Source organism: Micrasema longulum, unplaced genomic scaffold (genome assembly GCF_059751315.1).
Source record: "Micrasema longulum isolate JH-2025_06_02 unplaced genomic scaffold, ASM5975131v1 h1tg002911l, whole genome shotgun sequence".
NCBI classification, from domain to species: domain Eukaryota; kingdom Metazoa; phylum Arthropoda; class Insecta; order Trichoptera; family Brachycentridae; genus Micrasema; species Micrasema longulum.
In genome coordinates this window covers 143,398-215,486 of record NW_028280030.1, presented here as the reverse complement: position 1 = coordinate 215,486, position 72,089 = coordinate 143,398, and the positions used below count along the sequence as shown (strand labels likewise).

The 72,089-nt window shown below is 31.3% G+C and overlaps 1 protein-coding gene across 1 annotated transcript; it reads left to right on the top strand.

Annotated features, from left to right (window-relative positions):
• The first annotated feature begins 46,225 nt into the window (after positions 1-46,225).
• LOC148271362 (turripeptide Ici9.1-like) lies at positions 46,226-49,610 on the top strand. Its single transcript, XM_088241486.1, has 2 exons — positions 46,226-46,361; positions 49,207-49,610. Exons 1-2 carry the CDS (start codon positions 46,346-46,348, stop codon positions 49,416-49,418), a joined length of 228 nt encoding a protein of 75 aa, XP_088097612.1. The 5' UTR covers positions 46,226-46,345; the 3' UTR covers positions 49,419-49,610.
• The last annotated feature ends 22,479 nt before the right edge of the window (positions 49,611-72,089 follow it).

Below are 72,089 nucleotides of genomic sequence, written 5' to 3'. Positions count from 1 at the left end.
CGGGACGAAAGTAGACTGAATGCTGTCGAAATGCAATCTCTCAGGCAAATGTGTGGTAAAACTATGTACGATAAATGCACAAATGTCCGAACATTTTGTAAGGCTGAGATTAGCATTATCTACAAAATCAAGAAAAGAGCTCTGCGCTGGTTTGGACATGTAGAGCGAATGGACAGCGAAAGAAAAACTAAGATTTATAACTATGCAAATGTTGATGGATGCAGATATAGAGGAAGTCCGAGAAAGACATGTCATGACCAGATCCAACAAATACTTGGAGATGGACATATTAAAAGTAGGAATAATTGGCGCACCTGCATGAGAAGATGTATGAATGTAGAAGAAGCGAGATATGTATGCAAAGATAGAGTGAAATAAGTTCTATTCTTGCTGCCTTCCCTTACGGGGAAACAGCGTAATGGTTCGTTGTTGTTGATTTTATAATTTAAACATATAATTTAAATCTCTTTTTTCTTCCTTAATCTTCCCTCCTTTCCTTCTTTCTCTTTTTTTCTTTTTCCCATTGAGTAATAGTTTTTATTTAACGTTATTTATAAACCAATTCGTTTATTTCTATTTTTATATATCTTTAGCTTTTTAATATTTTTTTCTATTGAATATGTTCTGTAACTTGAATTATAAAAATAAAACTTTTATTTTATTTGTTGGTTGGTAGAAATTGCCATTTGCCAATAAGCCCGCCAATGTACAAATAACATTATGTACAAAAAGTTCAATAAATAAATACATATCCACATACCAGCCCACCATCAAAAGATTTATTTGGCACGCCGTATATCGTGGACAATACAATCCATCCCACCCCAAAACCAAGACTCACCATAAACCATGGAGGTGAGAGGGCAAGCCTCAGAACTCCATTACGCCTCTTAAAGATATATATATATTTCAGTTTTCCGTGTCAAAACTACATGTCACGCCCGTTTACGCTGCTTTACATATACTTCGTGTACAAGAAAAAAACATTTTAACATTTTAATTCCCACCAAATACCGGTCAAGTGCAGAAACCTAAATGAGTGGAGCACAAGACGCACGCGAGGGTTTATGTTCACGAAAGAGTTAGAACAAAACTAATAATAATTGTGAGTTAAACTTAGTTTTAGTGATGCTATAATCAGATTTTGAAGTTAAGGATCACAAGGAGATAACAACAAAAAAAGGTTTTGTGATGAACTCAAATATTGATTTTGATCCTATGAAACTCTGAAACGAAGACATGATTATGGCATTACTAAAACTGAGCTTAACTCACAATTAGAATTTTTGCAGTTAACACTCTGTGATTTTAAACCCCTGTATGATTAGTTCCACATTTAGAGTAAACATGTATATCAATGATACCCGTTCAATATTTCTTGTGAAAAAGAGGTATATAGGTTTCATTTTGTTTTTTTTTTAATTAAGACCTTTTATCAAAACGAGATAATATTGGCCGAAAACAAGTTAGAAATATAGAAAAATTACAAAGAGTATATAAATAACAAAACTAAAAAAAACAATAAATAGAAAAAAGTGCACAAATATAAAAATAATCCATCATTTTATCTGTGCATCTCGTTACTATCGATACGACCGTGGCAGACGGCTATCAAAATTTTAAACAACGTACCTTCTTAAAACTTACTACTTTTTCCATAAATTTAACAGTTTTAAAAAAAAAAACAGGAAAGCAACTACCCACGAATTCGAATGTCAATAATTGCCTTACGGGAGCTGCTATTAATCCAGATCTCTGTGAGCAAGTTTTTGCTAATATGAAGTCTCAATTGCAAGAATTTTTGGAACAAAAAGGATAGCAAATGAATTTGGTTATTTTTATGACATTAATCTTCATTTTCTCTAATTATAAAAATAAATATATTTATATTATAATGTAAGTATTTATTTTAAAGGCAGACTTCATTTATTTTACTGAGGCATTATTATTATTTTTTTTTTTTTATTTATCAAGGAAAAACAACAGTTGTTTTATAAGAATACAAAATATAAAAAAATAGTTCATACATCCAGTTACAGTTTTTTACAAAAAAAATGAGAGAACATGTTACACAGTAAAGACAAAAATAATATATTATATAAGACGTGAGAAAAAAAAAGAGCTCTTAAGAAGGTTAAGGTTAAGGAAATAATGAGGAAATAGAGTAGAGGAGTGGAGAAGTGGAGGAGATGGATTTTCATAATAAAGTTGACCAATTCAAAATTTTGATATTTTAATTAAATAAACATAATTAAAGGAACATAAACTTATTACACACTGACAAATGTTTTATTTTACAGTGTTTGAAAAAGTTTTTTTTTGAAGTCACAACATTTTGTTTAAAAAAATATTTAAATGGGGACAAAGTAAATTAAATTTGGAGCATCTACGATAAATGTTCAAGTTTGGAACATAAATTTTTTTGGGCAATAAATGATTAAAAAAATTAACTTGTGTTGACTTTTCGGGACAATTGATTGAAATACGCTTTAAGAGATATGAACTATTGATTAAATTGTTTAAAATTTTGAAAAGGAAAGACAGATCAGATCATTATGCATTATATAAAAAAGGGGTTGTTTGGATACTTATTAAAATATTAACAGCCCCCGCGGAGTAACAAGAGAAATAAATATGTCCCTAAGCACAAGGTTTCTAAGTTTAGTTACCAGTTAAATCTTTGTTAATATTTTTCCCAGGCCTGTGTGATCTGTCCTATTTCACCGTATTTCTTGGGTATTTTGGTCCGTTATAGTGAAAAAAATCTAATTGCAATGCAATAACTTATAATTTGAAATTAATATTGCTTAACTCTTAAAAGACTGTGGTAAATAATTCATTTGCGCGCGATGATGTAATATCGTGTTATCACAAGCAAAAGTCGGAATATTCTAAAATTCAGACATTTAAAAAAAAAACATGGAGAGATACCGTTTAATAATTATTTTTCCATAAGTTATGCAAATAAATATATAATTTAGCCCTGTTATAGTAAAATAAAATAAAAATCATAAAAACGTCGCTCATATCACGCGCGCGCGTCCCCAATCACTGTCATTAACCGACTGAAGACTGAATCTGTTTCATACGACACCCGCCACAAAACAGCGTCTCTTTTTTCCGTGTTGTGAGTTCTATCTTCGTGCTCTTTTTCATGCAGATGTTTTGCTGAATTAGTGGACATTCATTCTTTTGCGAGCAAGGATGTATTTTTTTTGTATTAAATCCGGTGTGAAAATTTACATTGGATGATTACAAAAATACGGGTTCATCATTTTAAAAAATAAGAGAGAAATATAAAGTCTTGTCTCCTATGTCGACTAGTGTGACATCACAACTATGTATGAGTTAATAAACGTAATACACCAATTTTCACTCTTTTTGCATAATTTTACTTCGGAAATATTATTAAAATACGTGCACAATACCTAAGAGTACATTAAAACGAATATTGCGTTTTTTTACAACTCATAAAAGACTTTGAAAGTGTTTTGTTTATTTAAAATAATGTTCTGTAATCAATAACAAGGTATTTCTGTTACCTGAAAATAAATTGACCAATCATCCGGTAGCATCTTTAAAATTTAAACCTTTTTATTTGGACGTAAATCTTAATCCAATCTTTCACATAATATCTTATTCACGTCACACGCCGTTTCACGGGTTACAGAACAGGGACAAAACGACAAGTCTTTTTCCTTTATTTATCAGGAATGATTGATTACAGCTCACTTGGCGGGGGGATCTGACGTGGGAGGGAAAGGGTGAGGGGTGTGACGGAGACGGGGATAAAAAGCTTCACATTTTTAAAGATATTTACAGCAGATTATTGTTAAATAATAAATTATAACTTCCTTATCCGCATCCAGAGGTGCAAAGAGCACTGAATAAGTACGCCAAGCATATTTTGATTACTTTATATGTGTCTGGTTGTAGAAGTCGAGGAAGGCCGAGAAAGACATGGCATGATCAAGTACAACAAATTCTTGAAAGTGGTCATGTGAAAAGTCGGAATAATCGACGTGCGTGCATGAGAAGATGTATGAATGTGAAGGAAGCAAAGGAAGTGTGCCAGGACAGAGTGGTGTGGCGTTCTATCCTCTCTGCCTACCCGAAACGGCGTGATGGTTAGTTAGTTAGTTAGTTAGTTAGTTTATATGTGAAGGTCAGGTGACTAGCCTTACACTTCAGGTGTCAGCTAGAGGATAGTAAAATATTGTATTTTATTTATTTATTTAAACACCTTTAAGGCTTTTACATGTTTTACATACATATATACAAATAAAGACAGACATGTATTTTACAAAGAAGTAGCAAAAAATGTATAAACGATTTTTAGAAGAAAAAGGAAAATATCAAAAATATCATCTTTACATATTAGTATAAAAGTGGAAAGAACAGAAGTGTATTTTTAAATATAAAGACAGAAATTCGTTGTACACAATGAAAGGAGCAAAAATAAAAATGAATTAAGAAGAGAAAAAAAAATAAAAATCAATAAAAAAAAAATAAAAAAAATGAAAATCATTACATATTAGTAGAAAATATATGAGGATACATAATAATACATACATGTATTGCAGTTGAGAACAGGAGTACATTTTTGCGAATAAGTTGTATTAAAATAATCTTAAAATTAGAAGAAGTTAGAAAAATACTTATTTAGAATACATATATAAGTCAATAAACGGTAAACAATTGAAATCAACATAGTATTATTAAGGTATTACAATTTGAAGATAGTAAATTGATACACTGCATTTTAAAATTCAAAAGTTTTCTATTAAATATATCTACATCATTTGCGTATTCATTTGCAAATGTATGAATTCTCCTTATTGGCGAGTGTGCACTGTAGCACTGTATTGAACCACCTTTGTAAAAAAAAGTTTACCCTTCCAGGAATCGAAGCCAGGACCTCAACCATGATCAACATCACGCTAACCCCTGTTCTACAAGATGGATTTATCCTTCACACTACTTTTTTGAGGAATTTTACCTGAGACCAGCAAGCAAGTCATTAACGCTCTTTCAGGGTTTTGATTCTATATCACAGAAAGCACTCGAATGAAAAATACATTTCTGTGTGAAAAATAGTACCAGGATTAGAGATGATTTATTCGAATGAATATAACCGAATGCATTCGATTACTAAATTCATTCGAATGAATGTCTGAATGCAGCAATTTTTCCAAATGAACGACTCATTCGAATTCATCTTCTCGTGAGTTTATTGATTTCGAAGATATTGACGAATTCAAATGCTATGTTTCTTTTTTAATTTTCTGTAATTTTTTAAATTTTATTTTCACTCAATAGCTAAGTTTCAATTATTCTATATTTTATATAATATAGTTGCATTCGACTGTAATGCATATTTTAGAAAATTTGGAGGATGTTGTTTTTTTGTATAGTAAAAAAGTTCGAATTTTTACGTTTACAAACAACAATTATTTTTAATGGATACTGAATTGATTCATTTCCTTACAATTTCTTAAATTCTACATATCAACTTATTTTCGATGGATTTTAGTAATGTTTTAATAATTTTAACAGACATTTGAGACTTTTTTGAAAAACGAACTCTTATACAGAATGCACCACTGTCGATAAGTAGCCTAGAGTTTGACATTTGCAAAAATAATTCTTTATTTAAAAAAATATTATTTCACGTTTTGTCAGGGCATTTACAGGTACCTACCTATTTAATTAAATCCTATATTTTAATATTAAAAATGTTTAGTTTAGAATTCAATCATAAACAAGTACTTAGGTAGCTACATATCAATGAAAAGTATTTTTCCTTTTACCCGGGAAATTTTTGCACTCTTTCACGATACAGTCATTTTTTAATTATTATTATTTATTTATTGATGGACTTAAACAGTCATTCCAACAATGGTAAACACATTTTCTTGTACAAAATACAGGTACAAATAAAGTAAAATACAACGAAATAAAATTAAGGCTAGGACAAAAAACAACAAAAAATGACTACCTCAAGAAAAAGATCTGGTCTATCATTGTTCTTTCTTTTCTTTTGGTTTCGAATCCAATGTCAAGGTCACGTCAAAACACGGCTGCGGATTAAAGAATGACTAAATTTGCTTTAGGCATGGGTTGAGTGCCATAATTTTAGAGGGCTCAGGGTAAATCGCGCTCTGAATTTTCTTAATTAACACATATTCCTGTATTTTCTCCATGGATTGTGGTACTGTAGTAGTGATTTTTGCATGATTTTGATTTGAGCACGATGAGGGCTCCTAGCCAATCACTCGTGGAGATAAAACAAAAAAGCAAACCCTTAATACGAATATATAAATAGCTTTAAAAAGTTCAAAATAAATATCATGTGTAATTAATTACGAAAAAAATGTTTGTTCAACCAGCTAATAGCAGGCAAGCTAACGTTTGAGCAGAACAACGTCTGTCGCTCCGCTCGCATATATATATATTTCAATTTAAAACTTCCTTTCCACAGTAATATCTTCTTTGATCGTTTGTTGACCACCTTTCTCTACTCAAGTAATAATATAACCCTCCCTTCCACTCTTAGCGCGAGCGGCAAACAGAAACCACCGTTGAATATTGATCAGCAATTAATCTAATTGAATATTAATGCACCCATCTGCCTTGAATTTAAATATTGCTTTATAATAGGAGCTTAAAATAAATTTCCCGTCTCAAACCATATTTTAAAGAGTGATTTGATTGTTTGGATGAGATTATTATTCGGTACGGTAGAATTTTTAAAAACGTTGCAAAAATTTGTATTTTCTTAGTTTTTCGTTCGTATTGTTATTTTTGTAATAAAAATAAAAATGTTTTAACTGTTTTAAGATTTTAAATAAGAATGACAAAAATATTTTTAAAATTATGGAAACAATTTAATGAAAATGCAGCCTCTGGGGTAGTGGTAAAGACGCTTGACTTATGAACGGAATGTTCTAGGTTCAATTCCCGATGATTTTTCTAAAGCCTGGGAGTTCTATGCTGCAATTCTCTGTCATTTGGTTTCCTGGTTGGTTGTGGTACAAACATAAATAAAAAATATATAATTTATAAAAAAAGTATTAAAACGTCATTTACGTACAGTGATAAAACCACTTGTATCAGTGGATAAAACGCAAAATTGTGTTTTCTTTGAGAGTTTATTTCAAAGTATGATCGTGTACTTCATTTAAATAATATAAAATGTGGTCATTATTTTATAAGGAAACCTCATTAATTTATCGTTTGTTGATTTTATAGTCGGCCTTGTGGCGTAATAGTCAGCCATGCAAGAGGTCTCGGGTTCGATTCCCCACATAGTTAAAATGAAATATTTATTAAGAGGGTGTTTTTACACCAGAATATTTTATGATACATGGACTGGTACTTGAAACGAAAAACTGATCATCTTACCTTCATGTAACAAAAATGATCAAGATACACTTCGATTGGCGTACCAATGCAGTGTCCTATGCACCATTAGGTGTAGAAAGAGAATTATGATGATGATTATATAAATATAACTTGTTTCTAAAAAATTCATAATGCTCACTATATAAACTTTTGATACATTATAGCATTTTACGATCGATCAAACAATAAAAAAAGGAATCCTTTTAATGTACTAAGCAAAAGATTTTTTATTGTTTTTAAGAAAAAAAAAAATAATGCAATTTTCTCTTAATGTTCCATCACGTAGTATTTTAACTCTTGAACCCCGCTGGGATAGTAAAATATGCCCTTGGCGGTGATGGGTCGGATTAGACCCAGTTTTAAAACACACCCTTTGCTTGTGCGTTTCCACCATCCTTTAACCATTGAAAATTGTTATAACTAGATAAAAATACGAATAGTAATGATTTGTGTTCGACTTTTTTTTCTTAAGGAAAATGAAGTACAAAATGATTTTTTATATGTCACTTGATAATCGGACCCATCTTCACTGGGTTTGAGTTAAAAAGACGGATTAAATACCGAAGCTATTTGTTTATCGAGGGTTTACTGACAGAATGCATTAAATCATTAAAACAAGTTCCGGAATAAAAGCATTTAAAGCTTTTTTATTTTTTCATCTCAGTATTTCTCCCATAATTTTCTTTTATTCGTATTTTTTTAAAACTCAAAAAGAGTCATCTTTATTCTTTCATAGCATGAACTTTGAAATCAACATTTTTCACTGATGTTTAAAAATATTTTAAACATATTGATGCGATAAGTGGGTGAAAAATTAGCGTAGACAAAACATTTTAAAGCAATTCTAAACAAACTAGGTCTAATTGGAATAATGATAAGAACAGAAGTCTTTGATAAAAGTACAAAATTAATGATTTACAATGCTTTTATACTTCCACACTCTGTATATGGAATTATAATATGGTCGCAATGCAGTAAACAGATGCAAGAACTAATACAAAGAAAAATGAATAAAGAACTTAAAAGTAACATTTAATTCTAATAAATATACTCGAACCACAGATTTATATAGAATAACAGAAATGCTCAATCTAGAGAAATTAATCTACACAGATAAAATAAAAATAATGTTTAAGGTAAAAAATAAAAGAATAAAGACAAATATTTAATTTAATTTCAAATACAACATACATAAAATACGTACAAGAGCATAAAATCATTTAACTTGCGAACAACCTAGGACTAACAGAAAAAGAAACAGTTTTTTGTAGACAGCAATAAATTTTTACAATTCACTTTCTAAAGACCTAAAAAATATACGAAACATATACGTACCTAAAAAAACACCTACATAAAACAATTCTTACAGCCCGTGTGACGAGTGATATGTGATGTGATTTTATCGACTTTTTATTTAAACTATTGTGTTATCATACATAATATTTCCTCATACCAGCAATTTTGCTGATTGGGAATATTTTGTACAAATAAAATATGTAATCTAATGTAAAATGTAAAGATTAAAAACCTTGTATTTTGTCATAAATAAATAAATTTTAATCTAAATCTAATACTGACAGAATGCATTAAGTCAACAGTCTTTATATATTTCAAATATTTTTTAATTAGTACCCCGTCATTTTTATAAAAACGTCCATATTTATTGTTGTGCGTTTTAATCGTGATCCCTAATCGACAACTTTCCGACGGCTTAAAAATCATCTGCTACCAGGAGAGCAAGAGAACGGGGAGACTTAGGCAAGGTCAACACGGAGATGTCCACTTCGCTCCTAGTTCCCGAATAATTTACCCATTCGCATTTTCTAGTTTGGCGCCCGCTGCTTTATAGTGCCCGGGGCACCCGCGCGAGATAATCACTGTGGGCTTTATTAGAATGACAATGCGCTACTTGGACCCTGGCCAAACAATATCCGCAAAGTGTCATAGTAATTTACAAAATCGGACGGAACACACGGCCCCTTATCCGGCGGTTGTCCCCTATTACCGGAATTGGAGTATCGTGGGCGTACTTGTTCTGTTGCAGATCGACCGGTACATGGGGACTTAATGTATAGGTGCCTACGGAAGGTAGAGGTTTTAACGACACCGTCCGACAAACTGCTGTTTGTCGCAGCATGATTGGCAGTCTTTACCCATTACTTGATAATGAAGATATTTTCTTATTTTATTTAATTGACTATTTTACAATTTTTTTGTTAATTTGTTTTACTTAAAAATAATTTTCCCTCACTGAGTTGTCCGGAGCTGAGGGAAACATTCAACATTATTTTTAAACATTTCTTTTGTACGTATTGAAAAAAAATTTACTTTTAACATTTACCCTATAAAAACTTACAAATGAAAAAACTTTTTTACCCACTTGATCTTATCCAGTAATCAATCCATTCGCAACTCACCTCTTTTATCTATTTCTGGATAGCAATTTTAATGTGAGAGTTTACTTACTAAGTCTTCTTATGTACAATGGAAGTAGGTTATATGGATTTTACTTATAAGTGAAGATTTCAATTAATAATTGACATAACTTTGATTTAATGTTAAAGTTGAATTATTATTCAATGTATGGATGTCTGTATGTTTGCACTTTTTATTTCCGTATCCAATGGTGCATAAGACACTGCATATGGCTGCTAATTGTTGTTTTTGTTCTTAGAAATGCCAAGATCTTTTTTAACACTCAGATTATGAAGACAATGTATAATTCCTTGGTAAGAAGTCGTTTGGAGTTTAGTTCCATTATTTGGTCGCCACATGAGACTCGATACTCTTTGATGGTGGAGAGAGTGCAGAAAAAATTTCTGCGCTATCTGTACCTAAAAGAGTGTGGATATTATCCTTGGCTCTTCCCAACCGACTTTTTACTGGGGATGCTAGGCTATCAGTCAATATGGAGGAGGAGGGACGTTCATTTGGGTGTTCACTTTTTCCAGGTGATCGGTGGTCGCATACATAACTGATGAAATTCTGATGGATGTAGGTCTGTTCGTACCTGATAACTATCTTCGACAAAGACAGCATCGATTGTTTTACCTACCGCGAAGCAGAACCAACCTGCCAATGGTTATGCCGGTTGGTAGAGCAATCTTGCTTCTTAATCGCATCGCCTCGGATGTCGACATATTTCACGACAGTGGGCCTTCCCTTAGGAAAGCACTTTCTAACTTTTAATTTTTCTTTTTACATTTTGTTATATTATTTTAATAACAAAACTATCTACTGTAATTTGTGATCTAATATTGTATTTAGAATGAATTGGGTCTTTTTTCTGTAATGTTCTAAATATCTGAATAAATAAATGAAATGAAATGAAATAAAATTATGCGGCTATGCATTGTTCAAATTATTGTCAAAACTTCAACATCCTTTGTACGCACAACTGTTCATTTTCCACCTCAGTATCCTTTGATCATCCGCCACAATAAGATATCGTGTAGAGAATCACGCGTTTGTTTTGTGAAACGTGTGCCGCATCATAGATTTTGCTTCCACCAACCCCCAGTGTTCAGCTCCAGATCGAGAGCCTGTCCTAGTGTTGGTGCCGCTTGCAATTGACCAGTCGGATCACTGCAATTCCATCAAGAACGAACCAGGTTAGTGGAAATTGAAAATGCATACCGCATATTGAGGATATTCACTAATTTCATTCAAATTAAAATACAGTCTATTCCGCTAAATAATATCGTAGAAGCCCTAGGGCTTCGCTCCCCGCGATTTCTCGCCTCGCATTCACGTGGGAGTTTGTTTCCTCACAAGCATTATAACATTAAATGCAGAGGATATTGATCATACGTTACATGATGATGAGATGATCAGACTCACGCTTCCAGCCCAAAGCCAAGATTACATACGTCATTGTCATCTGTATATGTTGAGAAGGTATATTTAACTTTTCTACTATCTCTATCTACCTCGGCATGACAAATTCTGATCTACTAATAAGGTTATTGATGAAAAAAGGAAAGTTACATTTATTTTTCATAGTGGCAACATTTTATTCGAAGTGTTGCCATTTCATCTTGTGGGGTATGCGTATTAAGTAATCCCGAACGTCATAATAATCTTCTGACACAAGTGCCATTATAACCGTTTTCAAAGTTAATCGATAGATGGCGCCGACGCTGCTCCCTTAACCGTGAAAATTTACTCCGCACTCAATGTGTTTTTATTTTTAAGTATTACGAAAGCGCTATTTCAAAACATAAATACTTGTTTTCAGGAAGATAAACGATTAATATAATGGTCACATTTATTTTTCATGGTGGCAGTATTTCTTCCAAAGTGTTGCCATTGTACCTTTCAGACGCATACATATTACGTCCTATCAAACGTTACGCACCTAAAACTTGGAGTATATACATACTCCTAACTACATAAGGCTCTAACTACTCCAAATTTTCAAACTATAATCACTGGATAGCGCATCGAAATTTAAACTTCTCTGAATGACATTAAAATGGTCTTTTTTCTGCTTCTAAGATAAAAAAAAACCACCTCACAACCATTTAAAATTGAAAGAAATCGTAGTTAAACTAAAAAGTGCTTGGTAAAACATTTTTTGTGACTTCGAATGCTCATATATGTATACCATAGGTTGCATGTTCCCTCGTTACATATCGATGTATTTTCTTCAAATCATGAAGTCAGTATCGGTAGTGTACATTTGTATTATTTATTTAAAAAAAAAAAACAAAAATATTAGCGTTTTTATAATTGACCCAAATATTTCAATTTTGGTGGCCATTTTTAACGAGTTGTAAATAACTCACTATTAGAAAATGGAAATCAAGTTGGGGTACAGTGGGGTTTGAACCTCAGACCTCTAATCCGTGAGTCCGCAACACTAGCCACGGGATCACAACCTGATTTTTGCTCGGGAGAATTTATCTTTAGCTATACCGTCATGATTAAGATTTATGATGCGAATGTGTCTGGTTGTAGAAGTCGAGGAAGGCCGAGAAAGACATGGCATGATCAAGTACAACAAATTCTTGAAAGTGGTCATGTGAAAAGTCGGAATAATCGACGTGCGTGCATGAGAAGATGTATGAATGTGAAGGAAGCAAAGGAAGTGTGCCAGGACAGAGTGGTGTGGCGTTCTATCCCCTCTGCCTACCCCTCTGGGGAAATGGCGTGATGGTTAGTTAGTTAGTTAGTTAGTTTATACCGTCATAGTGAAGGTGTGGCTTCCGTATCTTTCGATTGTAACTACCCCCAAGGACTCAAACCTACTAATGACATACTGTTCTAACATATCGTTTTAATTTTAAAACATTAAAAAGTAATATCAACTTATTACTAGGGTTATACGTTAATTCTTATACGTTCTTCTTATCTTAAAATATACATATTACGTTTCAATGTTTTTCTTTATTTTGACGTAATACTAATGTTTCCAATAAATTCCCGAGGTATTTTTTGCGGGGAAAACAGAAGAAAAATATTGCATCCTCCCTTGTGCCGGAAGTTAAGGGTGATAGTGCGTACTTCCTACTGCCATGAGTAATGACACAGTAATAAAACGAATTGGCAGGAAGCATTTTTTTTCAAAGTTGAAAAGGAAGTAATCGACTGTATTTCTGTGTTGTATATGAGTGGTTTGATGTTCACTACAAAGACTGATTTATTAACCTGTTTTATCAACTAACTGAACAACAAACCCCTAACAACGATTTACTTGTTTTATTTGATTGATCTATTCTCTTTTTTTAAAATTTATTCATTTATGACAAAATACAAGGTTTTTAAACTTTACATATTACATTACATTACATATTTTATTAGTACGAAATATTTCTAATCAGCAAAAGTGCCGGTATGAGGGAATATATTTTTTTTTATATCCACTTTTGCATTATATTACATATGAAACATTAAAAATAATTCATTTTGAAGAAGGTTACCCCTGTTTTTATGTTATTTTGTAAACTTGCCAAACACAAGAGTTAGACTCATTGATGGCAAGTTCAACCTTAAGTGTATTTATGCTAATAAAGGTTTTTTTTTTTTTTTTTTAAATTGATGAGCATGTTATTTTTTATATTATCTCTGTATTAAATATCCGACATTTGAATGAAGTATTATTTACTAGCAAATATATTCCAGTTTTAAAAAAATATATTTTTTGGATTAAGTTAAGTAAGAATTTACAAAGTCAAGTATTTAGGTAATTCATTTAGATGCGTTCCAGTAAAAATGTACATACAAGTGGTGATAAAAGTATATTAATGTAAAATTTAAAAACATAAGAAAAAATAAAATGGTTCAACGTGTTAAAAATAGATACCGAATTGAATAACTACGCGCTGTGCTGCTACCGAATATCGCATTTTGTCGCTGTTAGTTATCCGGTGAACATGAGTATGCACGGAACAATGAAAAATATGACGCGTGTACTTCAGAAGCTCCGCTCCATAATATGGAAGTTTGAAAGAGATCTGTTCCTCTGACGAGATCGAAAACCTTCTAAAGGTATTTGAAACCGGAGAAGTTTCAATGTAATCGAAGGAAACTCGAAACTTGAGGGCCCATTTCAAAACCTCCCCATACATCTCGAAATGTTATTGGAATTCTTAGATTTTATTGTTTTTGAAAACACCGATTAACGAATTAGTTCTCATTTTCAAGTATGTTTACAAATTCTATACCTATAAATAATGATATTATTTTATTATATATTAAAAACGGATATTTTTGAGAAACTGTATAGTATTTACATAATCAGAAAAAAACTTTTTTTTTGTTTTGAAGGGATAATAATTATTACAATCCATCGGAAGATTAACTCAATTTTAAGATTAGATAATTATAATTATTTAAAATCATTTAGATCTCGATTAATAAACGAATCACTTTGTGGATTATCGAGTTTTATTTTTTCTGAGTTAACAAGGTAAGTCAAATGTAAAATAATTAGTCTTAGAAATTAGACGAAACGTATTGACTGAGGGCTGTTGGGCATGTACAATAGGACGATCTATCCGGTGTTCTTCATTTTATAATGTTTGACATCGCCTTCTGTTCACAGATCCACCAGGACCAATATGTGCGATGTTCAATAACAGTTCGTTTGTGTGCTTTTTTTTATATCAGAGTTAGTTTTTTTTATCAATTTTTATATATTTCATTCTTCTGTGCATGTTATGTCACTGAAATCCTAAATGGCTAAACTGATATATGTACGTGCGGTTTTCAGCAAAACGTGGATCTTTGCGTTGCACGTGTTTGTAAATATTACAATCTTCAATGTTACCTGTAAAAAAAAGTGAGAAGCGTAAATGCTTTATTTATCAACCTTCCAGAGTTGCATTTGACGAAAATACATGTACAAAAAAATGGAAGGATGATGCTTTTTGTGTTTAAAAAAGTTTGTGTTTGAATGTTTACAAACAACATTCACTTTTTATGGATCCCAATAAGACTATTTTCTTACATTTCTTGTAATGTTTTCCCTTTTATTTCTTTTACTGGATTTTTGGTAATACTAAAATATTTCAACTGACGTTCAATACATTTTTTTAAATCGCATTCGTGAATAAAGTGCACACCTGTTGGTGAAAAGAGCCGAGTTTGACATTTGCAAAAATATTTTTTTATTTGAAGATGAATTATTTTATGTTTTGGAATTCAACCAAAAATAAGTACCTAGGTACCTACTAAAATTCAATGTTTAAATATTTATGACTTTTAGTTTTGGGATTCCATCAAATTCAATCACAAGTAGGTACCTAGGTACCTACTTATTAATGAAAATTATTTTTCCAAGCTAATAGCAGGAAAGCCAACGATAGGTCAGGACAACGTCTGTCGGGTCCGCTGGTTAGTTTTAAAACTTTATATTGCATGAATGAAAAAAAAACTGATCGTCATTGAAACTCCAAATGAACCAAAATATGCCCGTCAGAACAGAAAGTGTTTTTGTAAAGCATTTCTCAAATTGCGCTATTTAGTCACAAGAATCTCGCCCGCATCAATAAAGGTTTAGCTCTTGAACTTCAAATGATTAAATACTCGGAACAATTTAATAAATATAGATGTCAAAATTTATGCAGAATAATGAATGATACACAATCTGTAAATAAACCATTTAAACCACCCAATGGTTAATGGCCGGGTAAATGCCTAGAATTCTATATCCTTTTTCCATAAATGAACTCCATCTCTGTTGTAATATTTGGATTTACTTAATTCTTTAGCAAAAGCCAGGAAGGATTGGTAGCCTGCTCGTAATGTAAAGTATCCATCCGCCATAGTAACGCCACATTTACACTATGTGTGTATAGCACATTTACTAGGTTGAGGCGTTCAAATTTATTTGCTGCCTACTGGGCTTTAGTTAAGATGTTACAATGCTTACCGTGGGAACCAATATTGTCCCGACCCCAAAATAACAACTGAACTATCCTAGAGTGTGCATGCACTTTTGATTTTCTCACCGCGATTGCGAATAAGTTATTTTTGCTATCAATAACTCATTAAATTCACTGTGTCGTGTAATCGCATATAATATTCGAGAAACCACGTCAAGCGCCTCTTTTTCTTGACCACAGGATTTGATCTAATATTGGCTGCCGTGAGAGAATTTCCAAACAATAAGGTGCTAGAACTCCAGTATATGGTAGATAATTGCATTCTTTGTATTAGGGTTCGGTGGCAAAGTAGATAAAGATAACGCATTCCGCGAACCAGATCATTTCGAGCGTTCATCTTCCAACAGACAAGTGGCGCGATCACGCCACTTGATAGCGTTTATAATGTTCTACTCGTATATTCGATTCCTAACAGGTCCGACATTAAAAATAAATTAATTCGAAATATTTTATGGTTCGTGGAATGCATCGTAAGACTGGTGGTCTTATTTTTATTTCTAATATAGCCAATATACACTGCGATTCGGGTACCTAGCAATAAAGTGTCCACTATTGAAGCGTCTTGAACTTTGGTATGCGGAAGGCTCTTTTACACACCATTAATTTTACCAACACTTTAACTAGGGATAGACATGGAATAAAAACTACAATTGATAATACCATGTTGTTTAATGTGAATACTTGGTTTGGCATTGAAGGGCAAAAATTTGAATTGAGCTTAAATAGGCATATACTCGTATGAACCAAGCGACAACTACACATCTGCCTGTCACTACATTTTGTATTTTGTTGTACTAAACTGAGTTAAGCGAGGCACCTTATTGTCCCCGAGCTATATGCCCCAAGCAATCCGTACATCACCAGTTGTGGCTTAACCCTTTTACCCTTAAACTTAAAAAATATGTTTTAATATTTATTATTTTGCAATTTTTTCCTTCGACACCTTATGGTGCATTGCATGAGGCACTGGAACGGTTTGCCAACCAAAGCGTATTTTGATAATTTTTAACGTCACTGTGACCTATATAGATCTATCGTGACCGGTTCACGTAAATTAATTCTCATCTTCCAAGCTTAAGTCTTTATAAAACCGGGATGTTAAATGTAGCGAATGCTCTCATATATTTAACTTAATCTTCTTCTCCCAGCTCAAGTCCTCAAAGTAAGGAGCTATTAGGTAGGAGGCGAGTGCTCTCACACCCCCAGGTTTGACCAATGGTCCACCGAGGATGCAGCTTCTTTTATGATATAAAGCGTCACATTAAAATGATATGCGTAAAGATGTTTCATCACCTTCACTGCGGAATCTACATATTGAAATTTCAGAGAGATTTAATCCAGCAAGGTGTTTATTCAATCTGCAATGCCTTGTAAGGGCACAGTGATAATTCTTACTTGATTTCGACTTAGTTTTACTAGGTCGAAAGCAAACACTTCCGGGTACTTCTTCAGTAGTTTTTTATGATGGTACTGTACAGGTGTTTTTTTCTGAGTATCATACTCTGTTTCCGTTTTCACAACCTAAGTTGATTATAAAAAGCACATTTAGGCAATTCACATTACGTTAGGGCTCTGGGCCTATTGGGGCTGTCTTAGCTGCCAGCCTTGCCAATTTATCAACTGTCTCGTAACCGTCGATGTTTGAGAGTCCAGGTTCTCAGATTAATGTTATGCTGTTACACAATTAAGCACCTGTAGGCATTCTAATGTTGATTTAGAACTTATTTCCAACTAGCTCGGGGCTTTTAGAGCTTTCTGACTGACTTTTTTTGTTTTAGTATTGTCTGCGCAAATTAGCCTTTTCGCAAATTGTGCATTAGTGTACCACACATTATCTCCTTTCCTGTAAGATAGAGGTTGTCAGGCAGCCATTGTTACCTACCAGATATAAGCACCTTAAAGTCGTTTTGGAATGTCAACTTCATAGTTGTTACATCCGATGGCATAGCTAACATTGGATTTTAAATGGGGGACGGATGCATAATTATCTTGGCTCATTTGTACTTTGAATCGCCAAGACTTTCTTTAAATTTCGATTTCAGACAATTGGAAATCATTTACTTTGAAGTCATATTTAAATCGGTGTTTTGTTAAAGGTGCGCATGTGCGAACGAGTTAATCTGGTTAGATCCGTAGGCTGGGATATATCGATTGTCCGGATATTTATCCGGCCGTTACATTTTACGAGAGACGCCAATATTATGGACACCTCCAAACTGCTGCTTGGGTTCTGGTACATATTTACGTAGGTCATAATATTTAGAATACACCGAGAACTTACTTCTACATTTACCTCGTCAAGTTTCTAAGGACAATATGATTCAAATCATCGTGAGGCTTTGTGTAAAGACAATGGAAGTCACAAGAGGACTCGGTTTGTTGTTAAATTGTGAAGTTACTGTTATAGCTTTTAGATTATATCGTATTATATTATAGGCATATTATCATCGTACATACTTCCGCCGGATCACCATACAAAGGTCAATAATCATGTTTATTGTGTTAAAGCAGTATTTCGTTTCTTTTTTAAAGATACCAGTCTAGAATCAATAAAATAATGATGTGGAGTATCATTTTAAAAATTGGAATTTCATTTTCGTCCTACTAGGAATCGAACCCAGAATCTCGAGCATGAAAGATGAATGCGTCTAAGACTATACAATGAGGCTGATCTTCACTCGATTTTTGTAAAGCAAAAAATAGCCGAGAAACAGTTAATTTTAAAACATTCGTCTAGCGTTCTGGTTCGATCATTGTATTCTTCATCTGCCCGGACACTGTATTAAGTAATTGAAAAAAATAATCTAGTCCGGATAAAAAAAACACTTTGTTAGATTAATGAATCATTACTATGACGAATAATATTTATTTATTATTTATACCAATATGATCGAGAAATCAAAATATAAATTTTATCAAATGAACTTCAAAAATTTTATGAACATAAATTTTCGTTTTTGTCGTCGAATGCTTTGTTTGTATTATAATTTTGGTATTTGGAATTAACAGCCCAAATTTGTAGCCAAATCGTTTTTAAACCTGTTAAAAAAAGATTATATTTTATATTTTCGTCCACCATAGAATTATTGGCTCGTGGTCAATCATCAGCTCGTTTGCCTACTGTACAAGAGATCTCAGGTTGATTCCCGATATAGTAGACAAAAAAGTTATTTTTTAAATGTGTTTTTACAATTGACAATATAATTTAATGGTTTCTGGACTAAAAGCTAAAGCCTAAAATTAATCATTAATCCAACATGTATGAGCACCATATCATACAACAGCGAATCTTGACCAAACTAATCAAGATTCGCTACTGTTGGAGTACCAAAATATTGCTCAGTGCACCATTATGTGCTGAAATTGAAATTATGATGATGATAGAATAGTTCACTGAGGCACCCACGCAAAGCACATGAAAATTCAATTTGATGACTAATTTCACCGTATCAAATAATTTATTTGATAAGTGATTAAATATTTATTAATAACACTTAATCTTGCAAAACATACCAAATAATGTGTCTTTGACAACATTAATTTATTTTTATGTATTCACTATCGTATATAATTATGTTATTAAAATCGTTTATTATATAACATGTAAAATTATAAAAATAAATCTATTTACAATTTGTTTTAATTGAAAATAAAATAAGCTTCATAATTAACTAAATAATAAATTAAAAATTAAAAAACTACGCAACAAACGTATCAAAATAAAATATTTAATAACAATAAATAAATAAATTTGTTAAATTACGAATTAAATTTTAAATGAGGTGTAAACCCAGGAATCTGTATATTGCTCATAATCCAAAGCTTTAACCGATTATTGCCTATAAAGAAATAAATTTGTTTTTATTTTGTATCACAATGAGGGGACACAAAAATACAGAAAATTAGTCGATAATGTTTTCTCTTTCATTATTGAAAAACAAATTATTCAATGATTCATAGCACCTTCACATATACTTCACAAATATTGCGAGCAGTTTTGGTGGCTTTATTCCCTTTATTAAGCTTGAACATAAGCAGGTGTGAATTCTTACTGTCTTCTACTTTTTCTTCTTCTTGTAAAAGCAAACACAAGCTCTTGTACAGAAGTAAATTTGATTTCGACTGACTATAACCTTTACCATTTTATATTTACTAATTTGTATGAAAACGGACTCAATTTATGTTAAAATCCAATAGTTCTGAGTGAGAAAAAGAACTAGACAAGCTAGTACGAGTGTTTTTGACTCGATGGCTTGATCTTGAAAAAGTAAATCGAGTGAAGATAAATCTACCTCGTTTTATAGTGATTGGCGCAATCGCCTACTATTTTTGAGGTTTTGAGCTCAATTTATTTATTAATTTATGTATTTTATAATTTATGGTAGGGTAGACGTGAAATATTAGTTTTAAATGTGGTACTGTACTGAAATATTTCAATGTTCCTGGACTGGCATCAGTAACGTGGAAATATTCAACTTATCTTCCATGTAACAAAAAAGATCTAGATACACTTCAATTGGAGTGACAGTACAGTAGCCTATTCACCACTAGATGTGGATAGGGAAAATGATGAAAACAATATTTTTACATACAACAACAGAGATAAAGATCATTTTCGAGAAGGGGATACAGAAGTCTTGACATCTACTAGGCTTATGACCTGTCATAGACGTTGCCTAGTATGTAGATGAAATAATGACGTCAGATGAATCTCACCCGCATTAACAAATGTTACAAGTTTTTAACTTCACAAAGATCAACGGATGGAAGAATTGAGGAATGTAGATGTTCACATATAGGTGAAATGGTGAGTTTTGCACAGTGTGCAAAATTGCCACTTAAACCAGCCAAAGACAGGTCTGTTTTAGAATGCTTAGACTTATGTATTCCGCTCTTTAATTTTTTTTAAATTTTATTCAGACAGCTGCAATTATAATGTATAAAAAACATAACAAATAAGTCAATTATAGGTTTTCACAAATAGCACCACAGTCAGTTAAAATTTATTTTCAAACATTAAATAAACAATGATTAAATCCAAAAGAAAAAAAAAAAAAAAATTCTACAAAATTATTTTGAAAGCAAACGCCGCACGTCATTTTGATTATTTGCAAATAATAATGACATATATGTTCAATGGTTTTGTTATGAAATTATTGAAAGTTCGCTATAAATATGAATTTTGCCTAGAATTAAATGACTCAAGAGAAGTATGAAGATGAAGGTTATTCCTAAAAACTTTTTGGGGAACATTAATAGAGAGTTAAGTTAGCAATTATTCATCTCTGTTGTAACAATTTAATTTGTAGAGCTCCTTGTTAACAAAAATTCGGACAAACTCAAAATATCGTTGAAAATAAGCATTAAATTAATCAAACAAACGTATAAAATGTTTCGTAGAAACAATAACCGTTTTCACAAAAATATTAGAGCTATCGGAGAAAACTGCATGCATTCGCAGTACACTGCATAAATCATTGCAAAAAACCGGTATTATGCTTATGCATTGTCTGTTCCGAACGTTTATTCCTTTCGCGTTTTGTTGCAACTGTATTTTCTATATCTATAGGAACCGCATTTGCTATATTCGTGATATTATTTCATCATTGTTGGCACCAGTTAAACTACATTAGCAAGGAATGGTGCAGATGGTATTTTCTTACTCCCTACTGCCGTCGAGGCGCTCGTTTCCTTGGACGCCTACCATAAGACGCCCGCGTCGCGACGCTAACTTAACGGCTTAGACGAAAATATTTAAAAACGCAGATAACATTTGAAACACAGATCAATATAATTTTTCTATATAAAACATTTGGAGCCTGTAATTTTTTTTTTTTATTTCATTACCATTTTCGCGATTTGACACAACATTAATAGTTGTGTTCTGATTTAATTTTTATTGATTTTTATTTTTATTTAAGTATTTCATGTTTGTTTTATCTGTAATATTGTTAATATTGTTTCAACATATAATAAACGATCAAAAAGCTCTTACAAAACAGAATTGCTTACAAAATACATAAAAAAGATTTTTTGAAAGCAAAGATTTTTTTTGCAGTCATATGGTGAATTGTTTTAGTCTATTCTTATTCAGCCTTTTAACTTTAATTAATTTTTGTGATTATCATCATCTACATCATTAAAAAAACACATGGCAAAACTTTCTCTATGTTTTGAATAAGTTATATATTTTTCATGTGACGCATCGTCAAAATACTTTACCGTGACAAAAATATCCGCGCGTTACGGTGTTGGGTATTCAATACTCATTCCAAAAATGACAAATTTTAATTAGGAAAAATTGAGTATTCATGGACAATTATTTCTTAAATAATTTATAGTTGAACTCAAAGGCGATCATTTTTTAAAACAAATTGCTAAACACATAGTTAAAACATTGGCCGACATTTGCAGCAAGAACAAAAAGATGTTCCTTAATAAAGGCCAGAAAGGAACTGTTCAAAACTGGCTTATAGTAGCAGTGGTAAAAGTCACTAGCAAGCGTGACGCGTGAATTTGTGCCTCTCATTTGCGAATAAACCTATAGCATCGAGAGTGAGTCGTAAATAGTGTTTGAGACAATCTTAAATTTTGTATTGTCATGTACCACGTGCGTCACATTGGTAAATTTTGACAGATACGTAAATGTACAACAGAAGAATATTTTTAATCTTATCCCAGTAATTACTTTATTCTTAGAGATATTAAAATTATATGCATTAGTTACACTTCACCGGGAAGGGAGAGTTAAAAATGTTGCTAAATGTAATTTTTCAAGGTAAATCAACTTATAAAATCCACTTAATAAGTCCACGTGTAGTATTTAGTGAACATGATAAAAATAAAAAAGAAATCAACTGATTAGTTAGTTACGTAAACCTTGACGAAGAAACTTGTTTACTTTGAAACCGGTCGGTGGAAAATAAAAATTAGTGGTTAAAACAAAGTTGTTTTATTTATTTTATTATAAAATCCTCTTTATTCTCAAAGGCTTAGTTTCAAAATTATCATGCAAAAAAAACATGTTTTCTAGTGTTCTTCCATTTACCAGATATTTGTTTTCCAAATTTCATCTATCGAACCAATTTAAAGCAGCTAAAATGGTTTCACGAGTATGTATCATGTCCAAAATATAAATTAGGTAAACCGGAGAAGATTGTTGTTAAGCCAAACGTTCAAATGTATTTTTAGTACAGTCAATGATGCATTTAGAGGTTCTTATTAGCATACCGACAACATATGATAATATGAACATTTAAATTTATGTTTTCTTAATTATTTAATTATTTTTTAGAAATTTTCTACTTTATAAAACTGCGTATGCACCTATAAAAGGATAAATGGTATAATTTATGTTTCTCAAAACATAATTTACCGCAAAAACTTAATAGAATTAGTTTTATTGCCTGACGGTTTGACCTCAGAACAACCAGACAGTTTGCTAGATGCAATATTTCACGGGAATAATCTATTCCGGGAGTTTGTATGGCTATTCACGGAACACGTATGCCGGCATTATCTATGGCTTAGACGTGATGGGATTTACAGATGATGGGGCATGACTCCGAAGTGCCCATGTTTAATAATTTGGAAGCTCAAACTAATTGTTCGGATAAACGGAACAGGTGTGGGGTTGTCTCACATATTGTAATATAGTTTACGAAGAAAATACTCTGCTACCATAAGTGCGGTATTATTTGATGTTGTCTTTTAGCAGCAAATATTTAAAACAGTTTTATAATATGACCTGGAATAACTTGCTCATTTTTAATTGAATAATGATTTTTAACGAGACTTTAAGCACTTTTTGATCAATTAAGTCATATCGCTTTTTAATAATAATAATTATTATGCATTTAAATACTTGAATCTCTTAAAAACAATCCTAAAATGACTATTAGCGAGTAAAAGCGCAAATCTGTATAATAACTAACTAATAGTCGTATTATGGGAAAAAAGTAACTATTTTAATTGATTTTCAATTTTATAACTTCTTAATTAAATGGAATTGCATGATAAATTGTGATTGATTTATAATTAAAATCTCAGATTTACAATTTATTTTATTTTTAACTATAAAACGGTGCTTAAAATCATTTTGAAAATGGTGCATTAAAGTTGTGTAACATCAAGCAAAAGATAAAAAATTTTCAAAAACATGCATTTAAAATATAAACTTAACATAAAGTCACTCAGTTCAATTATTAATTTTCCATAATTGATAAAAATTATTTAATAATTTAGGCTGAATACTGTTTCAAATAAAAAAAAAAAAAAAGACGTAAGTCTTGAGTTTTAACACTTGTATTACAAAATAGTCACACGAAAGTTAATAAAACAATATAAGTTAAAAATACTCGTAGTTGAACGCTAAAAATCTTGTTGATGAGCACAACAAAGTTATCCCTGCGTAGTAATTTTTTTAAAAAATATTTATTTCACATAATTATTTAACTATTCTCGTTTATTAAAAATAAATTCTGATTAATTTATTGATAAATTTATTTAAGCAAACATTTGGAACTAGGGGGCTCATAAGCGATTATTAAAAAAAAAAAAAAAAAGAACGATCAAATTGGTTATCTAGAAAAGGGTTTAACTTCTTAAGGAGTCATTTTTAGGTAAGCGACAGATGGTAAAACGGGGAAGGTTAAATATATCAAAGTTTTTGCGTTTATAATACTTTCATAAAAATAATGGAAAATAAATCACTTTTTTTCTTTTATCATTACCAATCTAGGCGGCTCGGTACGCGCGCGGTAGAACCAAAACTGTCAAGCCACTAAGATGAATTATCAAGCGAAGCTAAGCTATGGAGTTTAAACTCGCTGGATATGAATGGATATCAACTTTTATTCCTGGAACCCGTGTCATGAAAGGTCACGCTACATCTTTCAACTTTCCTAATTTATGTTTTGGATACTATTTATTTTTAGAGAAACAAAAATTTTCGCATTTTAGAAAGCCAAAGATATATATTTTTAAAGAGATTAGTATAGAATAATCCAGGACAAACGGTGTACTAAACTTTTTTTTATTTCCAAATGTTTGAGACATTTAACAATTTTACGCACGTAAAAATATTATGTTTGCGGTTAGAAGGGAGAAAAAAACTATCTTTTAAAATTTTATTTTGCAAAACAGTAAGACGTTTTCCCCTTTATTTCTATAACGTTTTAATTGATTCATCAACTCGTTTACAGATATAACTTATTTTTTAAATTTATTTTTAAGTTTTTGGCCGTTTATTTTTTCAACGAAAATATTTTTTAGCTTGCACTTTCATTTATTTTTTAGTAGGATAAATTTTATAAAAATGTTAATTCAAATGGGTTATCTATTTCAGCCGATATTCATCATTGTCCTGGCGGATGAAAAATGTGAAAAAGTATCAGAATCTAGGACAAGTGTTTTTGACTCGATGGCTACTATCATGACACTGCGGAATAATTGGCAATGAGAAAGCTGACGAAAAGGCTCGGAAAGCAACTCTCAAAAAACAGTTCCTGATTTTACTGACTTTCCAAAAAGTTTTGCTAAGAGAAAAATAAGAAGCAAAACTTACAGCTCTGGAATGACCGCTATTTAGCAGAATCTACAGGAAAGATAACAAAAATGTTTTTTCCATCTATTTACCATGATTTTGAATTCAGAAAACTGCGGCATGCAGGATACGAACTTACACAAATCCTGACGGGACATGGCGGATTTATGAGCTATTTACACAGATTCAAGATATTTGAGATCAACACTTACCAATGCGATGATGTTACTCTCCAAGATGTCTTTTTTAGTCTGCAGGGAATGCAACTGGAGGCGCGATGCAGAAGTTTAAATGAGGATTTACACGATGTTCATGTAGTAATTAGTCATAAGGACTTGTCAAAAGACGTAACATTATATATAATAGATATAATAAAGGCAATAAAAGGTTTCAATGATACCAGAACATCAAATGCCGAACACTCTTCAAGTGGATCGAAAGTTGACGAATTACAACAGTCCGTTTTCTCCTGATGAGTTTTCTGTGGTTTCCTTGTCACTAGAGCAAATGAGGAGAGGCTCCTAAAACAGGCCACAACCAAAACCTCCCACCCGATCCTTACATAATATATCAACTAAATAACTAAACTAAGTTTTTCACTAAAGTAAATTTAAAAGAAAATATATATTTCAAAAAGTAAACAAATAAATTGTCATACTCTTTTTTAATATTAAATCTTACCTTGCGGCTAATAGTCTCAGGTAGAACTTGTTCTTTTTGATCTCAAGGTTCCTTGAAGGATAACATGGGTCCTTAGTTACTTTCCATTAGGTATTATTGCAAAATTCTAATAAAATACTGAATTTCTTGCTTGGTTGTGAACAACGGTGGGAAAAGACAGAATAAAGTGGTTCATTTCAAGTTTATTTATTACAAATCAGTAAAATATAGTTTTACAGACAACGGACATATATGTTTCTCAAGATGTTCAACAATTATTTATGAGGAACTTAATTATAGTAAACAGGATTAATAATAATTGGAGCAGAGATCTCTCCTAGTAAGAATTAAAATTTAAAATAGCCCATTATTAAAAGGATTCGAAATTAACCTACAATGTGATTACTTCTAAGTGTCCTAGAACCGAAAATAATTTGGGCAGCGGTTCCCCGTAATGAGGATAAAGATTTGAATAATCCTGCGTGTCCATTAGTTCACTGTAGTATTACATTAGGAGTCACTAATTTTCGAAGTATATTTCCACCAACCTTTATGAAGAGATGCACGCGAGGTACTCACATAATCCTCTGAGAGATTCGAACCATTCTATATTATTTTACTTGAGAAGGAAGTACTAGGAACACCAGCGATTACGAAGGATCCTAGAAATGGCGTCCTGTGTCGATTTGCCATTGAAGAGAAAAACTGCTGAGTCACGCCTCTGCAGGATGAATCAAAGAAAATGTCGACAACTCAGGTTCAAGGGCGAGATTCCGGGGTAACCTGACTCTCCATATAAATGGAGATTTGTTAGTTGTTACGTGGTGTATAAGGCTAAACAGCCGTCATAATGGATTCTAGCTTAAAATGATCATACGTATCCGATCGGAAGCTGGTTTAATTAGAATACAAGTTTTTTTTGGGCACAGCTCAACATGGTGCATAGGGAATTATACCAAAACTCCCATAGTTATTTGCGAGGGAAAACTGTCCTAGCGCGGCGTGGACACTGCTCGCGAACCAGATTGCAACTGGCTGGCTCGCCAGCGGCGAGTACTACGGCCCTGTATTCAAAAAAACTAGTGTGGTGGGAGGTATCACGTGACCGCCGCAGAATGACCGCTGTCGGGTAAAGTGTTTATTTACGCGATTGATTTGTTTTCTATATTCAATTTTACTTTTAAACTATAACGGTTCTGATTATCTTATAGGTATAATTATTTTTGTCGCGGGACGCGACAAAATAAATATCCTCTTTAAGTAAATGTCAACCTTCTTTATTACAAGCAAGGTGAAAGAATAATCCAACTCACATATAAAATAAATTAAAAACTATCATGTCTGTAAAAATTTTGCAAAAGAATATCGAGTGATAAGTCTGCCTTAAAGTCTAATGGTTAATACATTCGCCTACGCAACGTGAAAAGTGTTTGTTGGTTTTACTTTGAAATATTGCATTGCCTCTGGACTGGTTCTAAATTCATCTTACTTTGAAGTAACGGACAAACAAAATACACTGCACTTGATTTTCAATGCAGTGCTTAGTCCCTAGGTTCAGAAAGGAAAATGATCATTGAATTTGAGTAAAAGGCCTAATTAAGGAAGATAACTTTTTAAAATTAGTCTTTGGTCAAAAGTATTTTGTTAATTATGAAAACCAACAGCAATACAATACACTTAAAATATTATAATGAATGTAAAAACAAACAAACCTACCGTCACGCCGTTTCGTTTTAAGATTTTTCGGCCTCGTGATGTTATGGTCAGGGCGTTTGCTTGCCATGCAAGAGGTATCAGGTTGGATTTTTAATATAGTTGCTATAAAATATTTGTTTTAAAGGGTGTCTTTACACTAGTTTATTTCATAGTCCCTGGACTGGTACCTGAACCGAAAGACTGATCATCTTACCTTCGCGTAAGAAAAAAAAAGATCAATATACGTTGCGATTGGCGTACCAATGCAGTGCCGTATACACCATTAGGTGCGGGAAGGGAATGATGATGATGATGATTTGAATCAATCCGTAGCATGTGAAAACAAAATAAATTGTTTTAATTAAATTACTAATTTAAATTTTCAATTACATTTATTTATCTGTAGAATCAATTTGCGAAGCGCCCTTGATGTATTATACTACAAAAATTGTGCTATATGAGTTATCCATAATAAAAATAATGATGATGAGAGAATAAAACGCCATATCACTCTGTCTTTGCATACATACCCTACATTATATATGAATGTAGTGAATAGATGAGAAATCATATATTTTTTTTATTAATATCCCTACAGAGATGAGGTAGAATTTTTTTCAAATTCAGGATTATGGATATTCGAGCGTTTACAGGGCTTATGACCTGTCATTGGCTGGGTTAAGTGGCCACTTTACGTTTTACAACATTCCCCATTCCGCTTATTAGCGAATATCGACACATGTAACATTTTGATTTTTGTATATATCTTATTAAATGAGAAACCATTCACTAGCGTGTTGGAGCGCCATCTATGTATTGATATTGAAGTTAAGTATTTTTAATTAGCATATTACTTTATTTTATGTATTTAAGACTCTTCCGAGTTTGTAGACAAGGACTGGATTTAACTCCCTGGGGAGCTGTTAATATTATCATATTACAACATAGATGAAGAATATCGCTCGAATATCCATAATCCTGAATTTGAAAAAATTCTACCTCATCTCTGTAGGGATATTAATAAAAAATATATACCTACTCCCCCTCGGGAGAAATCCAGATTTGTGTATGTACAAAAATATACATACCAAAAAATAATGTTGTGTAATAAGATCTGGTCAAAATATAAGTATAAATAAATTGCAGAATCATCTGCAGGCGATTACTAGTACTTAATTTAACTCGGTAGAGTCTTAAATACATAAAATAAAGTAATATGCTAATTAAAAATACTTAATTTCAATATCAATACATAGATGGCGCTCCAACACGCTAGTGAATGGTTTCTCATTTAATAAGATATATACAAAAATCAAAATGTTACCTGTGTCGATATTCGCTAATAAGCGGAATGGGGAATGTTGTAAAACGTAAAGTAGCCACTTAACCCAGCCAATGACAGGTCATAAGCCCTGCAAACGCTCGAATATCCATAATCCTGAATTCGAAAAAAATTCTACCTCATCTCTGTAGGGATATTAATAAAAAATATATACCTACTCCCCCTCGGGAGAAATCCAAATTTGTGTATGTACAAAAATACACATACCAAAAAATAATGTTGAGAAATCATAATATTTATTTTATTTATGAAATAATTGTTCATCTTCTTTTAGTGCCTTACTGGGTCCCCCTGACGTGACGTTGGCGATCACTACAGCGAAAGCATATGTATCTGTCCTGTGCTACTTTTATATTTCGCAGCCAGAACGACTGCTTATTGATGTACTCGCCGTACTGATTCCTGGGAAAAGATGACAAGAATGGTTTCCCGTTGCCTTCCCTAAGCTGGTTGGTTTTGGTTTTAAGGCGCCAAAAACTCGTTTTTCATCCTCTCGTTATCTGCTGTGATTACACCGCTATGAGTGTAATCCCATTGCCCAAGGTTCGCGACGTGGACGCTAACGAGTTGGACTAGTCAGTAGTGCTGCCGATGGAATGCAAGAAATAATTGTTAGAGAACTATAATTTTAATTGTAGATTGAAGGTTTTTGAATTATTACTCTTGCATGTGTTTCTTCGTAATAAGCGTAAAAGAATGTCAATAAACACAATGGAAAATAAGCATACGATTTCCTAGAAAGAATGCATTATTGTGCACGAATTAAGTTGCATATAATTTTCAGAATATTTTCCGTAGAATGTAAATTATTTCAAACATTCATTCAGCTTTATTAGCTAGTTAAATCGAAGTAAATAATTTTCTTGTTACGCTGCATGTTTGCCGTAGCAAGGATAGTGTTGGAACCTATTCGCGTGCTGTCGTTGTGTTACTTAATATTATTTATATCGACAGTGAAAAGGTAAAACCCTTTAACTCCTATTGGAAAACTTTAATATTTTCAATTTCAATACGATGTCTAGTAAAACTTAATTGAATTTATTAAAAAACAATATGTTAACATTTTTTTTTAAATACTACTTCACATCAATATAAAATTTTAGTAAAATATTTGTAAACGTTGAAATATTCCTGTTTTAGGAAGTTTTTTTACAATCCTATAGACTATGGTGCTTAAATAAAATAATATTTTTTTATGTATGGTAATTTAAGTAATTTTCATATCACTTTGCATTCAGACCTCGCTTTCTCTACATGCATACGTCTTGTACGCACCCCGATCATTCCGATTTTGACATTTCCATCTTCAAGTATTTCAAATTCCAATAACAACATTTCCATTGCAAATCTTTTTAGCCGTTCTTTTGCTGTTCATTTGATCTGTATGCCTTAATCAGCGCAGGACTCTTTTGATGATTTTGTCGATAATGCTTGTCTCAGCCTCACATTTTGCACGAATCTCGGCATTTGTACGCCTTTCATAGTTTACCACACGTTCGCCTGAGAGATCGCATTTATAAAGCATTAAGCAAACGTTCATTCTTTCCATATCCATACTTCACTCTTTTTTATAGGGTTGGCACCTGGACACCATTGTGAACTGCTAACTTTGCCTTCTGCGACAAACATTTATTTGCCAGGGTTGATTTTAATGCACCGTTTAACATATTACCGGCAATCATCCTCTTTTCAATGTTTTTCTCAGTTTTTACATCCCTAGTAAACAAACTTCCCTGGTTCGCAAGTTTTTTCACACATTTCAATCTAATCCCATTCACAGTGATATCACATTTTATCATACTTTCATCTCTTTGAAAAACCATCACATTCAATTTTTCAACATTTATTTATTTATTTCTTGTATACATTATGGACTTTTAAAATCAAGAATTGCAGGTCTTTTTTGTTGCTAGCAAAAAAAACGCCATCATCAGCTTAAAAAAACTTTTTTTTAAATATTGTATATAGCTAGAGCTAGAGCTAGAACTAAAGTTAAGTATTTCAAAATTATGATCATTTTTAAATATTCGTAAATATATTTTTTTGTTAATGAAAATAAATTTATATTAGTGCTCGGTTCGAACTTTGGACTTCCGTATCTGTGAGTCTGCAAAACTATAGCAGAACCACAACTTGGTTTTTTAAAATCCTTTGTAGAATTTTGTGGCAGGCGCTTTGGCGCAGTTGCTTTGATGACCAACTGCGTCGCAGAATTGATACAATGAAAAAAACTAAAAAAGATTTTTCAATTGATCTGCCTGTTGTGGTGTATTTTTCATAAAATAATTTTATCTTCTCTCACTCACCTATTTAAAAAACTCCGAAATAGGAGCTTAACATGTAATTCCCTTAAAAAAATGTCAGTGAACAAAATATGTGTTGAAGTGTACCTTTCACTGTCAGTATTATAAAAGTACCAAAGAACTTGCATAAATTTAACCTAAAAAAGTGATTTATTAAAAGTACTTGCAAGTATGGAGGCTTCGCATGTTACGTCCAAATTTCACGATGCTTTTATATATGTTAAACTGGCGCATAAAATTTAACTTGAAATTGTAACGTATTCAGATATTGGATATCATATTTCATTCCTTTTTTCTTCGTATCAGGAAAGCTCGCTTTCGGTATCGTATGTGTTTCTTTTATTCAAATAAGCTCGGGTTGCTTTGTTAGTCGTCATTGCATTACATGTGACTTGCGTTGTCAAAGGAAATTTGTTGCTAACACGATAATGTGACCCTTAAATAATAAATCCATAATTTTATTATGAGCTATTTCATTCTTTTCACGTTGTCATATCAAAATACTGTAATAGGATTAGTCTGTGCTGAGTTCCTTGTGACCATAATTCACTCTTTTATTTATTTGTAGATATTTTCTGGTTATTTTTTTCACAATGTATTTAGCCTTTTCAGTCCGGGTTCCTATTTGTCGACAGAAGTAAATTTAAAGGTAGGGTAATTTATTTTAAGATTACTGGTATCTCCAAGCCCCTCTTTATTTATTTTCTGCGTATGTTAGCGTCGGTCTCGTGGTGTAATAGTCAGAGTGTTTGCCTACCATGCAAGAGGTCTCGGGTTCGATTCCCGATATGGTTGATATAAAATATTTACATAAAAGGGTGTTTTTACATTAGAATATTTCATGGTCCCTGGACTGGTATCTGAGGGGTAAGACTGAGCATCTTGCCTTCATGTAACCAAAAAAAAACAGTGCCTTATGCACCATTAAATGTGGAAAGAGAATGATGATTATGATGATATGTTAGCAGTCAGCAATTTACATAAAATAATGTTTTTTCGTTAGACAGTTAACTTATTTACTGGTTTTTGTTAGGACACAGAAAATGACGTTAAGTCACGCAAAGTTTGCAGGAAATCTAACTTGAGACCTCAGGCATGAGAGACAAATGCGCTTACCTGTAGAACGCAAAGCGGAATAATATCCACTTTAACATATATTTTGGGATTTTAACTTAGGATAAGCCGTCAAATCAAAAACAGTCATCTTTGGTTCTGTTTTTTTTTTCACCCTGGGATGCATTTTGATATAGAAATTTACGACAACAATAATAGAAAATATTAAGTTCGAATATGCATGAAAATTTGAGTTTGTTTTTTTTTCTGTTTTTAAGCAAATAAAACCCAGCACAATAATTTGGGAAACCCCGTTGTGCAAAACAATTCAACTTCGCAATTCAATTGGTATTTTTATGCATTTTTAAAATAGGCGAGAAATGAAAATACAGCTAGCTTCGAATTTCATCTCGTCGTACTTTAAAATTGCCATCTTTTACATTATTCACAAGAAAGTGAGAAGTCCCAACTGCAATTATTAGTTGGCGAAGTACCGACAAAGTTTAAAATTGTATATCTTTGTCCAATAAAAGAAGCCATCTTCATGCTCTTTCCTGCTGTGTATGAATAACGTCAATTAGGGAAGTATATAACTGTGAGACTGACGTCATACAATTCACTTCCGCAATAATGGCGGAAGTAGAGTGGCTTTCTTGAGACATTCGCTGCAGTTTATAAGAACACCTTGGAAGCATTATCAAGTTTTATTGAGCGATTTAAGACGGTTTACACATGCAAGAGCTTATTTGATACTTTTAGAACTCCATTAGCGTTAGAGTTAAGTTGAATTAGAACACACAATTGTCCACAGAAATTTCAAATCGTTTTAAACAACACAAGCTAAAATATATTAACTAATTATAAGTCAGGCCTTATATGTTATTTTATATTACTTAAATTTAATTATACATAAGTTACGATTTAAAAATACTCGGTTTACTTCCACTCATTAATTGCATAATTACAGCATAATTCCACGAAGGATTGTCAATGAAAAACTCAAATCGAATTGGTTGTGTCTTTTGTAATTTTTGTATATCTTTTTGGGTCAAGAGCCCCAATTATGGTCGTTGATATATCAAAAAAAAATCTCGAGATTTTATTTATTTCATTAGTCTTACCGCAAACCCAGAAACTTGAGTGCAAAAAAAAACATTATAGTAATAAAAATTCACATTTTTTTTTTTATTAAATCATAGAAAAATATGTTTGTACTCTAAGGAGTTACAACAAACTCATTTTGGGACGGAAAATTATTCACATAAAGGTATGGTAATACAGTAAAAAGTAATAATCTGTATATAAAACTGAAATAAGATAGCAAGTTTATTTTATTTTATCTATTTTATTTTATTCAGAAAACATACAGTCATACAAAATAAGTATTAAAAACAACAATTTTTTAACATAAAAAAACCAATTAAGTTTTCATAAATTAAAAAGATATAAACATTAAATGTGACAAAAAAATAAAAAAATAAATAAGAATTTTAAGTGAGAAGGGAATAATTGTTGACATTTGCGTTTTCCATGGAGGTAATAAATAAAAATACTGAATGTACACTCCGAGCCATCCACGCACACACATGAACGCACATATAAAAAATACACAAACATATACATTACATGCGGCACATATACATAGCATAAACAACTCAAGATGCACATTCAGCAACTATCCCAAATAATCGACCCCATGAAGAAATTTTCTGTACAAATGCAACGTGCAGTTAAAAATGTCTACATCAATACTGAGTCCGTTATAATTTCTACAGTTACGTCTAATGAATGAATTCGAGGTTTAATTAAGTTATATAAGTAAAGTATATAAACAAAGAAATTAAAACAAATAATAATAAAAATTGATAGTAAACATAAACATTTAGTAAGAAAGAAATATCCAAGGAAAAATAGGCACGGAAATTGAATTTCACCCTCCACGTAACTCTTCAAGTAGTAATTTTTTAAATGAATATAGTCATTTTTTGACGATCTATAGAACTCCAGTAGCTTGTTGTACTCACTACAAGCAAGGTACAGCAAAGACCTTAGACGTCAATCATACCTTGTCGTGCGTGATCCAGGTACGCAAATATTTTGACTCTGTCGCGTATTATACTGGTGGACGTCACGATTGAAGGTATAGCCAATATTAGTGAGAGAGTCTTTATTTACGCCTTGAAGCACCGTTTTGGCAATCTCATGATACGGTATGACCAAAAATTGGAGAATGTCAGTAAGTTTGTTGATGTTTTTGACATGCGTTTCCATTGTATACCGTATATGTTTTTTATAGCTCTACTTTGTATTACTTGTATTTCTGATACATACTTTATTGTGGCAAATCCCCAGATGCACAACAAATATACCAAATGAGAGTGTATCATTGAATAGTACACTTCACGTATTGATAAAAGTGACTTCTGAAAATGTCTTCATGCATTTTATTTGTTTTATTAACTCTTTTCTTATACAATCTTCATATGTTTTTATATTCGTAACTCTCGTTTAAACATAGTTTTCTGATTTAAGATTATTGACGGTATAGTAAGTTTAGTTGCTTTTTTGTGTTGAGTTTTGTTTTTAAATTATCAATTTTCGTATTTCTAAATTGTCATTATTATAAAAAAACTATACTTTAATGTTTTTGTATCTTGTGAAGTTCCTAGAAATCTTACAATATTCTATAATGTTTGTGTATCTAGTGATGTTGCTAGAAATCTTACGCTGTTGCATAATGTTTTTGTATCTTGTGAAGTTGCTAGATGTTGCATAATGTTTTTGTATCTTGCGAAGTTGCTAGAAATCTTACGATAATGCATAATGTTTTTGTATATTTTGAAGTTGCTAGAAATCTCACAATGTTGCGTTATGTTTTTGAATCTTGTGAAGTTTCTAGAAATCTTACAATTTTGCATGATTTAATTGTGTCAGTACTTTATTGCATTCCTTGTTAAAATACTTTAATCTACTAATGTTTTTCCTATAAACGCCGTGTTTTAGGTGATAACATTATTTTTTATATAATTTCAATTCAATTATAAGCTAGAATTATACATTTGAATCAAACACAATGAAATTTTCGTTTCAAGCGCGTGTTACGTAAAATTCAAACTTTGCTTTATTCCGTTCAAATGAATGAATACGCGTTTAATAAACTTTTGGATCAGATTTTGTTCAACCACAAACTAAATTATATTTTATATGAAAAGAGAATTAATACGAAAAACAAACTTTTGCATAACATTCCCTTCATCGTTCAATATATACCTAGTACCATTTACTTTAAAAGCGTAAACGATATGGGAATAAAGTAAGAAAATGAAAATTTATTATTTAACAATTTCCTTCAAAATAATATTAAGTAGGGATCGCGAAAATTGCATCACCTAATTTTTTGAGGCTTCAGAAATTACATGAGTGTAAATTTTAATCAAATGTTTTTTTTTCAATAAAGTTAAGATAAGTCCTGACACATTTCAAATAGATAACATAACATTAGCTTTCATTTTCTCGTATTGTTAATGTTTATTTGAAATGAGTTAATATTTGGTATAATCAATTGTTCTTTAAAAAAAAACAGAAATTTAGATTGGGTTGTTGTATAACTATTTAGGTTAACATCATAATTAATGGTAACAATTTTAAAATATAAAATTTTTTCTACGAAAAAATAAATACTTTTTCAAACTTTTTACTATCACTTTTGATTTTTAACAACTGTACTACTCCGATTATTCGTATTAAGAAGTGCCTGGCGTTATCACATTATAACTAACTTAAACATGTCCAGCAAAATTAATTGCTTTAACGAAGAAACGTGCCGGCTGCCAGCGCCTTTTTATATTTGTTATTATAACATCTCCTTTATTTTTTATTCCCTTATAACAATCTGGACGACTGGAGTTCGGATAATGGATCCTACTGTATTACTTATGATCAAATAACCTAGCCTAAGGCGTTAAAAATAATTATAACCGAAATTTACTGATGAAAAAAATATGGATGTTCAAAGGTAGGAAAAATGTAAAATGAAACGGACCAACCAACTAAATTACGTATGCCCAGTAAATCCCTAAATATCAACACTAACTTTGCAAACAGGTTTCCTCATCATCATATCCCTTTTCCTAAAGAATTATGCATAGTGCACTGTATTGTAACACCAAATGTTTCTTGTTTTCATAATCTATTTTTTTAAAGGAAATAATGTAGTTCTTGTTATCTAGGAATTTTTTTAAAGTTTAACTTTTCGGGGACATTTTCAACGAGTTGTAAATGACTTAGTGTTAAAACTCGGTAATCAAGTTATGGTAAAAAATTATTCTAGTCTAGGAAATCTTATACGCAAGTTCGCGTCACTAACACCATTTTATTAATTTCGAAGTCTTTATGAATGTTTAGGCATTTAAAAGGCTTATGATCAGTCATAAGATGGAAGAACTAAAGAAATATGCATACTTAAAAAAGGGCAGAATACAAAATTTTACATGGTGTAAATTGACCATTTAAACCAGTCAATGACAGGTCATAAACACTGTAAATGTCTATATATCGATATTCCTTTCTCCAAACTATTCTCACTCTGTTGTAATATTTATACCGTAATAATTCTCTAGGCGTTGAAATCCAGTCCTTGTCTACAAAAATTTGGACAAAACTCAAAACATTGTTGATAAAATTATTCAATAATATTATACCGACGGTGTGTTCGAATGTTTAAAAACCAGTTTTATTCAAACAAGAACAGCATACCCGAGTAAACATTCAAATTTCGTTTGTGTTATTAGGCACACTAGAATGAATTACATGAAAACAAATTGTTACGCACACATAAAACTGAGGGTATTTAAGGTTTGAATGGACTGTATGTTACATTTAATATTATTATGCAACAAACGTTCATGACTTGAGAAATTCCAATTCCAATTATTACGAAAATAATACTTTTTAGAAGGAATAGAATTGTGACTAATAAATGAAATTTAATCAATAAAATTATCAGCTTTTTTATCAAATACACAATGAAATAACTAATACGAATTCAAGTATTGAGATTTTTTTACGAACACGATAAAATAAATTAATCCGCCAGTGAATATCGAATTTGATAAAATATAATTTTAATGAGTAAAATTTATTTGATTTATGTAAATATCATGACCGTTCCCTTATCCGCACAAATTGGTGCATAGGGCTGTGCAGTAGTACACTAATCGCAACATACAAATGTAAGATTTATTTTTGTGCTTCTTGTGCTAGTGACAGTATATTTTTTACATTTTATAAATGTTTTTTAAAAAATCTTTGTGGTGAGTTGTGATACAGCATAGTGAGAAGTGAAAGCTGTAATTTTAAAAAATAATATAATAGAGACTCGAATAAGTACTTGCTCTTTCCTGACATTTGGTGTTATTTTAGCCTTTCTGCATCAGGCAATACTACAGCCAACATTATCCTTAACAGTAATATAATAAATATGTAGTGAACACCATATTGATTCATAGCGTTAAATATGTCAAAATTCGTGTTTACAAAATGTTATTTTCGGAGAATTTTACTACTTTTCTTTTTTTTTTAAGAAGTTTAGCTGAAACACATAGAATTCTTGTGGAGACTTACGGTAACTTCGTCGGAACATTACCGAACATCATCATTTCCGGTCTGCATCATAATCAGCTGGGCAAAGTGCAATATAAGCTCCTCAAATCTAACGAAACAATCACTGGATATCGGTTTCGACTTCAATTGAATGTAGTTAAATAGAAAATAAATAAAAATTTAAAAAAAGAGAAATTAGTGTTATCGGGTGCAGTTATGTCAATTCTATGTTCTGCTTAAAACACACAGACCGCTTTTATACAAAAAACTGGAAAATTAACCTTCTAAAAATAGTGTTGTTCAGAAAAACGACATGTCTAAATTTGCTGAAAACACTCAAAATACAAGAAAAATCTTACGGCACTTTAAAAAACATTTTAACTGGTCAAATACATAATAAGATTGTTGTTTGTAGTATAAAAACTAATGTATTCATTGTTTATCATTTGTCAAATCAAAAAACATTCCAACTGATGCGTAGATTTAATTATTTCTTTTTTTTTAAAGTGCTATTATCTCAGCTTCACTTTTCTATAGCTGGCTTCTTTCAACATAACTACGTTTAATTTATGCATTTGAGCCAAGCATTAAAGGATAAACGCCCACAATACGACGAGAAACATAAAAAAGTCATTTTGCAGCATTGCAATGCTCGGCCACAAGTTGCAAGGTCTGACAAAACATACTTAGAAACGCTCAAATAAGAAATACAACACCACGCACCGTATTCACCCGACATTGCTCCTTCCGATTACCACTTGTTTCGATCGATGACTCATGGCCTGGCTGAGTAGCACGTTCATTTTATGGAGATGCAAACAAATATTTATATATGTATATTTCAACAGTGATGAAGAACATTTTAGAGAAGGTAATATAGAAGTCTTGGCACCTACAGGGCTAATGAACTGCCATTGGCTGGTTTAAGGGTCCACTTTACAAACTGTGTAACATTCACCATTCTGCCCACATTTGAACATCTATATTCTTTCAATTACTTTTTGCGTTGATGTTTGTGAAGTTAAAGAGCTGAAACCTTTATTTATGCGGGTGAGATTCATGTAATCAAATTATTTCTCCTACGCAATGTTTTTCATCTCTGTTGTAACATGTTAATATAAACGACTCCCCAGGGAGTTGAATCCAGTGCTCGTCTACAAAAGTTTGGACAAACTCAAAATATTGTTGAAATATTTACATTATAGAATTTTAAAGTGATTTTCCGTTGGTCTTAAACAACCGTTTGAGTTTTTGATGCTGACATTTCTTGGTGAAACTGCATTTTAATTATAATTAAAAAAAATATATTCAAAATGTTTTCAAATACATTTTTATTAAAAAACTTATTTTACATCTGTTTTTATTAAAATTATTCAAACAAAACTTAAATTCGTAAAGTTCTTTTATAAATTTATGCTTTTTTTATATTTTTAAACTCTTTTATTCCCATAATTATATAAAACCGTAATTTACAACCCTAGCTTGCACTTTTACATAACATAGAAATTTGATTATTTTCCTACTATTCTGACGATGTCTGTCACTTCAAAACCCTGTCACTGGTAATAATCCTTAATAAAAGGGCAATAAAACTAGATATGTACTTTTATTGTTACAATTAAATAACCGTGTTAGAATATGTGAAGCAAAATGCCATAGAGCAGGATAAGAACCTCGAACCTTCTCTTTTGGACTCAGTAATACTATCACGGGATGATAATTCATCTCTTTTATTTATTAATAAAACAAAAAGGAAGAGCAACTTAGGTTTAAAATAAAAAAATAAACTGATGTATAAAGCTCCCAATGCTAATTTCTTATAAATGAATACTATACTCCGAATTCCCTCCTCAAACCAATGTTTTCTTCTGTGTTTGGATATTAAGGTATCTAAAATTAAATTATTTATGGAGTAAATAAGTTGTTTCACACAGGTGTAAACCTGCAAACTGGACAGTTCTATTAAAGATGCACAACTGCATACGGTGCGCGATGCACTGAACCTGGCGTATCCTTTATTTATTGAAGAGACCAACTTAGCAAGGATAATAGGAAGACAATATAAGGATGGCTCATTCTAACTTTAAACGCTGCCTTCCTCTTCTAAATAAAAGCCATTAGAGATAATTCACGCTTGTTGTTTGTTATCAAAGCGAATGTTTCAGAGGTTACCCAATTCAGAGTCGCGAAATGGAATTGTAACTTTTAAATTTTATTAACAGACCTTATACAATGTAAGATTTACAGTGTTTTAATTTAGAGTAGAAATATAAGTAACCAGATAAGTAAGTAAAAACAGAAAAAAACATCAATTTAAAAATTAAGACTTTAAAAACAATAGTGTGATTTTTTTTTTAGATTTTTAAATAACTTAATAACTACCTTAATTTTAAATTTTAAATCTGAACCATTTAACATTATTTATAAACAAAACAATAAAAATGCAACCTATGATCTAAATTATGGTCTTTTCGCATCATCAGGTGATAAAAACAAAAAAGAAAAAAATACAAGATGGTTTCTACGTGTCATATTTTATGTATTTCACGCTTATTTCAAATTAAGAATGGATTCACAAACCTAAACGTGTTGTCAATATAAAATACAAGAAAATAACACAAGAATAAGAGGTAAACAACCCTTTCCTTCGTAACACAAATCCCTTTGTATCGATTGTTATTTTCGTGTAAGTTCATGATAAAAACGCACATTTAGCGACGTTTACACGCATTTGGTCCGTAAATTGCGAGTTACGGGAAACGATCGGAATATATTTTATAGCCGTAGATATATTTTATAGCCCCGCGAAATACACTGGGATAAAGTGCGTTAAGGTATCAGTGAATGAAAAAGCCGCTCTACAGATTTGAGAAAGCCTCGAGGATTTGTGTTTTGGGGAGTTTATGAGTTATGACTTATTAAGTCGAATCTGGCAAAGTAATATGTGGTTTCGAGATCTAGCACCTTCATTAAACAAACGTGTTTAATAATAAATACTGCTACAAAAAGAAAACCATTAGAATATATATTTTTTTCGCATATATATCGCGTATCTATTTTATTTGAAACATGGCGACAAGATGATCAGTTTTAAGCTTCGTATCCAGTCCTGGGAGAGTAAAATACTGCGGTGAAAAGCCATATATTAATACGTATTAATAAATTTATAACATATTAGTTATGTACACTGCATACTTTTATGCATTGTATGATAACACTTCATTGCCGTCATTACTTTATTCGTATCCAATAGTACATGGACAACGTATTAGTACACCTTTTTAAAAGCCTCCTGTACTTACCTGATTCCGTTTTAGAGGTCTTATGGCCTTTTTTTACATCCGCACATTGAAAAAACAATGTTTTAGTTTTAATTAATAGTCAATTACTTTATGAAAAGATTTTTAATAATACACAAATTCTTCAAAATAAGGCAATGAGGATTATACTAAAAAATATATATATTCTAATGTAGAAAGAATGCACAAAGAAATTGGCTTGCTCACAGTAAAGCAACAAATTAAATATAAGGTGGCAATCTTTAAACATAAAATAATTAAGGGGATGAATAAAATAAAAACAATAATAAAATTTAACCAACAATGTCATACATATGAAACAAGGGGTAAAAAAAAGATAAGATTACAAACGAGGAGAAAAACAGAATTTCAAAACTCATTGTATAAGGGATTGAACCTGCACAATGAGTTATATCAAGAGATATAGGAAATAGAAGGAATTGAATTATAAAAAATAATAATTTGAAAAAAAAAATCTTTAAAAATTTTGAAAAAAATAGTACGGTTAATAAAAGTTTAAGATGTAATGATATAACTTTATACCACATAAATAAATAATTAACCAACCTTTACCGCTTTCTATGTTCCTATCACCGTCTCAGTGCACCTCAGTACATATAGTAAATTCTTCAGTCACCATCAATATAATTTTCTTAATTTTTTTAATGTCTACATACGCTCGGAGGGCTTTTACATGACAGGCATAAAATTAAAATTCAAGCGTGTTATGGTACATCAAATTAATATGTAAGCACTAATCTAAAACGACAATTATTTTTTTTTTATTATAAAAAATATCAAGTGGCGTTGTTCTTTAAAGATAAACAAAGATAAAACCGTGCATATAAGTTGGTAGGTACATAATTGAATGTGTTTGAAAAATTAAAACAGTTTTAAGCAAAAAAAAGTTTTCGATAGGTATTAAATAAAGGTAGGTAAGCAAAAAACAATTAGTCAAGAATGAGTTCATTCGGGTAAGTAAGTAATTTTGATTTTATCGCTGTAAGAATTTTTACTCTGGCAATGAAAAACGAAACATTTCAATTTTCTCCATACTCTTTTCCGAGCTGGTGTAGTCTGACGATTGGAGAATTTACAAAATATTTATACGGCGATGACAGGGCATGTTAGTTCATTATCTTGTTAAAAAACCAGGAGAACCAAGTCCGATCGGGCAAATCAGTGCCGTTGCTACCCCTCCACCGGCCAATAAACAATTATATAGAGCAACCATTTCGCGGCATTTTGCAATTTTAAAGCCAACTTGATTGAGAAAAATTTATAAAAAAATATAACGTATTAAGCATGATTTTCTTGGGCTTCATTGGTACAGATTATTCATACATATTTATGTGCCGCGTATCTCGATTATTTGTTATTATCAAGATACGCGGCGTGATAGCCAGTTGATCAGTTTTTTGCTTTCTAATCCAGCCATGTAATAAAAAAAACGATTTAACCTTTAAAAAAGTCGAAAAACGAATAGAGCAAATTACTTAAAATGTTCTAAAAAATTATTTTTGTTTAAAGCGTTAATTTTTTTGTTGAAACTTCTTGATAGATGTATATTATTATTTATAAAGCAACGTAATTCAGAAAAATAAATAAATACTGGATACATGAATTTTAAAGAAACAGCATGTTTTGATTTAATTTTTCAGGATTAACCATGTCCTTACTTAATCTGAAAAAATGTTTTTTTTACCAAAAAACTGTATTTTTGTATTGATTTTCTAATCTCATGCATGCCTATGTACAGTACAATGCCTAAGTGTATATTATATACATCCATTTCTACACATCTACATTCAGGGCTTAGTAGATAAGATAAACCAAGCGATAAATTATCACTATCTTCCGACTGAATTGATTACTCATAAATTACAATTTAATGTCCAAATAAATTTTAATAATAAAATTACATAGCTTGATAATAATTTGATTGAGATATGTTCACCATTTTTCTGGAAGCGAAATACTTTTTTACTTGAATTTTTGTTTATGGATAAACGCAAAAAAAAAATTTAATAATGTAATATTTGTTTATTCCACATTCCCATAATGTTTTTATTTTTTTTTATTATTAAAAAACCAAATATTTACAATTTACGAAATCTTACGAGGTTGATGTGTATTTTTTTTTTAATGTAAAAAATGATAGCATGAAATATTTTTTTTTCTTATCATATACTTTGTATTTTTTTAATTTTATTTTTAATTTTACTTTTATTTATTTAAGAAAAACAACAGTTGTTATATAAGAATAAAAAATATAAAGAATAGAACATAAAATAACATTTATACAGTAAATTTACTTTGCTCATGTTCGCAGTTTGCTCGAGTATGCCTCTTCTGTTTGGTCTCCACAATATGTCACACATAAAGAAAAGTTCGAGAAAATTCAATGGACATTTCTTAGACATCTTAACTGGAGATGCAGGTATACCGATCTTAATTATATGTCTTCCTGCAAAAAACACCACTTGCTTACTTTAAAAGATCCCCGTCTACTGTTGGACATGGGGGTGCTTCATGACATACTTAGTGTACGCCTTGATAGTCCGGCTCTTTTGTCGGAGTTATCATTAAATGTCCCCGGCTACCGCACCCGTCACACGTCGAGCTCTCTATTTCATGTGCCAGGAGTTCGTACGAACTATGCCCAGAACTCTCCAGTTATACGTTTTGCTAGTGAATATAATTTGAACTTTCCCCTTATTGATCCGTTTGATTGTAAGAAAATAACATTTAAAATGCGCGTCTTAAAACATACTTTTTTGTCTTATACTTAGTTTTAATAATTAAGTCTTATTTCATCTTATTTTATTTTATTTTATTAAATTTAATCTCTAATTCTTAATATTTTATATAAATTTATATTTTCGACACTTAACACTTGTGCAATATTTACACACATGTCCACCCTCATTCCAATATAACACCCACTCACCCACTCTCACTCACTTACACTCACACAAACACACTAGTATGTATTGTACGTGTATTTAAAGTATTTCTGTGGATATCTGTAATTGGTTTTATTCTCTGTATATTTTATTTGTTATATTTTTGTTACATGTAATACTATTGATATCCCCAATCAATTTTTTTTTTAAAAAGAGAAAAAATAATAATCATTTCTGCCTATTTCAAAACCGTTTTTTCTTCTATTTTTGACAAATATATATTTTTTTTAATTGGTTGTTAAGAATATACATAAACGGGCGGCATAACTTTTATCATAAAATATAATTTGCTTATAGAGGAACCGATCACAACATTAGACATACTAATATTTCTGGCTTGCCGACCCTTCATATACTGAGCCTACTCCCAGTACAAGCAAAATTTGTCATAGTGTTTTTTGTGCCATTTTGTAAATTTGTAATGTATGTATAATGAATAAATAAATAAGAAAAAGTACAGAAAGGAATAATTAAGGAATTATAAGATATTAATTTAATGAGGTACGAATATCTAAATAAATATGTAAAATTATAAAAATATTTGTTTTTGTCCAAGAGTTTTTATAATTTATAAATGTATACGCATTGAATTTTGGTTTTATATGATTTATTTTAAGAAAATAACAACAAGTTTTACATAAAATATATACTGGAAATAAAAAATTAAAAATCATGAATTGTAAAAAAAGACATAGTTTTACTTAACAGATGGGTGAAATATGAGAAAATGCGTAGGAATGTTCTAGAGAATAAAAAAAAAAATTTAGTCAACAACAACAACAACAAACCATCACTCCGTTTCCCCGTAAGGGTAGGCAGTGAGGATAGAACGCCACATAACTCTATCTTTGCATACAGATCTCGCTTCTTCTACATTTATACATCTTCTTATGCACGCGCGCCGATTATTCCGACTTTTGACATGTCCATCTTCAAGTATTTGTTGGATTTGGTCATGCCATGTCTTTCTCGGTCTACCCCAGTTTCTGCATCCATCAACATTCGCATTGTAAATATTCTTAGCCGTTCTTTCGCTGCCCATTCGTTCTACATGACCAAACCAGCGCTGAGGTTTTTCTTGATTTTGTCGATAATGCGTGTCTCTCAAAATTTAGTCATATGTTCACAAAACTGTTGAAGGGAAAACAACCAGATTAAAAGGTTTGACTTATTATCTAAGAATGAAATTACCCTAAATATAAAAATAGTTTAAAGGTTCGGCGAAACAATTTTTTGTGGCTAACCTTTTATTTACTAAACATACGAAATACCATTTTTCCTTAACACTATGTCCATGTTTATTTTTGTGTAACATTAAAACATTTATTGGAAACGTTTGTAATATGTTGAGATATGAGCCAAGTATAGACTAATATCTCAACATATTCTTCAAGTATTTGTTAAATTTGGTCATGCCATGTCTTTCACGGTCTTTATCGTTTTCTGCATTCATCAACTTAATCATTTTAGCCGTTTTGTTTTTCAATATCCATATCTCTGTTTAAATAAAAACTTTGTTTTTTTTATTTTAAAAAACGCAGGAATTAGTAAGTAATAAATAAATAAAATAAAAAAGTAGTTTTGTGAAAAACTTTCTTCCGTCAGAATGTTAAAATGTTCAAGATATTTGCTGTTTATATCTCCTTTAATTATTTAAAGAAGAAAACATATTTAATACTAGGCTTATTTTTAAATGTTACTTGGAAAAAATGTTTTTTATTTTCATAAAAAAATACAAATTACATGTTTCATCCTTATTTTTATGTCCTGACTCGCTAGATCCTTATTGTGTCGGGACTGTATACACAATTATTTGAGTTATATACATAGATACGTTCAAAAACGATTATAATGACACACGCACATAAAATTCAATGAATTATTAATTGATTACTTTTAATAAAAAAACTAAATTCTTGCTTCACATTTTGAGAATCTTCTGTCTAAATGTTATCAGACAGGTGAGTAATACTCACAGGTAGAACGCTGATATAAAGTAGTGTTGATATATAATTCACCTGAATCGTTCATTGTTAAACGGAAAGAATCGCTTCTAATTGAAATTTATTGAAGATATCATCAATTATCATAATGGCCAAATTACTCGGTAAGTCAAATTTTAAGATAGATTCTTATCACTTATTATTTATTCTCTTCAACTCGGTTTGATTCCCGACATGGTTGACTTAAAATATTAAAGATTTATTTTTTCATATATAAAAAAAATCATTCCTTTTTATTTTATCTTCTTCCTCTTCCTTGCTATTGACCAATGCGGTATGTTCTCCAGAGTGTTTTTCCTCCTGTGAGATGGATTCCCAGCTGTTCTTCCATCTTTTGGGAGGTCTTCCACGAGGCCAAGTCCCGTGAGTCTGATAATGCAGTGCAGCATAATGAAGGATGGTTTTGTCCATTCTTTGAACATGAATGAACCAGTTCCTCCTTCGCTGTCTACTTCATCTTACGATATTCTCAACCTCACAAAGCTCTCTTATTCTGGTGTCCCTCAGTACTTGTCTTCATTTTAGAAGTCCTCTTGTTTAGTCCTGACTGTATCTGCCCTCGCTTCAACCACATTATGTCATTATTGGTCTTATTTTTCATTTTCTTAAAAAGAGTTCGATTTCGTTGATATCGAATTTCCGGATAATCAAAAGTTTGTTATTTCGCGTTACAAATTTGTAGTGTTTTTAGTAAATTTAAAAGTTTTAAGGTTATCAGATTACTATTATATATTTTTTTTAATTATTGAAAGTGAATTTTCACTTATATGATTCAAATTATGTCTTTAAAAAAATATTTAAAAATCCGTTTTATTATTGTCGTATTGTCCACCTGGTCAGCGAATTTAAATATCATGAAAGAGATCTTGAAGCGTGAGTGATTTTTGTTCACTTTAGGTAAAATTGAAGTGCTTTATCCACCGAAAAGGAATGATTATTATTGTTATCAAAGTGTGTTTATATTTTATTCACTTTGAAGTTTATAACCTTATAACTTGTAAAGTATTTATGTTGGTTAGCGTTGTTTAGTCTTACGGGGCATCAGCAGTATATGGCCATAACAATACGCGAGAATACCGTAACTCCAATTCTATTTTATTTTCCTACCTAAATATTTCAATTTTGTGCGCCACTTTCAACGAGTTGTAAAGGGCGTATATACTCCCACGCATAGTAAATAGACTCCCGGTCTAAATAAAAAATAGTGAGATAAATAAAAACAAAGTGAAATTTGTTTTAAAAATCATTTTCTTAAATTCTAAGTTAAAATAGTAAAAAAAAAGAGAAAGAAAAAGAAAGAAACGAGAAAGAAAGAAACCAAACAATTAAAAATAATGTTGAAAAAAGTGTTTGTATAATATTTTCATATATTTCGGAATCAAAAAAGACTTGATTTACATGTGCTTTATTTTATTTTACTTTTATTTTCATCATCGTCATCACCGTTACCTTTCCACACCTAATAGTACATAGGGCACTGCATTGGTACACCAATCGCAGCGTATCTTGATCATTTTTTGTTACATAAAGGTAAGATGATCAGTCTTACGCTTCAGGTACCAGTTCAGGGACTATAAAATATTCTAGTGTGAAAACACCCTTTTAAATAAATATTTCACATTGCCATATACAACCATGCCGGGAATCGAACCCAACACCTCTTGCATGGCAGGCTAACGTGCTTACCATTACATCACGAGGCCGACTTTTATTTTATCGATGTATTCAAGATTTTTTATATTTTTATGTAAACGTTATTATATTGTATTACCAAAATATTTTAAGAGAGAAATCCCTGCAAAAAAATTGCTTGCAGTTTGGCGGGAATTAAATAATTGTTCAAATGAATGCTTATGTAAAAATTTTCAATCAAAATAAAAAAACTCAATTTTAAGAAAGGAAAATGAAGAAGGTTAGTTTTTTTTTAATTTATTAATAGACATCAAACTAAGCAAAAAAATATTTTTTTGTATCATATTTATAATCGCTGTGATTTTTTAAACTTTTAGTAATTTTGAAATTACTCCACCCTTGACGTCATTGGTGGTCGTCGGTGAGTTTGAATTTAAAAGAAGAGCCCCATAACGTTAAAATACACTTAACGTTGAAAAAACTGGATACTCGGAAACCAGAAATCTATCACAACCCTGCAATTGATTGATTGTGATAAGAATTTGTGACGCAGTTCAAAGTTATGAATTTACATTGAAACTTTTTTTTATCCATATATTTTCAAGAAACTTCGCAATACAAATACTGTACTGTAAATTTTACTGGGTGTAAGAAAACATTTTTCACAACGAATTTCCCATAGCACTGAAGTTCTTCTTTATCATCGTAACATGACAATACTCTGATTCAACAAGAATTTTCTACTGAGTCAAAGCAAGTACCTACATAGTCATTTGTCATTCTCAAGTTTTTAACGTTACATTAAAACCACGCATTGTATTTTCATTACTGTCCAAGCGGACAAAAACACAATTCTGAATGTGTAAAAGAACCAGAACTCTTGAGTGTTTTCGACTCGATGGCTTATCTCAGGTAAAAATTCTGAAAAAGGAAACTGAGCTGCGATAAGTCTGCCTCGCAGAAGAGTAGCTTACGCATAAGCCTACCACGCTTAAGGTCTTGGGTTCGATTCATGGCAGGGTATATCTGAAGTATGGTTTGTAAGGTGATTCTATACTGTCATATTCCATTATTTTTGGACTAGATCCTGAAGCGTAAGACTGATCATCTTACCTTGCATATAACAAAAATAATTCAGACACGTTGCGATCCCCACTCTACCACAACTTAAATCCTATTTTCTTAATGTGAGTTATTTACAACTCGTGGAAAATAACCATTATTATATTAATATTTTGTCAAATCATAAGAACACAAATAATTAATAAATCCTTTTTTTATTGTTGTAAGTCATAAAAGTATGTATTTTTGTTCCAGTTTTCTTAGTACTTGCTATGTGTTTGGTATCCATTGCCCAATCTGAAGAAGCATTATGCGTTTGCCCAAGAAATTACTTGCCAGTATGCGGTAGTGACGGAAAGACCTATCCAAACAAGTGCTCGTTCGATTGTGTTGCAGAAGATTCACTCAAAAAGTCTGGAGAAAAGCTAACGATAAAGAAGATGGCTCCTTGCGATGTTTTGGAATAATACAACTTACATCCTTGCATTTAAAAAAGTGACTTTTTGACTTATCTCTATTTACTTAAAAAATCAGTTAATTCAAAAACTGTTTTACCTTATTTTAAATTATTTATTTTACTTGCTACTTATTTCAAATAAATAATTTTTATTTAAAACAATGCTCTTTTGGATAAAATAAAAAAATCTCTCTTTTTAAAAAACAAAAAATCTTTTATTTAATTCCGATTTTTTTTTTATTTGAATTTAACACATATAGCCAAGATAGACTAGACATTAGACAGACAAATAAATATTATATTATATTCATTGATACACAAGATGCAGCACTCAACACCCGTTGGTTGTTTTCCGTTCAGTTCCGGAACTTAGCTTGCAGTCAGTAAATGTGAAGCAGCGTCAAAACATCGTGACATACAGATTTGAATTCATAGTAAACTAGAATACATAGTTAGTATTTTTTACTATACTACGCGTTTTGCACGGCAATATTGACGCAACAACAATCATTTTTCAGAAAATAATTTTAAACTTGCTTCATAAAGCATCACCTCTTTTTAATTTTGCCTCAGCAATTTTACGATACTTTTTAACAACCCGAAAGAAATAATGACGGACGACAAATATGTATGACATAAAGACAAAAACATATTACAGACGGAAACACCATAAGTTTCTGGTACCTTAATTGTAAAATGTATTAAGTGTGGAGATATCAGTAACTAAACAAAACAAATAAAAATGCTTTCAGAACATGTCTCGTATGTGAGAGTATAATTTTATCCATTTAGAACCTTTTCTATTTTTTTTGTTTTATTTTTATTTATACTTTTATTTTTTCTTAAATTACACACATGATACTACAAAACGAGTATATGAAGTAATGAAGTGGCTGTATTTACAAAAAGTGGAATATTAATTAATGTATGATTGTTAAGACATCATTTAGATCACATTTTGTGGAAAACAACTTATGTTCTAGAAAGTGTAAACGTACACCGAAAACTATAGGAATCTTATGGAGGATTAATATTTTATTGTAAGAACAAATTTCTGTCTGGAATATTTAGCATTTACTTAGTTGTAAAAATATTATTAAGAGCTAAATGTTTAAGTTAATAACAAACAATTGTAAGCAATAGTATTTCAATTAAAAATGAGGTAAGGATGTACTCATTTAAGCCTAGAATTTAACTGTGAAAATACCTTTCTTGCGCTGTGATGGCAATAATTATTTATTCATGTTATATAAATACTTAAAAGAAAATTGTAAAGTTATGTAGATTAATGATATTTTCCCAACACATATATGTCCACATTGTACGTCGAACTGATCCATTCATAATATTTGTACTCTAATGATTTTTTTCAAAGGACTCTTTTTATTGATTTCCCAACATTTAATATGGATGGTCTAAAGTATGTTTTAACAATGGTGCATCTAAAAAATTAATAAACACTTCAATGATTTGATTCCTGACTACTTGGAGAAAAATTATATTCGAGACAAATCAACATTTAAAGAAACATGATAACTATACTTACCATACGAGAAATTACAAGACTCAAGTTCGAAATATTTTTATGTAACCATTACGATTTAAAAAAAAAATTACAAATGTCGTTTTTTTTCTTCTAGGATTTGACATATTGCTATTTATTTTCTGTTCTTGGATAATTTAAATAAGTAAATACAATAATAGAGAGTTGGTATATAGAAAACACAAATATCCGTTTAGAAAAACCCGCTTTACCTATGCTATTGTGGATGACAAAAAATATGTTATCCGTCAAACAGTTTTCCAAAAGAACATTTTATTAAAAATACTAAATACTTTTAGAAACAAACATTAAAGGTCTCTGAGAATAAAATATAAAAGCCTACACATTTATGTGGTTTATTTCCTGTCATTGGTCAGTTTAAACATTGTTTGAAATCGACTATTCCGCATGTGTTAAATCATCCATATTTCTTTGATTCTTTCTTCTCCTGATTTTTATGAAGATCTAAAACCGTTATTTTGTATTAAAAATTTCAGGAAATATTTTAACTTTCTTGTGTTTCAAATATGCAGACCTCGATATACCTAGCAAACCACAGCAAATTCTTGTCTTTAAATAAATACTTCATACTTCAAACATTCCTGAAATATGTTTATTTATATACTTGTAAATATATATCATATACCTACCCGTATCTTATCAAAACAGGCACATCACATATTAGAATACTTATAAAAAAACCTTTAAGACAACCTTCTACAGATTATTATAATTAAAACAACAATACTTTGTTATTCCATACATTTTAATATTTATCTGCGCCTCCAATATTACAATACCAACCAACTTATCGTTTGGTTGTTTATTTATTTCATGCAAGTGCAAAATTTCCCTGTAAAAAATTTGATTTTTAAAGTCCCAACTTGCTAGAAAGTTCCGTGTTTAATCGGAACTCTTTTAAACATTAATTTATCTTACATAATTAGAGAGATATGTGTAAAATATGTTGGATTTTAATACAAAAAATATTTATGCTTGCTATGCGAATGATAGTGCTGTCAATACCACAATAAATTCGTTTTACTATATAAGAAAGAACACGAAAATAGATTTTATAACAAGGGAGATAAATCAGTCGGTTATTGGCAGTTAGCGGGAGTGTACGTTAGTTATACGACTTTAGATTTTTGATTTATTTTTCTATAACAGGCCTTGATTTTACAATGATTTTTTCAATAATGGAAAAGGAATTTTTAAACAGATTTTCATGTTTTTTTTTCAAATGTCTGAACTTCAGAACATTCTTTATTTAGTCAACATTCTTTAACACTATGTTACATCACCGCGTGTAAAGGATTTTTGTAGCACAGTTTTTTAAGAGTTAAATAAGTATTGTTTTTGTTGAGTGATTTTAAATCAAACAAGCACATAGATTCATTTCAAAATACAGTAACACAATTAATAAACCTTCGTAATGGGATTTGTTGCATCCGCCCTTCACGCGTTAGTTCCACTGCATAAAATTATAAATTGACTTAGACTGCGCGGCTGCGGTGGCGTGAGCACAACCCGAAGGTGTGGTACGTGCCATAAATTTTGATTCCTGCGCAATTCGTTCCCGAATTTACCGCCCGTTTCTGAATTTTGCGTATTCAAAACCGCAGTCCTGGTAAGCGCAATCACACAGGGGGCAGCGCGGAATTAGCGAGTGATTTATAAAAATGTCCCGCAGAAAAAAAAAACAAAACACCTTTGGAGCAGTGATCGATTACATGTGTACGTAAATATTAAGCTCCATTTTTTTATTCTGATTGGTCGGGATTAAATTATATTTTAGCGCTTATAATGATGTCAAGTAATTTTCACATTAAAATTTGTTGTCTGGAAGTTTATTAAGTATATTCTAAGCATCTACATTTAAATATATTTTTAATTTTTTATATCGGTTATTCGTAAATATTTACTCGTTTGTTTGGTGATGTATCACATTTATTCACCAGAATTTTAGCTCACGTTTCTAATGTGATTTTAAATGTTTATTTTTTTGTATCAATTTACTTTAATGTAAATAAAAAAGAAAAACTTAGTGAATCAACTGTTTCATCAAATGTATTTTCATAACTGTCAGTTGTGGTCCCGTGGCTAATTAAATCAGTGCCAGCATCAGTATTTCCAAAACATATATTATAATTTTAGATTGGAAAATTAATTCTTAATATACTCGTATCTCGTTTTTAATTTGTTTAAAGATAAATGTAATATTATGCCCAAACTGGGCTTTCGTGAGTACCGTATTTTGAGGACGAGAAGACGCATTAGACCATAAGAAGCACCCAAAAATTTATTTATCAATTTTTAGAAAATTATATGTTTTGTTTGATATGATGCATCGGACAATCAGACGCGCCCCAATTTTTGGTTGAATTTTCTTGGTACGAAAGTGCGTCTTATGGTCTAAAAAATACGGCATGTCGCGGAGCCATAGATTAGATGTTTGATGTTTGAACCATGTTCTGCCATAAATTGACCTTCATTATCTAGAAGTTACGTACGATTGGTTGAAAATGTACGGATCTTTTTAATATTTGAGGAAATTCATCGTTAGAATTTATTATTTAGATTTTATTATTTTTTATCAGAGAAAAACTGTTTTTCCAAAATATTTTATGGTTACTAATCAGTTTAATATGTTAAGGGTTGACTTTTAACTTCTTTAATAACAAAGTCATATTTGTGTTTTCATGACATACCTTCGAACCGGGTTGTGGTCTCTTTGTAGTATTGTGAACCTAACAAATCAAATGTCCGAGGTTCAAATCCCACACCATCACAACTCGTTTACAATTTTTCCAGCTTTTTGCAATTTTTAGGAAATAATCTGAAAGTTGAAATATTTCGTTACAAAAACAGAAACATTTATTTTTCATCATTTCAAACGAGTTGTAAATAACTTAATATCTGAATAACCTTTGATCCTTGAGTCTGCGACAGTAGCCACGGAATTAAAATTTGTATTGAACTAGTCGTAAATCAAATTCAAATGTTTTGTACGGTTGTATAAAACGCCAACCAATTCAATAAAATTGAAATATTTAAATTGATAAAAAAATATTTCATTAAAATTATTTATTGACAATTCTTGATGGAATTCCATTGTAAGGATGTAATAACTTATATTTACATAAAAGTTATAAATTTAAAAAATACTTGGTACACTTACACTTATTTATTTTGACCAATTAGCGCTTTCTCCCTCTAATGGGCATCCTCAGACTGGTGAATATTATACAGTGTAAGGATAATTTATATAAAACTAAATATTATCTTAAGTGTGGGTACATTCAATCATTGCATCTTTTTCAACTTATTTTTAAATGTACCTACACTTAAGATAATATTTAGTTTTATATAAATTATCCTTACACTTTGTAATATTCACTAGCAGACGCCCATTATAGGGTGAAAGCGCTAATTGGTCAAAATAAATAAGTGGAAGTGTACGAAGTATTTTTTCAATTAATAACTTATATGTAAATATAAGTTATTACACGATTAAAATATGTTAATGCCATCAAATGAACTGAAATATGATAAATACAATTATTTACTCGAGTAAAAATAACGCGAGCGGGCGCTTTAAATGAAACGTTGAACTTCTAACACAATACAATTTAAAGTAAAGAACTTCAAAATACTGTTTTTTCTCGCTATCAAAGGAACAGGCGGATTCGGCGTCTGAAAAAATACAAAACAATGACATTTCCAGATTAAGGCTGTAATGAAAAAGTTTGCAATCGTCTAAGTTGCCGTTTCCATCCCGTAGAGGATACGGTGCTGAGAGCCTCCTCACCACTCCTTGTCTCCTGTCCCATGTTCTACAAATACTCTGCTGATGTAAAAAGGCTGTACCGAATAAATCTCTGTCGGGTGAAATGTTTCCTTTTTTCAATGACAAAAACGTAATGATGCCATTTTAGATAGACCGTTTTTCGCATTGTATCGAATGTGTGTGATTTGTTGTTTCGGATGTTGTTCTGAAGCGGGGCGAAAATAATAATATAGCGACAGAATAAAGCAATTCTTCAAATAACACAATAAAGTCATATTCACGTTTTATTGTAACTGACTTTCAAAACTGAATAGAGTTTAATTGTGATTCATACATACATAATAGTATTTTTCTTGTTTTACTGAGCACAGTCAGAGGCTCATTGTGTCTCGACGCATTATTGACATGATTTAAAAATAATGCATTACATCATCCATAGGTTGATGACGTACATACGCGTAAAATTATTGGACTAGAAAATTATTGGGTCCACTGGAGAAAGGAATTCACCATTTTCTTTTGGCAAAACCAACTTATTACGGACATGTCGTTGACTCTTAACTCTCAATGTCCACTGGCTCAAAAAAATACGTACGTGGCGGTGTTGGGTCTAATTAGAACCAGTTTTCAATGTCACTTTTTAGGCATTTTTGTGGATTTTATAATATTGTCCTTTCACCAAAATATGCTTTGAATCATGACAAGACGTGTGGCAAAGTTTTGTAAACATTTTTTAATGAGTTAGTTAGAAAAAAGATGTATAAAAAATATTTTACCCATAATTAATCATCTAGAATAGGTCTAATCGGACCCATCTTTGGTAGGTATAAGTTAATGACAAAATCAGATGTAAAATCCTGTGCAACGGCTCAAGATTACATCCTTGCCATAGAAACCTAAATAAAAAACACCACTTATAAAAGAATGACAAGGCCTCGTGATATACAACCATCATGATTGCATCCTCGCTGATCTGACCACACCACATCTGATAGAGCCTGCTGCGAGAGAAGTTAGAACATAAAAGTTGGAAGTATCCCATTACAAGGTAGGTAATTTCAATAATTTGTATTGGGATCCGGTGGAAAAGTAAATAAAGATAACGCAATTGCACGTTGACTTCACAAAATAACATTGTCGTATTTTTCGGACCATAAGACGTATTTTTTTTACTCTAAAAATTCAACCAAAAATTAGGGTACGCCTTATGATCCGATGCGTCTTATCATCCGCAAAATACGGTATGTTATACATTGATTGCGCCACTCGCCAGATGGCAGATAAACGCTCGAATTTTATGGGTTTCGCTGGTTCGCGGATTTCATCGTTGCAATTGCGTTATCTTTATTTACTTTTCCAAATAACATTGTTGACTTCACAAAACTAGTCAAAAAAAGATTTTTCGTGTATATATCTTTTGAAACATACATTGTTTTCCAATACAGTTTTTTTGATCAACTCTTCTTTTGACCTGACTTTTTTTGGTTGGCTGTAAGATATTGTTTTTAGCAATAAGTCCGCTAAAAAACTTATTATTTGTACTCGAATGTTTAAATAAATAATTATCATGCAGTTTAATTCAGTTATCGTGAGTATTATCGAGTTTCATAATAAAATTATAAAAATAAACAGGCATCAATTAATAAATGCACATCGAAGCATAACACTGATTCTTCTGTTATCTCCAAGTCATGAAGGAACAAACGACAAATAACAAAATCCTACAGATCCATAAGAATAAATCACAACTATTCAATAATGATTTTTTATAAGATGACAATAATTTGTATTAAACCTGAATTTTTTTGTTTGATTTAGTTAGATAACAATGATTTTATAGTTAGATCGACAGTTTCGAACTAGAGAAGAGGGAAATAATTATAATTTGAACATCATTTTTAGCTAAACAAATATTGCCTAAACATTTTCAGTTATGTGTATCTCAAAATGAATAACGCTAAAAGTATTGATTATAATTGAAACAATACAATTAATTTCACTAACATACTCGTATAACATAGAATCACAAGTGGCATATTATTGTTAAACAAATCGCTTCGCCAAAGTTTGTAAGATTTTCCGTAAATCTTCTCAAGTAGTTGCTTAGGACAAATGTCTTGGAATGCATAAATGTACAAACTTATGAACATTACACAAGAACAGATAAATAAGATGTAACTTTGTAAACACTTGTATCTTGATGTAAATGGCTTGTAAACCGATTTATGTTTTAGGTCACATATTTCAACGAATAAATTTACTGACGAAGTCAATATTGCTATTACAGCTTTGGTGTTAACAAATATATACAATATGACAAGAAAAATTAAATTCTTTAAATAAGTATCTTGTAGTTCTGCCAAAATCAGACAAAAAGTAATTATTTGAACAACCATGGTAAAAGAGTGATTTGAATTTTCAATTTAAAATTGTGCATTTTTTTCCCTTTTTATTATTTCTGAATTTTAAATGTTCTTCTTTCTTTCTTTATTTATCAGTATTTAATTTTATTTTTTTCTCTATTCACGCCATGCACTTTTTATAAATGTTCATTTTATTTCCTGTGTCCTGTGTTGATATGAGACTAGCAATTAGTTGAAACAGACACATACATATATCACCACAAATATAGGATCTGAAACATATATACTTTTTAAAAAACGTATTTACATATATGGCACATAAATATGGTAAACAGTAAACTCAAACATTCGGCAAATCATCAAGGAGTTTCCTACTCAAATCCCTCTCACTTAGGAAAATCCAGTCCTTAACTTCTTTCTTGAAAATAGGAGGCAATAGGATCATACTCATGACGGTGTGATCACAGCAGATAACGAGAGGATGAATGGTGAGTTTCTGGCGCCTCAAAACCAAAACCAACCAGCTAAGGGAAGGTAACTCCGACAGAAAAATCCACCTGAGAAGGCAACGGGAAATCACTCCGGTCATCTTTTCCCAGGAATCACCATGGCGAGTACATCCAATGAGCAGTTGTCCTGGATGCAAAATATAAGACCAAAAGCACAGGACCGAAATGCTTTCGCCGTAGTGATCCCCAACGTTGGGGGGACCTGACAAGACACGCAAGAAAAAGAAGAAATTCATTAGCAATACATGTGTTGCAATATACATATTAATTTTTTAGCCTGATTTAAATCTCATCATTGTTTATTTTATTACTGATTATGTATTGTATTTAATTAATAATATAAACAGTTTGCTCTCAAAAACGTTTAAAGATTTTTTTACAAAATTAGTATCAATTATTGGCATTAGAGATAAATCTGGGGAAAATGTATTATACATAAAAACAAAATTTATTTATGTTCGTTGAAGGTATTTTTTTTTTATTTCATGTAGGTACGTATTTTTCAAATCAATTATATATTTTGATTTGAAAAATACGTACCTACTTTCATTTTAATTATCTTTTTTTTTCAAATGTCATGTAAATTTGTTAATAATTTTATTTATTTATTAATAGGGGGGAGGGGGAATTTTTTTCTATGTTCACGTATTAATTAAATTTATAATTTACTTACTTTGCATATTGAGTATTATGTATGTATAATAGTAAACCTATATCACCGTATATTTCAGTATTTCTTGTTAACACGCTATGGTGAAAACAATTATTCTGCACTAGGTTTTTTTTATTTTTATTTTTTATTTATTTACTTAAGTTAGTTAATATTACATTGTATATTAACTAATATATTTACAATTATAACAAATACTTATTAAATATTTCTTACATAGCTACATTATTACAATAAACACAACATTTTTTTTAAATCCGTAAGTTTTCTTTCATTCTTCATATTTTCAGGCATCACATAATACAGTTTTAACCCTTTATACATTAAGCTATTTTGTGATTTTGTTTTTTTCTTAAGTGGTAGTCTTATCCTATTTCTATTTCTTGTCCTATATTTATGTACATTTCTATTTAATATAATTTCACTTATAAAATACTTTGGCATGAGATTATTAAACACTTTATATATAAATACAAATACATTATACAATAGTCTTATCTTTATTCCTATCCAGTTCAATTGTTTTCTCATTTTTTCAACACTATTATATTTGCTTTTTTTCAGTATAATTCTCATTGCTCTATTTTGTAGTATTTCAAACTTGTTTATGTCTCCCTCGTTAGCTAAATATAATATAGTAGAGCAATAGTCCCAATGAGGGGCAATTATTGTTTTGTATATAAGTTCTGCACTCTTTTTATTTATTCTTTTTCGAATTCTTCCTAGGAAGAAAATCTTTTTTGAAATTTTCTTATGTACATATTCAAAGTGTGATGTTTGAAGAAAAAAAACAGATAATTTTTGAAAACCGTTGCTTAACAAGTCCATTTATATTCACAACACATTGTCACACACATATAAAACTCACAAACCCATATACATATACATACATCCTCACCTATCCTAAAATGTACAATAATAACACGGATACACTTAATCAAGTACTTGGCATAAATATTATTATGTAATAAGAAAAATTATAAAATGTAATTAAGACACATTTTATTTATAGAATTTCTACTGACATATTGAAATCATTGTATAAATTCCATAATGTGATTTATTTTTTTAAGAAAAAGGAAACAAAATAAAATAAACAAATGTTCAATACATCTACTGACCCTTAAGAATTAGGCATATTAATAAAAAAACAGATTTTCCAGAAATCATTAAACCTCTCCTTTGAAATTTGTAAAAAATGACAGCATGTTTTTTCATATTTCAACTAGTATAAGTTTTTTAGTTTCCATGAGTTAAATTTCAGAGCACATTATAAATTACTAACAGAAATGCGCTGTTTTTATTTATATTTCCATCAAGCTTGTGGTTTTGTTAATTATTTAAGCTTTGCTCTCCGTTGATCAATCCCTAGCAATTCTGTTATAGAGTTTGTAGTAATTGAACCTTCCTTATTTAGCAGGACAAGTTTCCAGGAAAACAATACGTGTATCTATTTATTGAAGAATGAGAAACGTATTCCCAATTGTGTTTACTCTATTCGTTAATTTCGTCCTTTAAAGTTAAAACGGAAGCGTAATGCATAAGTCCGTAAAGTAGGATTTAGTAAAAGGGAATGATTGAAGAACTAACAAAAAGAAATACAAAAAACTATATATTTGGTTTCTAATTAATTATTGTTCATCACATCGTTAATGTAAATAAAATCTAGATTAATTTTTAAAAATACATCAAATGTACTTTTGAACCTAAATTGTGATCACTTGCGCGTAGAGAAGATAGGACAGTTTTCAGGAATTTCACACTCAAACATGTTCTAGATTATTTTCACTCTTTCAAAAATTGTACAAAACATTCCAAATATCTACTTAATACATTTGTATGTAAGATTATATACAAAATATTCCACGTCTAAACTACAGATTAACGGAAAAGAAAAACTACAGTATTTCAAAACACACACAGTATAAAATAAAGCCAATAAAGGGTTTTATATATATTTTTTTTTTAAATCCAGTGAACTGGGAAAAAAAACATAAAAAAAATACTAATGAATAATTATGTGCGTGTGTGTACCATATGTGTGCGAGAGTTCGTGAGTAAGGGGTTTGGTTTAAGTGAATGCGTGTATGTACTAAAGGACATTCTTAACACAAGGGGCTGTTATTTACATATTTTTTTTAGATTACTTATTACAGCATTTTCGTTTCGGTTTTTTTAATCACCTTCTTTTAAGCATAATCCAGTATTGTAATCAAACAATTATTGAAGGCACAATTTTATATTTATTTAATTTCGTTATTACGAGTTTTATATGTTGTGTAAGTTTTACCAAGTATACTTATGTTTAATTTACTAGTCAGGAGTACAATGGTTACATCAAACTATTTCCATTCAATATATTTGTCTTAACGCTGACCGTTTAGTTCATTTTGCTTTTAAATCATGTTCTTGTATGTAATAATAATAACCTTCTAATCCACTTTATGGTCTACTGGTTAGAGTTTTCGGTTAAAATTCTCATTACCTATTCGATTCCCAGCAACAGTAACATGAAATACATATTTAAAAGAAGAATTTTTCACTGCTATATTTCACAGTCCTTGAACTAGATATGAAGTGTACGTCTAATTGAACTTGGCTGAATTATTGAACACATTTTTTTAAAATTTAAACTTCTTCCTATGTGAATTAGTTCAATCCACAATTTTTTGAGTATATCCAAAAGTTTGTAGAGGAGTTTTTATATAAAAAAATCAGCTCTTTTACTTCCTAAAAGTCAACATATAGATTAATTTACTAAAATGGAGATGTTATACAAAAGGTAGAATAGTAAATATAACACAGTGCTTAAAGTGATCACTTAAAACAGACAAAGACAAGTCATAAGCCCCATAAATGTCCGGAATTCCATGTTTCCTTCTCCAAAATACTTTTCTCCTCTGTTGCAATAAATAATAATTTTTAAAATCCTATCTCTGTTGATTACAATGACTGATAACCTATAAATTATCGATATTCTTTTTCCGCGTCTCGAATGCATAGAACACTACATTGGTTCACCAAGCGCAAATTATCTTAATATTTTTTTCTTCATGCTGGTCAGGTGATCAGTCTAGACTTATTTATATTTTATTACAACAACACCTACTTCAATCAATTATTTATTTATTCATTAATACGCCTTATGGACTTTTACATTAATTAAAAATATTTTCAAGCCCGACGTTGTAACAAATAAATAAAGTTTAAAGTAAGAATAACTTAAGAAAGACTAAAAGAAACAATAATAAGTTGAAATAAGAAACGTACCCACCTAGGCATATGGGAATAGAGTAAGATATTAAATTAACTTACATAATTAAACAAACACATATGTTTTATATTCATCGTGTCAGGAGTTTAACCCTTGCATAGTAGGCAAACGCGCTGATCGTTTGACAACTAGACAGAAATCTGTAAATCAAAGTGCTCAATATTACCTTACTTCTCAGTCGCAGAGTAACATTTGCGGGCATGTAGATTGTATAGGACGACTGCGGTAAATCAGAAATAAATCCTCTCATGCGGAGTCTGTGAATATATAATATATAATGTTCGAAGTACAAAGGGAGAATGTGTAATGAACCGTATCTAAATGCGGTGAATGTATTGAGAATAACAAAGGGTATATGTGCGAAACATTCAAATGCATTCTTTATATTTGAACGTGAATAAATCAAGCGAGATAAGAAAGTAATGCAATTTCAAATTCTTTGGCCCTGCATCGGACTGCTCCAATTCTGTCTTGGTAGTTGATTATACGAATAAGGAAATGAATCAACCATACAATTCATGGTGTTAGTTGCGGAAAAACCTTTGTTTTGGTGCAAGAATACACATTTATAATAATTAATGACGTAAATATATATTATTGTATGAAAACAATACAAAATCTATTCTTCTATTTGAAAACTATGGATAAAGAATAATAATGCCTGCGGATAACTGAAAAAAGCAGCATGGAATATTTAGACATAATATCGGATAAAAATACAAGATGTAAGGAAAATAAATAGTATTGTAGATGTAATGAGAAAACGTGTTTACTTGTTTTTAAGATAAAGTATCATATTTATAATCCAAAAACTAAAATTAATTTACTTCGCATTGGTCAAATCCATATGATATAATCGAATGGGGTGGGATGGTACATTTAAAATCTGTATTTTCACGGTAGAAAAAATACTAAATGATAATTATAAAAATTATATTTAAAAAACCTTTCTTCTTTCCTACTGTCCAAATGCTAGGCAAAAAAACTCAGGGTTAAAATAATAATTCAAAAATATTTTTTGCTTCAAATCCGTAAACACAACATACATAGTAGTGTTTCTATGTCACAAAACGTAAGTACGAGGCCTAATTATAAATAATACTTACAAATAAATATTTTTGATATTTAATACAACATATTTTAGAAAAAAGTCAAGAGTATTCATAATTCTTGTTTATGTAACTCGAACTGAACCCGACAATGCTCTGTTATAGCTAGATTTGAGTAAATATTCGTTTTATAATTTTTATTGTCTTTTTAATTTCAGTTTATTTAAATCATGAAGATAAAGAATTTCAATAAATAGGTATTTGACTATTGTTTTCTTATCTCTGTCTTGCAGATGCCTCCTCAATACTGTGCGAAACAGAACTTTTGTAAGAATAGACAAAATTGACGTTTCATTGTTCCGTTTTCCGCACCTCAAAACTGAACCAATTTTGTTATTTTTTAAGACAAAGTATCAAAATAAAGTTTGCTGCATCAGTACATTTTGAGATTTTAAAAAAAAGTTATCTTTGTATACCGTACGCCTAAAGACAGCAGATAAAACTGTGCTTTTTTACGGGTCTTGGGGTGATCCTAGCTCCCATGACAAACATCTTTTTTTTAAACCACAGAAAAACGCCTGGTAAATATCAATAGTGTCCAAAAAAATCCCTGCTCTAGTGCCATAGTCCAGAGAGAAAATACGGGAATACGTTTGTATGATGAAAAGTCGGACCGCATTTCCTCTTAAGATTTATTATTTAATACTTTTACAAACCTTTATTTCATAATGCTTTTATGTAACCATTGAAACTGGCTCGGTGTTCTGAAATTAAACCATCGAATACACATAGGCGCACCCGAAGCCCTCTAAAATTATGACACTTAACTCATGCTCAAACTTTTTAGTCCTGCCCTACGCGTATTTAATCGTTATTTAATCACAAACTGGGTTTCGAAGTGAGATTGACATTTAATTTGAAACTGAAACGCGTTGTAGTATTGTAAAAACGTGTAAAAACTGTACATAAACGTAAAAAAGATCATGTTATTTTTAATTGGTAGGTAGGTACCTAAGTGATGGTTCATGATGGAATTCCTAAACTTAAAATAACTCCTTTTTAAATATAGAATTTAAGTAGGTACCTAGGTACTTGTTTATGGATCAATTCCAAAACTTTAATTATTTTTTTCAAATAAAGAATTCTTGTTGATCATATTTTTTTACTTTAAATATTTTTACTTTGTGGTGTGATACTTAAAGATGGAGATGTCAAAAGTCGGAAAAATTGGCGCGCGCGTATGAGAAGATATTTGAATGTAAAGAAAGCAAGGTACGAATCCAAAAACAGAATAATATTGCGTTCTATCCTCTCTTACTTTTACGGAAAAAATCTTGGTGGTTTATTTATTAGTTGAAATTATTTACGTTTTTTAGAAATCGGACCAAAAAAATTATTGTATTTAAGAACTTTGATATTTAAAAAAATACTGCAATAAAAATTTAACTACAAAAACAATCAATGATGTTATTGAACTAAAAAATTTCTCAAAGTATTTTTTATCACTTTTATAACAGACACATTATGTTTCGATTTTTTTTTTTTTTTTAAACATTATTTATTAACTGAGCCTTCTTAAATTCTAAAATAAAATATATACCCTTTATCAACTTATACAGTAGTAATTTTTTGACTTATGGCACTATTAATGAGTGTGCTGTATGTACAGAATAATTAAGTTGACGCTACATTTCAAATATCAAATGTTAAATAATGCATTCAAAGTCTCAAGCAACAACCATTAAAATAGAATAGTTGTGAGTAATTCAAAGAGATTCCTTAATAAGATTTAATCTGAACACGCAGATTTCCATTTACACCCAGAGCCATAACATCCCCTGGGATAAGTGAGTCTATAAACAGGGCGATAAGGCTGTGTTCTCAGTGACAGCCCAAACTCATTTGTCTGAGTCGGAATAATCACCGTTTTATTTGTTTTAATTAAGTTTTACTTCCTTCTCGACAAGATCTCGACGGAACGTGGACATTGCTCTGCAACCCATAAATGTCACTTAAATATCTCCCACTGCAGTATAATTAGACTGGCATGTTTGAATTAGCCTTCAAACTACTTAATGGTAAATATTGACAGTATGTTTAGGTTCACCTCATGGTCTTAAAATAAACTAATTTATTTATCATGTAAAAAGTCACAAATTATATTTCTTAAGTAGTTGAAATAAAAATATGTACGTTTTCCTACAATTCCACTTTCCTATTTTTTGAGGCGGATCGCCTTACCTTCATGTTACAAAAAATTATCGAGATACGTTGCGATTGCTGTATTAATTCAGTTACCTATGCACCAAAAGGTGCAGTGAACATACAAACTTAAAAATTATCGGTCTTATTAATAGGTAATAAGTATTTTAATACTGCGATAGTTTAAACAGTTTTACACAATAAAAAACACTGCAAAGCTTCATTATTAACTTATGTATGTATTCAAAGCATTATATATATTTTTTAAAACATATTTATACTTCAGAATAAATGCATAAGGTTTACTTTTGGAAATATAACCACATTTCTGATTATCGTAGGCAACTGAAATGGCTCAAAATTAGACAGCGGAGAGACTATCACTCCCTTTCACTTATCTTCAATGTACTTTGTAGTCCTAACGCTTCTTTATACCTGCGAGAAAAATTTCAACGCTTATTAGTTCATGGTTGACTTCTTCGTTATAATTATTTAAGCACTCTCTTAATACCCATCCACAATTCCTCTTTCTTCTCTAACTCATATAGTGTCCATGCCGCTCGACAGTGGAATCATCTCCCATCCACCATCAAAGATTCATTATCTCTGTTTAAATCACGTCTGAAAAAACATATTCTTTCTATTCCTTAATCTCTCTTCATTTCACTTTTCCTCTTTTTTTCTTTTTTCCCATTGAGGTTTTGACTGTAGGTAATTTATATACAAATACATTTATTTCTATTTTTTTAAATATTAAGCTATTTTTTATTTTTATTTCCTATTGAATATGTTTTAACTTAAATTTTAAAAATAAAACATTTTTTTTATTGGTTGGTTAGAAAAAATACAATTTAGCAATAAGCCCGCCTATGTACAATAAACAGTTTATTCAAAAAATTAAATAAATAAAATTAAATACATATTAGGAATTTAAATATTCATAAAGTTAAAATTAAGTTTCAACGTTTTCAAAACTTAAAATTAAGGAACGTTTTTTCAAAACTCGATATTCGCTTGAAACGTGATTTTTAATCGAGAGAGTGATTCGTGATTCGCGTCAAATTGCGTTAACAAGCATTGTTTTAAAAAGTACCTTCTACAACTAAACTTCAAGGCAGCGGTTCTTCTTCTTCACCTTCACAGAGCCTCCCTGAACAAAAAACAACTTTCTGCGCCTCCCTGAAAATATTTTTTTTCCTCGTGTCCCAACCGTTCAATTTTTTTATGGATACAGTTATATAGACAAGAAATGGGCTTTTCGGTTATTATAAGGAAGTAGCAGTAACAGTTACCGTAACACAAAATAAATTGTTTCTATAATAACGGTTTAAAGCAGCGTGGGCAAAACATCCGTTACAAGCAACTGCTGGAACAGTTTTATAAAAATAATTATGACAGCGGCTTGGCTAGTATTTTTAAACTACTATTTTTTTAAAACGGTTTCATTTAATTTTCTTACTTTTTTCTATACATTAACAGTTTAATTTTTTATCATCATCGTCGTTTCCTTTCCACACCTAATGGTGCATAGGGTACTGCATTGGTACACCAATCGCAGCGTATCTTGACCATTTTTGTAACATGAAGGTAAGAAGTTTTGTTACAGTCTTACGCTTCAGGTACCAGTCCAGGGACTATGAAATATTTTAGTGTGGAAACACCCATTAAAATAAATATTTCACATCAACCATGCCGGGAATCGAACCCGAGACCTCTTGTATAGCAGGCTAACACGCTGACTCAAAACTGGTTTTATTTTTATTTTTTTAACTGAAATCGCCACTATTAAGGATAAAAATCTTATGCAAAACGAGATAAATAAATGCCCAAACCTGTTGGCAGTTGATGGCAAAAAGAAAAATCCCTTAATAATATTTAAAGGAGTTATCAAAGGAATATCTGAAACAGATCTAAACGAGTCACTCGTAAAACAAAATTCCAGCTTTGTTATTAAAGATAAAATTAAAATATTGTACAACAAAAGACATAGAAACCCTCTTCTTGCCAATATAATTTGTGAGTGTTCACCAGACACGTGGTTAACTATAACATCTTCAGGCAAGGCCAACATCGGATACCAGAGGGTGACTGTCGAAGACGAGACACCCCTGGTGCAATGTTATTTCTGTATGGGATACGGACATACCCAAAAGTACTGCACAGGTGTATCTCGATGTGGTTATTGTGCGGAAGACCATAATACCTGGAATTGTCCCAATAAAGGAGCAGAACAAACCTGCCACAACTGTATCAAGTTCAAAAAAGAGGCTAAACACAATGCGTTTAGTCATGACTGCCCAACAAGAATATATTTTGACTCGCTCAGCCGTGAAAATATAAACTACCCAAGCAGTTTCTCCCAGAACTACTTTTGTTAAGCCAAGGATGAAAACAACTCAAATAAAAGCAGCATTGGAAGTAATTTGCGTGTAATACAAATAAATCTACAAAGGTCAAAGGCGGCTACTTCTGAGTTTGAACAATTGAATAATAATTTCGACGTGGCGCTTGTACAAGAACCTTACACGGGAAATAACGGAATCTGCTCTATCAAATGCCAAAAAAATTTTCAAGATACTAATGGGGCGTCACGGGAAAATCCTGTCAAATCTGCCATCATTATTTTCAACCCCCTACTGAAATCGGTCGGTATAAGTGAGTATATGAACAAATGTTTAGTTTTAGTGACTTTTCCTGCAAATAATGGTGCAACCTTTACAATTTGTTCCATATATATAACACCTTCCACTGACCCGGAAGTGTTGCTAAGGCCTCTTGAGATGTATTTACATTCGAAACCCGTGAAAATAATAATCGGTGGTGACCTAAATGCAAGAAGTACTTGGTGGGGTTGTCCTGAAAACAATTCACGAGGAAATCAAATAAATGATTTCGTAGCAGGCAATCATATGTTTATTGCAAACCAGGGAACCACGCCAACTTTTGAAACTACTAGGGGGTCCTTGGTTCTTAGCAGTATTATTGATGTGACGTTTGGTAATATGACAGAAAAAGTGTTTGACTGGTCTGTTAATCGTGCCGTCATTAGCTTGTCTGACCACAACGCAATAACCTTTAGAGTAAGCTTCCAAAAAGTGAGTGAAGGTCTTGAACGTAAAACTAGAAAATACAACACCAACAAAGCTGACTGGAACCAATTTACCGGAATTCTTATGAAAAAATTTATTGAATATGGTTTAAATGTTGATAACATTAACCAGATTTCATCCGAAAATGAGCTAGAAGTTGTCATTTATAACTATGAGGAATCAATCCGTGAATCATGTGAAGCTGCTATCCCTTCCTTGAAACAACAGACAAAAAATAAATCCAGTGCATGGTGGAATGATAACCTAAACGAACTGAAGGCAAACTTGCTTAAACTGAAACATAAAATTAGGAACGCCAGTGATTTAAGAAGACCATTTCTAATTGAAAAGTTACTAGTGGATAGGGAGATATACAAAACAGCAATAGCAACAGCAAAAATATCTTCATGGGTCAAATTCTGCGAAAATATTGATAACCGAAATCCTTGGAATGGTGTACAGCAAATACTTTCAAATACTTCTAGGCACACCCCAAGCTCACTCAAAACTTCTGATGGCTACACGAAAACTCACAGGGAAACAGCCGAATTATTGCTGAACACTTTTTTCCCCGATGATAATTCCGATGATGATACAGATGAACAAAAGACCACTAGAATTGGTGCAAAATCTGCATGGAAAAATGAAATACCTGATGATCCACAAATTACTGAATTAGAAGTCACGAACTCTGTGTCATCTTTCAATGCTAAAAAGGCACCAGGAGAAGATTTCTTTACTGCAGATATCTGCCATCGAGCCATCAACACGAATTTATCCATTTATCACAGTATTGTTAATAAATGCCTGATTATGGGATATTTTCCAAGAAAATGGAAAATCGCAAAAATTATCGTTATCCAAAAACCTGGAAAAGACCCAAGCGAACCGAAATCATATCGCCCTATTGGGCTATTATCAATTTTTGGGAAAATCCTTGAAAAAATCATTTCCAAAAGAATCTTATGGCACTTCCATCAAAGAGAATTCATTTCATCATACCAATTTGGATTTATGCCACAAAAAAGTACAACGGATGCACTAATGGAGGTGATTACACGAATAAATAGTAATACAAAAAACAAAATATCAACTGTTGTGATATCTTTGGATATCCAAGGAGCCTTTGACCATGCTTGGTGGCCCTACATTATTGAACAATTGAAAGAAGCTCAAATTCCTAAAAACTTGTATAATATAATTATAAGTTACCTTGGGGATCGTAATATCACATTGAGTATATCTGATAGTGTATGCTCTAAGAAAAATAATATAGGTTGTGTTCAAGGCTCCGTTCTCGGACCACTGCTATGGAACGCCGTAGTTAACAAAGCCTTGAAAGTCAATAGTGAAAATCCAGATGTTCACATACAGGCATATGCCGACGACATTATTATTCTCATATCTGGCAATGACACTGACAAATTGGAATATGTGGGTAATGACACTCTTAATAAATTAGTAGAATGGGGACATCGAGCTCGACTAAACTTTGCACCGCAAAAAACAAATGTCATGATCTGTACGAGACAACGTGGTATAACGCCTAAGTTTTACATGCAGGGACAAGCGTTACAAACTGTCTCAAACTTCAGATTCTTGGGAGTTGAGATCGACAGAAAATTGTCATGGAATGAACATATTAAATACCTTATATGCAAATCTACAAATTTATTTCAGCGGTTGACAAGAGCAACAAGATCTACTTGGGGTTTGAATCCGAATATTTTAAGATGTATATATAATATGATAATAGTTCCTGTAATAACGTACGCAGCTGCCGTATGGGGTTCTGCGATAAAACGTAAAAAAAATATTTCAAAACTCAGATCCTTACAAAGACTATTTGCTATACAAATATGCAAGGGATATAGAACGATATCTTTTTATGCAGCTCTGATAATTGCAGATCTTGAGCCCATAGATCTCAAAATTGCTGAAATCGTGTCTTTGGATGAAACGAAACGTAGTGGAGTAAGCGAATTACTTCCAAATGACCGTGTATGTCAGCGCCGGGTTGAATATTGCTCACTACCACATCCCGCTAAGTGTGCTAATATACAAGTGAATCTAGAGGAAAATACAAATACGCTATCACTTACTCAAACTAGCCTTATCCATATTTACACTGATGGCAGCAAACTGAACGGACATGTTGGAGCGGCCTTTGTTGTATACAAGGAACTTAGGGAGATAGACCAGCGAAAACTTAAACTTGGAAATGAGTGTTCAGTCTTCCAGGCAGAGCTGATTGGTATTGAAAGTGCAATATTATGGATACAAAGAAAAATAACTAGTCCCGCAATTATCACAATTCACAGCGATAGTATGTCTGGACTGCTCGCGCTCAAATCTGTTAACTCCACGAATGCCATTATAAGCAACATTCAAAAACTTCACTATGCTCTCAGCATATAAGGCATATATGTTCGATTCTGCTGGGTTAGAGCTCATGTTGGAGAAATCGGAAATGAGAGAGCAGATGAGCTAGCCAAGGCTGCTACAGTCAAAAAAGTGAGGCCGAACTTTGATGAAGTCCCAATAAGCCATGTAAGGTGGTCCCTTTCAAAAGATAAATTAAATGAGTGGAGGAAAATTTATGAAGAAAAAACTGCCAATAAGTGGATCAAGCAACTTTTGAGAAGCACAGACGAGGCCAAAACATTTTGGAAGCATGAAACGCCTACATATGAATTAACTCAGGCTCTCTCGGGACATGGATGCATGAGGGAATATCTGCATCGCTTTGGGCTGCGAGACGATAGTTGCTGTCCATGTGATGGCATCACTGAGCAGACTGTGGAACATCTTCTTGTATACTGTCCAATGTTTGATAGGCCGAGGTGGGAGCTTGAATGCAAAATAAACACTCGGATTGCTGCGACTAATAACCTAGCTGAGCTCCTGAACTGTAATGATACACGAAGAGAGACCGTTCGATTCATTACAGGGACGATCAAGCAGGCTAAGTTATTCAATGGTGGTATCTAGCTCCTTTTGTTTTTTTTGTGTCCAACTTTTACTTTTTTTTTATTTTTTATTATTTGTTAATGTAATATTTCTAGAATTATTCTGTTTATTCTGATTCTGCTTTATTTTTATTATTGTAAGTCTACGGTGAAAAATTTTGAAGTCAACGGAATATAATTTAAAGATAAATGTATTCGATAAAACCTTGCACATAACAAAAGCAAGGTACAAATAATTTGCAACTACAAAAAAAAAAAAAAAAAAAAAAACTGAAATCGCCACGAAAATTTTCTGTTTTGAAAAAACGATCCAAAACAATAAGAATATGCTACACGCCTCGTCGCGCCGCGTTGCTTGAGTATTTTGTAAACAAATCAATTCATTTAATTAAAAAAATATGAGTTTTCCATTCTAAAAGCATGCTAGGTCTAAAAATAAAATGTTCCTTATTTTTAGCTGTAATTTTAGCTATGTCTCAAGAAACAATACCTTCCAACAAATTTACTTCGATCAATCTCACACATGACATGGCAGCCGCGTAGAAGTGGGTTATAAAACTAATTAGATTAATTCCTTGCGTGAGTCTTAGGATATAAACATTGATTAATCTACATATATGACAAAATATAAGGTTAGTAGATGAACGATTACTAGCCAGCAATTCCTCTGAGCTTAATTCCTAATTTAATTAAATATTCTAAATACACTTCTATGTCATATTAAACCATTTGGTATCCATAAAAGTTGCTTTGCCACACGTATCTTTTAAGAAGTTCATGTCATTAAAATAAGATTTTTAAAGATTTTTATAATTATTATATACTCGTAGTAGGGACCAATGGAAGGGTACACAATAAAACCAAGACTTAAAACAATTAAAGGTTCCCCTGCAATTGTAAATATCATTTAAATGTGGTTTTGAGATAAAGTTTCCGTTGAAAGTTTTAAAGGGTTGATGCAGAACTCCGTTTTAAAAGATAAAAAAAACTTAACCGATAAAAATGATGCAACAATTTGGTGATCGTTTTGATCTATGGACATACAACATTTTTGCCGTAAATTTAAGTAACGCTAAGCATTCTAGTCGTGTAGCCGTACTTTAAAAAAATATTTATCCTGAAGCTAACAATAGTTTGATCAGTTGTTAAATGTGAAAAATTACAACGTAAATAATGCAATCAAATTGAGTACTTTAAATTTGACATATTTTCATTATTGCAGT